Source organism: Serinus canaria, chromosome 7, assembly GCF_022539315.1.
Source record: "Serinus canaria isolate serCan28SL12 chromosome 7, serCan2020, whole genome shotgun sequence".
NCBI classification, from domain to species: Eukaryota; Metazoa; Chordata; class Aves; order Passeriformes; family Fringillidae; genus Serinus; species Serinus canaria.
This window is the reverse complement of record NC_066321.1, coordinates 652,689-722,194: the sequence shown is the minus strand read 5'-3', so window position 1 is coordinate 722,194 and position 69,506 is coordinate 652,689. Positions and strand designations below refer to the sequence as shown.

Here is a 69,506-nt window from a genome sequence, read left to right as displayed (position 1 = left end):
CCGTGTGTGAGTCACCCCTACACAAACTTCTGTTGATGCTAATTTAGCACTTCCATTTAGAAGTTGCTGTGATCCATTCAGCAGCTCGTGTTCGATACAGGGATAACCACAGATTGCCCACGGACTGTTCCCGAGTCTGTTGGCTCCAGCATTTCTTTTTCTGTCTGATTAGTCACTTCAGCCACACGCTGCTGTCTCTGCTCCCTGCAGCTCCCTACAATCCAGGGCTCGTGTCCCCAGTGAGAACTCAGCCCAGCTGCAAATGCTCTAAAACTGTGGCAGGGAATTTTCAATTAAAGACCTTCATGTCTGGGTGTTTTTTTTTTGCCTTGACAATCCAGCCCAGGCTGAGTTTCAGCGTGAGGCACAGCTTCATGTCTGCACGTTTTCACAGAGTGTAGAGCTGGGAATGTGCTTTCAGCTGCTCCTTAAGGCTCTCACTTGGTGAGGATTTCATTATTTCAGGTCACTCCCCCCTTCACTGCAAGACTCACCCCAAGTTTTGCTAAGAAGGGCAAGGTTTGTGAACAGCAAAACAACTGCTGCTTGTTAAACTGACACTAAAAATGTTAATCTTAGTTTAAACCAAACGCTCAAAGACAAGTTCTTTAGCATTCCCTCTGGGATTCAGTGTCACCCCGAGTTCCCCTGTCACACCAGGAGCTCCCAGCAGGTCCCTGCAGCCCTGGCACTCCGGGGGTCACACCTGCAGGGCCCTGGGCTGGGGGGGAGCAGCTCCAACCCCCCAGCTCAGCTCCTCTGCAGAGCTCACAGGGAAAGGCAGCACCTAAGTGGGGCTAGACAATGTAAATTCTATTTAGATGGCACCTCAGACAATGAGATAAAGCTCATAAACTCCGTTTTATCATCCTCTTTCTTTGAGGATGAGTGAAATCCTCTTTCCTTGTTTGCAGAGCGTGAGAAAGCCCCCGAGAGCGAGGCAGAGTGCACACAGGCTGGGATGGGAGGGCACTGCCCTGCCCTGCCGACTTCATCCAGCCTCCTCTCAGGGACAGCAGGGCCCAGGGGCTGCCAGGGCCAGCTCAGCTCTGAGGGGCAGCAGCAGCCCCATCCCACCCTCCCTGTGCATCCCAGCACATCCCTGAACCCAGCACCCTCTCCTCCCTGCAGAACTGCCTTTGCACCTTCCCTCTGCAGCACCGGGGAGCACTTTACAAACAGCCCTGTGACTCCAGACTGGCTTCCAGAGAAACAATCCCTCTGTTTGACCCAGCCCAGGAGCAGGCACAGCCCCAGGAGCCAGGCATCCAGAGCTCCTTCCCTCCTCTGGAAGTTCTGCTGCCTGCAAGGGGCTCCGAGCTCGAGTTCTTGTAGATAAATACAGAACATACTTACAGCTGCCAATGACAGATGTTCAGTGTAAATATTATTCCAGCAGATTTCTTAATCAGATGGTGTAATGCATGATAGTGTCATTTAAAAGAAAAAAAATTGGGTGAATACAGTGAAAAAATTACCATTTGAAAGGCAGAATTATTTCTGGCAGAATTCGTAATGAACTAATTTTTCTCGTCAGCAAAAATTATGCTAAAAGAGACACAAAACTTATTTCTTAGTTGTAAGAAAGCGAATAATTAAAAACTATATACATGTTCACCTTTATGTTCAGGTGCAGAGGAGTCCCACACACCATGACCTGTATTTGTTCAGCACCATGGAAACCATTTCACTCCATTATCCAAACATTATTTACATAAAACCGAGGGGGAGAAGGTAAGAGAAAATAAAAGTGACACAGGCAGAAATAATGACAGCGATCGGATTCATGGTGGAGAAGTGGGCAGGGAACCAAGAGGGCTTTAATGAGATTTACATTCAGGGAGGAGAGCGGCTGATTGCATCCAGACGGGGTGGGAGGGCTTTGCCGAGGGAGCGGTGCAGGATCGCTCCTTCCTGCCCCAGCACTGCTCCAGCCGAGGGACAAACCCCGGGGAAACGGCGGGGACAGCTCAGAGGGACAGGCACGGGGGACAGCAGGGACAGGGACGGGACTGGGATGGGAATGGGGACTGGGACGGGGACGGGAATAGGGATGGGAATGGGGATGAGAATGGGGATGGGGAATGGGGACTGGGAGAGGAATAGGGATGGGAATGGGAATGGGAACAGGGAAGGGGACAGGAATGGGGACGGGAATGGGAGTGGGGACTGGGACAGGAATAGGGATGGGAATGGGGATGGGGATGGGAACAGGGACGGGGACGGGAATGAGGATGGGAATGGGGATGGGGAATGGGGAATGGGGACTGGGAGAGGAATAGGGATGGGAATGGGGATGGGAACAGGGAAGGGGACGGGAATGGGGACGGGAATGGAGAATGGGAATGGGGAATGGGAATGGGGACTGGGAGAGGAATAGGGATGGGAATGGGGAATGGGAACAGGGAGATGGACAGGAGTCTGGTGCCACGCCGTGTTTGGGAAGGACAGCTGGACAGACAGCTGGACAGCAGCCCCGGTGTCTCACTCTGCAGGGAGGGACCCTGTCCCACAGCAGCTCCTCCCGCAGGGTTTCCGTGTCCCTGCCCCAAAGCTGCCCCTGCACCCCCAAACGCTGCTGGCAGTGACAGCCCCGGCCCCGGGCACCCCACAAACCCTAAAATGCACCTCCTTCACCACCTGCTGAAGTTTGCCAGCATTACTCCCTCCCTCCATGGATAACAGCACCGGGGACAACCAGCAGATCCAGGGAATAGCAAGGAAAGCTGCCCTGAGAGCAGACACCCCCCTGTGTGCACAGCCCAGTGAGAGCCAAGCCGAGGATTCTGCACACGGGGAAGGGAAACAGGGAACAGGCCGGGAACAGGCAGGGAGGGAACCTCCCCACCCCTGGGGGCCAGGGGGGCGCCCCGGGCTGAGCCTGGCAGGGCAGCAGCTCTGCCCTGGCTCCAGGAACCATCCCCGAGCTTCCAAAACAATTTACAGCTGAGTGCTGGAGCACGGAATGCTTATTGTCACTTAATTAAAAGAATTTCATTTTAATGCCTTTTGCCCATTTAGAGCCAATTAATGCAAGGTGCTAAGTACTCTTAAATCACATTGCAGCCAAGGCGAGCTCAGGCTGATCAGCCATTCACAAGAAGAACCTTTTCTGATTTGATTCTCAGCTGAGATCTTGAAGTGCTTTTCCAAGTGCCTTCTTTGGGATGGGAAGTTGGAGGGCAGCAGGACTGGAGGCTCCCTGTGCCAGCAGCACCTGCAGAACGTGGCAGTGCAGCTGCTGCTACCCCAAAACACACGGAAAAGAACTTCAGTGCCACGGGCAGGGGCACCTCCCACTGCCCCAGGTGCTCCAAGCCCTGTCCAGCCTGGCCTTGGGCACTGCCAGGGATCCAGGGGCAGCCACAGCTGCTCTGGGCACCTGCTGATGCCTCTGGGTTCACTCCCCACTTACAGAGGTGTGCCAGAGCCCAGGGTGCTTCACAGAAAAAGGTGTCAGGGAGGAGCAGCAGCAGCACCAGAGAGGACAAGACTTGCCCAAACCAACCTTGCTTTGTCCCTGTGGTGCAAAGCCAGGGCTGGGGGCCTCGAGGCCACTGGACATGAAAGAAGGCAGAGTGAAGGACAGAAGTCACCCAATTACTGCAAAAACTGGAAGTTAAAATTCACCAGCTGCCTGAACACTGGAAAGGAGACCAAACACATCACAAACTGCTCATCACTGAATCTATAGAAGCACAACAGGTTTGTGAAGTCCCAACACTCAGTATTTAATCATGAAGAGCCCTTCCTAACTGCAGAAGGATGCCTGGAGCTTGAAGGAAGTGCCCAGCTACTGAAGTGCCCCAGAGCCCAGTGTGCCCCGTGCCTGGGATGGCCCCAGCTCCACCTGCACTGCTCTGGGTGAGCCTCACCAGGGGCCAGTGCCCAGCTGGGCTCTGATCTGGCTCAGTATTTCCTTTGTGCCTGCTGCAGAATCATCCCCTGCCTTTGGAGCAGCTCTGCTTTGATGTCTCCTCACAGCTCTGCCTTTCATGTGGCAGTTGGTGCGAGGAGCTTGGATCCCAACAGGAAAACGCTCACCAGCCCTCACTGCTGCCTGCCTGAATGCATCCCATAATTGCAGGCATCCTGAACTAGGTGATGCTAGCTACCTTGAGCTATAAAAAATGGGTTCCCAAACCCCACTGCTGCATGCAATAATCAATAACCATACACTAAAACACGCCATGAAGCTGGGGGTTCAGTGCTTTGTGCCTTAGTTTTTAGTTTTTATTTTAAAAGAGGTGTCTGATGTAATTTTTTTTAAATTCCCTTTCTTAGTCTTAAGTTGAGGAGCAAGACTGGTGTTTTCAGCAAGGCAGACTTTACCTGGCTGGTTACTTGCCTTTAGGGAGGAGAAAAGGGGGCTAAGCATGGGCACAACCTGTAAAGATTGGGTTTCAGGGGCAGGGCAGTGCCCTTCCAGTGCCCCACACTGCTGAGCCCAGGGCAATCCCAGTGACCAGGGGGGTCTGGGCAGGCTCTGCCCTGCAGCCCCAGCTGCTCCTGGTGCAGGGAATGCTGTCCCAGGGGATGCCCCACGCCCTGTGGGAGCCCCGGTCCATGCACACAACAGGCACACTGGGTAACGCCCTGACCACACCGATTGCTGTTTATTTGTAATTACCTTCATTTATCAAAGGTGCTGCGGGGCTGATCACCATCACCATCACCATCATCATCTCAGCAGAGCCACCAAAGCCGTGCCAGCAGCCTCACCCCGAGCTGTGCACACAGCCAGAGCCAGGAGCTCACACACAACCTGCAGGCAAGGAGCTGGGGGAAGAAACTTCTCCTGCAGCTGTTTGGAGACCTGCTTCTCACAAAATCTCATCCTCCCGTGCTCGCTAGGCCTCCATTAAAAATAATCTCAGGGAAAGCCTTAAACCCCCCCACCTGTGCTACCAGTGGGTGAATGAGGACAAAAATGAATGGAAGGGAAAAAAAGAAAGAGTTGACCCCTTTGATTTTGCCTCTGTAAGTACAGATTTTATCAGGGAAACACTGGCAGCCTGAAACCTTGGTACAACTGACCAGAGAGAGGAGAGCAGGGTAGTGCAAGGACTGTGACTGTAATTAACCTCAAAAAATCCCAGAATCCCCAAGGCTGGAAAAAGCCTCCAAGATCATCAAATCCCAGCTGTGCCCATGCCCACCCTGTCCCCAGCCCAGAGCCCTGAGTGCCACCTCCAGAATTCCTGGCACACCTCCAGGGATGGGCACTGCAAACCTCCCTGGGCAGTGCCAATCCCTGAGCCCCCTTTCCATGGGGGAATTCCTGCTGTGCCCACCCTGAGCTGCCCTGGGGCTGCTGTGCTCTCCTCCCAAGGTGTACCTGGGGCCACAGGAAGCCCTGGCAGTCAGCACTGACAGCCCACCACACAAACATTTGCAGGTGCTAATTGACAGCAATCCACTAAAGAAGCATTGGCAGAATAATCTCAGCTGTTAGGATCGATCTGTGAGTTAAATCTGGGATCAATCCCCCTCCAGACAGGGGGGTGCTGCAGCCTGGGGTGCAGTCCAGCACTGCTGGCAGCTCGGGGCAGTCCCTGAGCACCCTGTGCTTGCAGCCCACCTCCCACCAGGAGCAGCAGCACACCTGAGGCACTCCAGTGCTCTTTGCCTGTCCCCTGTGTCAGTCCCACCTGAGCTATAAAAGTGTTTAACTGCAGCAGGATGGGGCTGGGCTGGGCTGGCTGCACACTGAGGGACTGCAGGGCCCTTCTGTCTGTCCAGCAGCAGCTCTGAAGGACGAGTTATGCCGTGGCAGGGTTCTGAGTGAGCAATCAGCCGTGAGGGGAGCAGGGGTCGGGGCAGCTCAGAGCCCTTTGGCCACTGCTGCAGGGCCAGGAGCAGCTCCAGCCAGCCCAGGCTGTGACCCAGCCCTCCCTGCTCCCCTTCCAAGGTCCCTCTGCAGCTCTCAGTGTTTGACTGCTTGGGTTAAACGAGTTCTCAGCCATGCCAACAAGCCCTCCCCTCGCCGTGGCCGTGTCCCTGTGCTGAGGGGGCAGTCACAGCAGCCCTGCAGCCCCACTGCTGCGCTCCTGGGACCAGGGAGACCAGCACAACCGGCCCAACAGGCTGCCAGGGCTGCACCACAGCTCTCCCGCTGTCCCAGGCTGCTCCCAGCCCCATCCAGCCTGGCTTTGGGCACTGCCAGGGCTCCAGGGGCATCCAAGGAATGACCTGTGCCAGGGCCTGCCCAGGGAACAAGTCCCAGTTCCCAATGTCCCACCCATCCCTGCCCTCTGGCACTGGGAGCCATTCCCTGGCTCCTGTCCCTCCATCCTTGTCCCCAGTCCCTCTCCAGCTCTCCTGGAGCCCCTCCAGGCCCTGCCAGGGGCTCTGAGCTCTGCCTGGAGCCTTCCCTTCTCCAGGGGAACATTCCCAGCTCTCCAGCCCGGCTCCAGAGGGGCTCCAGCCCTGGAGCAGCTCCTGGCTCCTCTGGGCTCTCTCAGTGCCCCCACATCCCACATGCTGGGGGAATGCCGGGTCAGGTCACCCCCTCCCCTCTGCTGCCCTCTCCCTCTGCACTTCAGGGAGCTCCATCCCCATCCCCAGCGGGCCCTGCTGGGCACAGGGTGGGCACTGACCCTTCCCAGCCCGGCCAGCACCCACGGGGCAGCCCCCAGACCCCCGGGGGGTACCAACTGCGGCTGCAGGGCAGAGCCCCCCGGGCACGGCGGGGCTCATCCCAGGCAGCCCTGAACAGCAATCCGGCCAAACCCCGCAGGCCGTGCCCTTTGGGGCTTCCATTTTCACTGCCTTGATACTTGAGGGAAAAAAAACCATTTCTCCCAGTGCTGCCCCGTCTTCTGTGGGAGCTTTTTAAGGAGCTGGAGCAGCAGGGCGGCTGCTGGAGGGAGTAAATAAATGGATAAATAAACGAATAAATAAACGGATAAATAAATGGATAAATAAACTAATAAATAACGGATAAACAAACGGATAGATAAGTGGACAAACAAACGGACGAATAAGTGGACAAACAAACGGGTCACTCGCGGTTCCGGCGGGCGCGGCCCCGGGCGGGGCAGAGGCGGCGCAGTCCCGGCAGTGCCCGGCAGAGGGCGGCAGAGGCGGCGCCGCCCCGCCCGCAGCGGGGACGGGACCGGGACGGGACCGGGACCACCGGGATGGAACCGACCGGGACCACCGGGACAGGGGACCCCAAGGCTGAGCTCAGAGCCCCTGGCAGGGCCTGAAGGGGCTCCAGGAGCCCTGTCCCCCTATCCTTGGGGACAAGGATGGAGGGACAGGAGCCAGGGAATGGCTCCCAGTGCCAGAGGGCAGGGATGGGTGGGAGATTGGGAACTGGGAATTCCTGGCTGGGCTGGGATTGCCAGAGCAGCTGGGGCTGCCCCTGGAGCCCTGGTAGTGCCCAAGGCCAGGCTGGAGCAGCCTGGGACAGTGGGAGGTGTCTCTTCCACTAGAGTGGCACTGGATGGGCTTTTAAGCTCCTTCCAACCCAAACCAACTCGTGCCTCTCTGGCTCCATGACCTTGCAAACAAGAACACCACCACAGACAGATCTGCTCCTCTGCAAATGCCCTCACTGTGCCAGGGAAGGACAACCTGGCAGGAAGCCCTTGGCACCTGGGGGTGTCCCTTGGTCCCTGGCAGAGCTCACCTGCCTGAGCAGAGCACCCCATTGTCCCCCTCCATCCTGCACCAATGCACACCTTTGCCTTTAAATAAGGGAATCAAGCCCAAGCCCGTTTAAACCCATGAAATTCAGACACTTCAGGCTCAGGATTTATGGCTAAACACCTGTAAATTCTTCTGAAACACCACCAGTAGTTGGTCCCAAGACAGCCTGATTGTCTCATAACAGACAAGCACATTGTTTGCCACTTCAAGAACACTCAATGACATCACAAAGACTGCAGAGTAAAGTTTGGAATAGATGCAGACTGTGAGAGAGAGAGAGAGAGAGCAATAATTAAACATCCGTCGTGTCCATCCACCTTAAATCTGACATAAATCCCCCACCCTGTGCCACAGCTGAATCAGATATGGCCAGGCCCCATGAACAGCCCTTTGAAACCATCTTTGTTCCTCAATAACCTTTCCACAGCAGCACCCTCCCAGGAGCCAGCCCTGTGCCAGGGAACACAGTTCATGAAAGATCCCCGAGAGAAGCTGAAGTGAGCAGTGCCAGCCTGCTGCCCTGCCACCAGGGCCTCACCAGGACAGCTGGGCTGCCTCACCCTCCCACGCCCCCATCCAAGCATTTCATCTTGGAAACAGAAATAATCACCGAGTGAGAAGCCACAGGACCCAAAGAGCTTCCACGGAGTGTAGGATTTTTAAAAATGCCAAAGAGAAATGCAATAAATACACGCCAAGGGAAAATGGTGAGTGGCAAATGATTAAAGTTTGAGGGATTGATGTTGGGGAAATGCAGCCAGCCTGGCAGAGGGTGTGTGGGTGCATCTCACCTGCCCTGGGACAGCAGTGCCACTGCCTGGGGGCTCTGGGGCTTCTGGTTACTGGAGCTGAAGGAGCCGTGCTCACATGGACCAAGGTAAGCTCAGCCTTGGCACTCACCTGTCTGCTGCCCGGCAGGGACCTGGGGCACAGCCCCTGAGCAGGGCATTTAAAGCATGGGCACATCCCAACATCCACCTCTGGAGCTCTGAGCTCACCCCTGCTGCCTCCAAAGCACAGCCAGCTGCTGGCCCCACGGCTGGCTGCAGCAATTCCCTCTCCCAAGGGCTAACCTCGGCCAGCAGGAGCATTTTGGTGCTCCAGGGAAAGGCAATCCAGCAAGGGAAGTTCCACTGCAGGGTGGGCATTCCCAGGAAAGCAATGCCTGGATTGCTCCAAAACAAATCCTGCAGGCAGCAGGCTGTTGGTCCCGTGAATCTCTCCCATCCCTGGGACTGTGCCTCTCGTGCCCCCCCACTTCCTGCAGGGTTCTTCCTTAATTGATTACAATCAAATTCCTTCCATTGATCCCACATCCCTCAAAGTCTGCTGGCCTAAAGACTAATCCTTCTGAGCTGGTACCTTTCACACAAACCTCAGGTGGGTTTCCAATCTGATCTGATTACCAGACCCTTGATATTCATCACTTTCCATCATATTTATCATACTTGCTTCATTTCCTAGGAGAAAGGGTCTGATTCATTAAAAATTATATGCTCCATTTAAGCAGGTTTTCTGCATACTTTACCCGGGAAAAAATGCTGAATGCATTTTTTTCCACATAAAAGTATGTCTTTTTTGTGATTTATCAACCTTTTCTGCCCTGCCCATCAGCAGCTGCCTCTCAGCCAGGTACCCCAGCGGTACAGAGCTCCTGGGAAGGGTGAGAACAGGCATTTCCAGCTCCCAGCTCAGGAACCACGAGGATTTCAGACAGCACAAATGCCACGTGCTCTTACCCCTTCTGATATTTCTGTGGTTTTGTGCGAGCACCGCCCAGGTCCCTGGGATGGTTTCATTAACACTCAATTCCATCTCCGTCTGGGAGAGTGTTTATGGGTCAGGTGAATGCAAATCTAGCGGGGGCTGGCGTGGGTTTTCCTGCAGGAGCAGAGATTTCCACACGGCTGGAATTCCTCTCTCTTTATTCCTTTGGAGATTTAAGCGATCGTTTGCCGCGAGCCGCGCCACAGTTAAGGATGGAAACTTTTAATAACATCCAGGATGGAGTTCACTCCTGGGCACAGAGCTCAAACAGGGCTCAGCTCCACCTGAAGCCTTCAGGGTGGAGTTTACACAGCCAGGCACCTTTTCACAACCTCTCCACAATCTGACAAATCTCAGAGCCGAGAGAAAAAAGCCTTTTGAACACTCAGCTCCTGGAAGTGCCTCCTCCTTCTGGCTCCTTTTCCAGGTGGGAGGAAGGGGTAGAGGAAGGAGCAGGAGGCTGATGGTCAAAAGGAAAAAGAAGAGGTTGTTCTCAGCTCTTTTCCCAGGATCCCTGGGGCTGGAAAAGCCCTCCCAGCCCAGGGAGCCCCAGCTGTGCCCATGCCCACCCTGTCCCCAGCCCTGAGTGCCACCTCCAGGGATGGGCACTGCAAACCTCCCTGGGCAGAGGGGTTCACCTGCAATTCAAACCAAAAACATCCAGGATGTCCCCAGAACTCTCCAGCATGGCCTGTCACGTGTTTGTCATGGAAAAGGAAATGCCACTGATGGGAGGATGAAGCACAGAGAACAAAGGCCAGCTTTAGCATCACTCTCCACACAAATCTCAGCAGATTTCCTCATGCAGCACGAGGCTCCTGGTCTGCTGGAAAGTGTCCTTGCCCGTGGCAGGGGGTGGGAACTGAAGGAGTTTTAAGGTCCCTTCAACCCAGGCCAGTCTGAGATTCTGCTGCTGTGACATTTAGACAGGGCTTGAAACCAGGGCAGCTAAACCAAACCTTTCCTTCATCACTACCCAGCACAAGAGCCTGCCTCAAGCTCCTTTAAAGAGAAAAACTGTCTTTTTCCTGCAATTCAAAGTCAGCTTCCACCAGAAAAGACCCCAAAAATCAGGCTGTTTGCTTGCAGTGCCAGGGGCAGTGGCTCCCTAAGCCCTTTTCTGGCATCCAAAAAACCCTGAAGGGCAGAGCCTTTGCTGGGTGTGGGGACAGGGAGAGCCTCAGTGCCCGGGGCTGCCAGGGAGCCGTGGGCAGTGCCCAGGAGGGCCCAGAGAGCAGGGACACGGCTCAGGGGGAGCAGGGGGGGAATTGTCAGGAGCTGAGCACAAGTTGTGTGCACCAGAAGAGGGGCTCAAGCTGTTGTGTGACTCTCAGCTCCCCAGCTCCATTCTGAACTGGTAATTACACAGCTCAGGAGCTGGCAGTTCACACACAGAACAGATTTAGCTGTGACAAACGCTCCTGTTCCCAAAGTGCAGGCACAGAGCTGCAGCCTCCTCCAGGGCCCTGGGCTGCAGGGGAACGTGTCCTTGCCAGGGGGAATGGCATGGATGGGCTTGGAGCTCCCTGAACCCCAAACACGCCGGGGTTCTGCTCCTCGGGGCAGGAAAAGCCAAGCACAGGCACCACAAACTGCTCCAAACTTTCCCTCTCTGTCAAACACAACTGGGAGAACTGAGGCCAACAATCAGAGCACACCCACCCTGCAGCCCTGGCTCACCTCACCTTTCACTGGTCTGCTCCTAAACCAGGGCTACAGCAAAGCTACAGGCAAACATCTTCCCTCTTCTGCTGAAACTCACAGCCTCACCTCAGGATCCCTTCTGGCACTGCCTACACAGCTTCTCCTGACTGTTTATTATTTATAACTGCCTCACTCTGGCTTTGGGAGGCCACACTGCTGACCCCACACACCCACAGAACCCCAGACTGGGATCTGGGACCTTAAATCCCATTCATTCCACCCCATCCATGGCCAGGGACACCTCCCACTGCTCCAAGCCCTGTGTCCAGCCTGGCCCTGGGCACTGCCAGGACAATTCCCACCCCTGGTGCTCCAGCCTTGCCCTGAAATGCACCTTGTTCCAGCAAGGACAGCACAGCAGCTCCTGTGCCCCACACAAACCCTCAGGTGCCACAACAAGCTCTCAGCTCTGGCTGCAGTTTGCAGGCACTGCTTCCTTATTTTGGGAAAAGCCACACTTTGTTAGAACTACAAATTAAATTGCAGAATTTCCCTCCTCTCAGCTTCAAATGCTCCTTTTGTGCACGCTTTGCCCTTATTTTGCTATCCAGACCATTAATGACCCTGCAGGAACAGTTTACAACTTTGTGAGCATTCCCAGTGTTCCTGCAATTCCATCTGACCCATTTGCCAGGCACCTCCTGCTGGACAAATCCCTGGTGCTGGCACCTTCCAGCCACAGCTGCCCCTGGTCTGCAGGGCCGTGTGCTCACCCCTCTGTGGCTTTGTGCTCTGCATGGTGCCCTGGATGTGGTGAAACGTTTGGGTATCTTTGAGCTGGAGAGGAGAAGGAGCCACTCCAACGTTCCCTGTGTGATTCCCTGCCTGGGGCACAGGGCAGCACCCCTCGATGCAGGCAGGGTGAGATTATCCAGTGCCTGCTGGGAGAAGTGCCTCCAAGAAGGAGCAGAGCCCTGGGTGGGAGGAACTGGAGGAGATTCAGAGATTAGGAGGCCTAATGGAGTTTGGAGGGGCTGCATTCTGAATCTATCAAACCCTGACATTTGAGGGAGCTTTATATTTTCCTTTAAGAGTAGTGCAGACCCCAGTGAATTATATAATGGAATATGTCTCCCCAATGTAATCAAAGTTGACCTAACAGATTTGTCTTTCTGGTGCTACAATCCACTGAAAATCTTTAAGGAAATCAGAACTGGATTCAAACAACAAAGAGGGAAAGTCACTTTTTAAATATAAAAGAGGCCTAGAGAAAGCAACTCCTACCAATTAGGAGTGCTGCAGTCGTGGAATGGTTTGGATTGGAATGGAATGCTCAGGAGCCTCCAAGGATCCCTGGGGATGGGACACCCAGGGGCAGCCAACACCACTCCTGGAACACAGCCCCACTGACCCGAGTGCTCCAGGGGAGGCTGGATAAACCCAGTTAAAACCCAAAAACTGGATTGATCAGGCTAGAGGAGAGGGCTCCTTCCTCATCCAGGGGAACAAAAGCAAAGGATTCCAGGCTTGCCTCGTAAATGATTTCAAGCAGCACTCCCCACATTTCCCTAAAGGAATGGCTCTGAATTGGCACAACATTGAACTGATTTGATGAAATCCCTCAATATAAAAACATCCAAATGAGCCTCCCCCAGATGGTTTAATCACAGCCCAAGTCAAATTTACCTGTAGCTAAAATATCTCAATTTCAGGACTGCTGCTAACTGTAGAACGTAATGCTGATTTCTACAAAGTTAAGAGCAAGGAGTAAAATCCTAAAAATCCAAATTTCCCTTTCCAAGCAACTGAGCAGAGGAACCTGGATCAGAAGGCAGAGCCACTGCTGGTCCCTGAACACACACAATAAAACCAGTCAGATTCCATTTGTTAAAACATGTGATTCAATTAATTTCGCCATCTTTGCTGAATAATTCACTTGATGAATCAATTCTTCTGGTAAATAAGCACTTCTACATCCCATTGACCCCTGCGTGGGCACAACTGGATTTTCCTCTTGGCACTGATGCTCTTTGGGGCCAGCAGGGAAGGTGGCTGGGGCAGGAGGCAAAGCCAGAGGAGCCACTGAAGAGCCCCTGGCACTGAGGGACCCATCTGTGCCCAGGGCAGCCCTTCAGGGGCAGGGGAGCCAGGAGAAGGTCCAGGCCGAGCCCAGGAGATGAACAGCCCCAGGAATGACCCAGGAGAACAGGGAATGACCCCTGGAAGCTCAGCCAGCCCCAGGGAACAGGGAATGACCCCTGGGAGAGCCCCAGGCTCGCTCCAACCAGCCCAGGGGACAGTGATGCATTTGGGGACTTTCTCCTCACTTGGCTCCCTCCCAAAAGCCCCTTGGCCACCAGCAGGGTTTGGGGACTCTTAAGGACAGGTTTTTATTTGGCTGGTTCTATGACTAGTGAAAAATGTTATACCCTTTTTGAAAAGGAGGCTTTCCAGTAAGCACCTCCAATTTCCTTAAAACGTTTGCCATGGAACCTTTATCTCGGAGAAAAGCTAAACATAAGGACACAGAGACAGAGAGGAGATATTCCTGCATCTATTTGAAGAAATCTCATCCATAAAGAAGCAAATTGCCATGGTAATTATCACTCCTTCCTTGTAATGGTAGGAATATCCGTGCCTGGGTTATACATATGGACCCTCTCAGCCCGTGCGCTCACTCTGCTGGAAAGAAATGATCTTTTGTGGAGCACAAGCACCAAATGTGCTCTGGCAGGGGCTGCTCTGCCCCAGAGCAGGGATGGAACTGCTCCTGGGGGCTGCAGGGCACCTGCACCCCAGCCCAAGGCCAGGAGCAGCAGCTCCGTGTTCCTGCCAGCCTGAGCAGCTCCGGTGGGCACAGGCACAGAGGGAGCAGCACTGGGGCACAGCCAGCTCCCCCCCAGATGGGCAGGGGCTGCACTGGGGGCACCAGGAGTCAGTCAAGGACCGAGGGTGAGTGGATCTGCCATGTCTGGGCTGGGGAGAACAGCTGGTGTAAAGCTGAGGCTCAGGTCTGCCTCACACAGCTGACATGGATCCCAATTCAGTTCCTCTGGTCACTGCAGAGAGTCTGCTCCAAGGGGCCAAGGAGCCACAGCACCCCTGGTCCTGGTCCAGTGAGGCACCAGGGATAAATCACCAAATTCTGCTGGACAGGGACCAGGGACCTTTTGGGAATGGCAGCTCTGTGCCCACCCAGCTGGGCTTCAAACCCTGCAGGACAGACACACAGACAGAGTAACCCTGCAGGACAGACACACGGACAGAGTCCCAGCTGGCTGCCCTGGATCCCTGGAGGTGCCCAAGGCCAGGCTGGACCGGGCTTGGAGCACCCTGGGATAGTGGGAGGTGGCCCTGCCCACAAAAACCAACAAACAAACAAAAAAATCCCCACAAAAACCAATGAATAACCTCATTTTTTAATTTGTGTCCTTTTCTACTGAGCTAAAGGAGGTGGCCAGGCTGCACCTTTGCTAGCCCAAGTAGAGCAGGACTATTTCAGCTCACTGCTCCCTTAGTCCCACCATGGAACTGCCCCCCAGGAATCTCCCCCCAAAGCCCTGAGCCCCAGGGCTGCCTGTGCAGAGCCTTTCCTCCTCCTCCTCAGCCCCAAACCCAGCTCCTCAGAAGTGGTTTCTGTGATTTGCACTGAACTGGTTTTGACTCATGGATGTTTCCAGCAGCTGCCCTTTGGAAACCTGGAACTGGAATCTCTCATTAGTCAGATTTTTCTGCCTTCTGCAGGGAGCAGCAACTGCTGCAGTAAAATTGCTTGTGAGCAGCGAAAAAGGACACGGATTTCACCTGGCACCAAAACAGGAGGGTTTTCATCCCCAGTACAGCACACACAGGCACAGGGTTGGAGGGCAGTGCTGCACCTGCAGCAGAGTGTGCTGGGGATTTTTTGGTCAGCCCTGGCTGCTCTCCACATGCAAGGAGCAGGGAAATTGGAGATGTCCTACACTGAGCACTCAGCCTGCCTTTCACTCCCAGCACTTGTACGTGTGTGAGGAAAACAGTAACTTCTTTTTTCAGAAGCTTTTTCCTCAGATTTTTTGCCTCAGGTTTACATTTTAAAAAAGTTTTTTAAAAAGAGCCCCTATTGCTATTAATAAACGCAATTAAACTGCCAGCTAGGATGTTAATTCGGGCTCCTAGCGCTTCCTAATCTGGCTTTTCTTCCCTCCAGAACCAGCTCCAGGATGAGGCTCTGTCCTTCTGGAGGTGTCTGAGAGCCCTCAGAGCCCACCCCCCCTATCCTTCACCCCCACACATCCCTGGGGTGCCGCTCTCGATGCCCTGAAGGCAAACGAGCCTTGCCAGAGAGCCCTGAGTGCGTTTGGGGGAGTGCGGGAGGGGGGCAGCAGGAGGGGACCCAGTCCGTGTGCCCCGTTCCGTGACCCCAGCCCTCCTGGCCGTGTCCCCAGGACACACATCCCATCCCCATCCCATCCCCAGCCCATTCCCGGCTCCCGCGCTGCCCGGGGCTGCTCTCCGCTGCGGCTCCGGAGCCGATCCGCTGTGACAGGTAAAGGGCAGCGCTCCGGAGCTGCGGGGGATGCGCTGCACCCTTTGTGTGCCGGCACGGAGCAGCGGGACGAAGCTCCCCCTGCCCTGGCCGGGCTCCCTCTGCTCCCGCCCGGTGCCTGCAGAGCCGCCGTGGGAATGGAAACAGGAGCGGGGAGCACCGCGGAGCGCCTGCAGCAGGGGACAATGCACTTCAAACACCCCTCTGTGGGCAATCCAAGCACCCCAGCAGCTACTGGAAAGCCTAAACCGTGGGGACATCTTAAAACCCCTTCTGGTTCTGCATTGATCCGCCCAGGAGGAAAAGTTTACCTTTTCACGGACCACGAGCACAATTATGCATGAGAGTTCAGAACGCCTTCAGGGCTCTGTGTGTCAGAGGGGTTTGGGCTGGGAGGGACCACGAGGCTCTTGCGTCCCAAAGCCCTGCCCCGAGCAGGGACAGCTCCCCCCAGGGCAGGGCATCCCCTCCTGGAGCCCAGGCACCAACAGCCTCTGCTCACTTCTGAAAGAAAAGGCTTCAAAACCTTGCCTTGAAAGTTGCATTTTGATCCATGGAATGGGCTCTGTATTAATATAACTCAGACACGGCCACGAGGCTGCTCCTAGCAGACAATGCCCCTGGGCTCAGCAGGGCTCCCGCAGTCACACTCCCAGGAAGAGGAATGCTGTAAATAGTGCGTTACAGGCCTCTATTTCAGGATGCATGAGGTTGGAAAGTACAAAAAAACTATTGCTGCAATCATTTCTACTTCTCCAGTTCCGTCTGAAAATCTCAGCGCTTGCTGCTCGGCCTTTGCAAGGCTCCTGTTTGTGTTCCAATTTTTCCCACATATTTGATGACGACTGTTTTCGCCAGCAGAGCGGCCAGACTCCCTCACAGAGCAATTACACAAGGAATTAAATATAGCAGGAGCAGATGAGAGCAGCACTGAAAATAACTCGGGGTCAGATCGACGCCGTGTATCGACTTTACATAATCGGACTGGGCACCCCAAAAGCCTGGGCACCCCAAAAGCCTGGGCACCCCTTCCAAGGGAGGCCAGCCCCAGGCACTGCTCCAGGACCCACTGGCAGGGCAGGAGCCTCCAGTGGGCTCTGCTCCTCCTGCCAGTGAGGAGCTTGGAGGAGCAGAGGAAATTTTCCAGACCTGAGGAACTGCACTCTGTCCTGGGGGAAGCCTTGCCCCCCCTTGTAATTACAGCCCACCAGGCTGACAGAGCCCATTCCCCCTGAGCTGCAGCCTTTTCACCCAAGGTGCCCTTCCTGCTCCAGCTCTCCTTTTCCCAGACATCTCCCAAACTGGGGTGAATCCCCTGCCATCCCAAAGCTCCCAAACTGGGGTGAATCCCCTGCCATCCCAAAGCTCCCAAACTGGGGTGAATCCCCTGCCATCCCAAAGCTCCCAAACTGGGGTGAATCCCCTGCCATCCCAAAACTCCCACACTGGGGTGAATCCCCTGCCATCCCAAAGCTCCCACACTGTGGGGTGAATCCCCTGCCATCCCAAAGCTCCCAAACTGTGGGGTGAATCCCCTGCCATCCCAAAGCTCCCAAACTGGGGTGAATCCCCTGCCATCCCAAAGCTCCCAAACTGGGGTGAATCCCCTGCCATCCCAAAGCTCCCAAATTGTGGGGTGAATCCCCTGCCATCCCAAAGCTCCCAAACTGGGGGGTGAATCCCCTGCCATCCCAAAGCTCCCAAACTGTGGGGTGAATCCCCTGCCATCCCAAAGCTCCCAAACTGGGGGGTGAATCCCCTGCCATCCCAAAGGTGGGAGGTGCTGCCTGGAAGAGCCCAGGGATGGAGCAGCCTCACACGCTGGGTTTCACCCCAGCTCCTGGAAATGACAGATGGAAACACCTTTCATTCACCCCTCTCAAACAAGGATCCCTCTCCAGGCCTGGCAGGTTCAGGCTCCAGGGTGGGTGTCCCCCACACCTCAGCCCCAGGAAGGGAGGGAAGGGCTGAGGGGCACAGCAGGAGCTGCAGCCAGGGCAGGGCCACCTGCACGGGAACCCTGCTGATCCCTCCAAACAGCCACCTGGAAATGGACAACCTAAAAATCAGAAATTCACCTGCTGGAGAGAGCCCAGAGGAGCCAGGAGCTGTTCCAGGGCTGGAGCCCCTCTGGAGCCAGCCTGGGAGAGCTGGGAATGTTCCCCTGGAGAAGGGAAGGCTCCAGGGAGAGCTCAGAGCCCCTGGCAGGGCCTGAAGGGGCTCCAGGAGAGCTGGAGAGGGACTGGGGACAAGGATGGAGGGACAGGAGCCAGGGAATGGCTCCCAGTGCCAGAGGGCAGGGATGGGTGGGAGATTGGGAATTCCTGGTTGGGCTGCTGCATTTTTTTTTCAAATTTTGTTTTTTTGGTTTTTTTTTGTTTTTTTTTTAATTTAGTCTCCTTTAGAATTTTGAGCTCACTTGTGCCCAAATCCAGAGGCACTCAGGGCTCAGCTCAGCCCCAAAGCCAAAGCAGCTGGGTTTCATAAACGTTTGCTGATGACACCTATGTTGATGAGGATTTTCTCCCTCTGCAGCTTTATTTCTCCTAAAACGTTGATATTTTGCACTGCTCTAACTCAGGAAAATGTAAGGGTTTTTTGGAGATATTTGGTGGATTTTACTGTTCCCCCACACCACTCTCTGGGGGGAATCCCTAATTTTCCCTTTGGAAATCAGGCACATCTAGAGGCAAGGCAGAGAAATGCCACATGGTAAACTTAAATACAGGTGTGCTCTCCCAACCACCAAAATGAAGCCATTGTTATTCCACCACCCAGGAATCCAATGACTCCTCACCACAATTTAGCCAAGATCAAGTGTAAAATCTGTTTAATAATACCCGGTACCTCCTCTGTCCTGGAGATTATATCCTGCATTTGCAGGGCATTGACTCCATAATCTAACAGGTCTTTTCCATCTCTGACTTCTATTAGCCTATGAATTATAACAAAAGGACCATTAGGCAAACCATAATTGTGGAAACAGCCTCTGACACGTGAGACTAACTCCTGCCACAGCAGGGAAACTAAAATTAAACACAGACAACTGAAGGGAGAGCATTCCCTGTATCCAAGAGTTAAGTCACTCGATTAAAATCAGGAGACAAAATTCTCTAAGTCACAAAAAAGGCTTTTTTTCCCCTCCCTCCCCATCTCTCTAGAGAAAAGACTTTGGGCAGCACAGCAGGTGCTGGTTTGTCCCTGCAGGAGGGATAGGGACTGGGATTATTTGGGATATTTTCCTTCTCTGCTCCTCTGCCCAGCCCAGCCCGTCCTGCACCCCGGAGCCACTCCTGCCAGGAGAAGTCACATCTTCCAAGGAGCCTCACCTGGGGAGGCAGGGAGCAGCCCAGAGGGCAGGGCAGGCAGGGAGCAGCCAGCCCAGGCTGCTGGGCAGGGGCAGGGGCAGGGAGCTCAGCCCCCCTCGGGCAGCGCTGGCCACAGCTCACTGCTGCAAAGGTCAGCAGCTCTGCAAACTCCCCGGGGAGAGGGGCTGGCACAGGGGGCACGGCCCCACCCCAGCACAGCCGTGGTTCAGGAGGGGCCAGAGCCACCCCAGCCCCTCCTGGGCACTGCCCTGCCCTGGGCAGGAGGCTCCTTCCTCCCACAGCTCTGCCTGCCACCCTCCTGGCCTGGCAGGGACCTGGTGGCCATGAGCACTGGCCCAGGGGCCAGGATGCCCATCAGGGGCTGGGGGAGCTCCAGCCCTGCTCCCTGAGCCCAGGCCTCGGTGCCCAGCACGGACTGAGCCCCACAGGTGAGGCAGGGACAGCCCACGGGGTCCCAGCCCAGCAGGATGGCACTGACCCCGTGCTGGGAGCAGGGTGTGGAGCACCTGGCATGGTCCCAGCCCCATAGGGTCCCAGCCCAGCAGGATGGCACTGACCCCGTGCTGGGAGCAGGGTATGGAGCACCTGGCATGGTCCCAGCCCCACAGTGAGGCAGGACACCCCGGGTCCCAGCCCAGCAGGATGGCACTGACCCCGTGCTGGGAGCAGGGCGTGGAGCACCTGGCATGGTCCCAGCCCCACAGGTGAGGCAGGGACAGCCCACGGGGTCACCTCAGTCCCAGCCCAGCAGGATGGCACTGACCTGGCATGGTTTGGGACCAGCAGAGCACCCAGCACTGGAGTGAGCCTTTCCCATCACCTTCCTGACAAAACCCAGCTTTTGGCCCTCCAGAACACTTCTCCAGTGCAATTCAGGAACACTTTCCACATGCCCAGCTGCTCTTTCCCCATTGCTCCTATCAGGACTGCTAATGCCAAACCCTCATCAGAGACACCCTGCAGGCTCCCCTCCCCAGCCCCTCCTGCACACAAGAGGGGAACCATCCCGTCCCTCTGCACACTCCCTGCTCCCCAGGAGCCAAGGCCCAGAGCTGCAGGCTGAGCCCAGCCCAGTGCATGTGCTGCAGCAGGCTCTCCAGCTGCGCCCTGCACCTTGCAGCACACTTGCAGCGCACTTGCAGCACAGCTGCTGGCGCTCCCAGCCGTGCCAGAGAGGGCTGATGATTATTTATGGAGCACAGGGGTGTCCAGGAGGGATTAGCAGGACTCTCAAGATCACTTCTGCCTGCAGCTTGAGCGGGGTTTGAAAGCAGGTCTTTTCAAACGAGTGGAAGGGGTCCTTTCAGTGGGTGAAATTCCACATTTCTGCCCAGGTGTGATCGGAGCCACGTTAACACTTCATTTAAAAACCAGCTCTGAGAGGGGTCAGGACTTGGCAGCAAGGGCCCTCCATGAGCTCGGAGCAGCCACACCCGAATTGCGTTTCTCTGTACAGCCAGGTCCTGAGGAACACCCCTGCAAAGAGCTGCTGGCCAAGCAGAACAAGCACATGGAGAGGCCACTGGAGCTCAGCAGGGCAGGGTCAGCCTTGCTGCCAGCACTGCTGCCCTCCAGAGCCCCTGGCTCGGGCACACGGGCAGGAGAGGATCCTGCAGGGCCAGGAGAGACAGTGGGGCTCCAGGAGAGCCAGCACTGCCTCTGTCCCAGGCACAGGCACCCCAGAACCGCCCAGCCCTGGCTCTGCAGCCACCACCTCACCCAGAGCACATCCCCACCTCCCACTGCACGCAGCCCCTGAGGTGACAAAGAGCTGTTAGAGCTGGAAAAGTGCCCCAGCCTGCCCAGGAGAATGTCCCCTGCCCTGGGACTTCCAGCCTGTTCCCACCTGCATTCCCAGCTCTGGGCTGTGATGCAGCTTGGAGCACAGGGTGCCATGACATGGCATCTTCTGCCCCAGAAGGAGCAGCTCCTGGTCTACTTCTCCCTTTCCCTAAAGGAAGATCTGCACAGTATCAATCCCTATTCAATATTAATAATAAACTTTGGGAAGGAGCTGGATGCACAAAGCCAGGATTCCTTGCTGGAAGCAGAGTCCAGCACAAATACGTGGGAGTGCTCCCAGGGCTTGTACAGGCTCTGATCCCTGCAGAAAATGAACTGCTCCAGCTCCCCACGGCACAGGCACTCCTGGGATCACAGGGCCAAGGGTTTCTCTGCAGCCCCTGCTTTGCTGAACCTGCAGCTTTCTCCCCTAAGGTGTCTCCAAAGGCAGGGAGCAGAGGGCTGGAATTCATTTTAGCACCACCTCACTACTAGCAGGGACCTTCTCCTGGTAACTTGGTCATTGAATCTTATTTTGTTTGCAAGTCTATTAACAGTACAACTCTAGCCCAAATGTGTTTTGTGGAATATGCATTTCTCATCATGGCCCTGCTGCTCACTTACAGACGAGGAAAGCAATGTGAGCACATGAACTGTATTTGTTCATGTCAGGAAATGCAAGGAAATAAAAATGGAACAATTCTTTCACTTCTATAAGTTTCATCTTCAGGAATTAACACAAAGAATCATTTTCACAAGGTTTTCAGGATAAAAGACATCAGCATGTGACTTTAATTTGTAATAAGCCCAAATGTGTTTTATTGCCCTTCTTTGTGCTCTCTGTTACACAGGAGATTTTTCATGACATAAATATCATGAATATAAGAGCTTGGGGTGCTGTTCTTTGGGACCCTCCATCATTTACATTTTATAAATATTTCTATAAATGTTGTGATGCTGTGCTGACCAGCCCCGAGTTTCAGCAGTCTCTTGGTTCTATATCCTCCCATGCCTATGGCTGCAAAATTCATGCCCAGATCCTGGAAGTCACATCACTCAAAAATCACATCCATGCTCTCTGGACACAGCCAGGGAAATGCCCAAATTTACAGGAAAACAGGGAAAATTGTACAATGAGAGTCACTTAATGGCAGCTCTAGGGAAAGGCTGGGTTCTGAAAAGAGTCCTGAACCTTCCCTGAGTGCAGGGACCAAGCCCAAAACACCCTGAGCAGGAGCAGCCAGCCCTGACCCAGCAGGTTCCTGCTCTCCCACTCCCGTGTTTGCCATCTCTGACAGCAGCCAGGGAAAACTGCTGAGGATCCCAGACTTCCCAAATGGCTCTGCCAGAATCACCAGCCACGGAACAAGGGCACAGCTCCTGCAGAAAGGACTTGGAGCATCAGGGACCCACTAAAGGAAGGGACCTTTCCCCATCCCAGCCTGGCCCGAGCCCTCCCAGGGCCGGGGCACTCCCTGCAGGCTGGCAGGAGGGAGCAGAGGTGAGGTGGCACCAGCACGGGGAGCTGTGCCAGGGCAGCTGAGGGACAGGGGGGCCCAGAGGCAATCCTGCAGGAATGCTGTGCCCCTGCTCAGGAGGGCAGGGCTGTGCCTTGAGGGCACCAAACCCTGACCAGGGCGGGTGTCCCCTGCCCTGTGTGCCTCAGGGGGTCACTCTGGGCTCTTGGGAGCTCTGGCCCCAGGATGTTCCTGGGGTGCAGCATCCCTGCCCAGCACTGCACAGCCAGACCACTGCCTCTCTGCAGGGTGGGAGCACACAGAAAAGAGTTCTTGCTCTTTGTTGTGTCCCTGGGGCACAGCAATTCTGGCTGGGGTGCTGCAGCTCACTGTGGCATTTGTATAGAACATTAAAATTAAATAAAAATTAAAGCTTTGGGTTTTTTCTTGGTAGCAAACCAAATTAGTCAAGTAAAATGCTCAGTGATGTTATTTGGTGTTTGTTAACACGTGCAAGTCCCTGTGCCTTCAGCAAGGCACACAAAGGCACAGAGAGCTGGGTTTGCCAGTGCTGCAGAGCAGAGATCCCACCAAAGCCATCGATTCAGCCAGAGCTGAGTGAGGCCAGCACACACAGCCACAGCCAGGGCCTGCAAAAGGCACCCTGAGACCCCCAGAGCCGGGCAGGGCACCAGGCTCCAGCCCCGAGGGGGGCACACGGGAAAGCTGAGTCCAACATCACACACAAAACCTGGTCCAACATCACCTCTCCTCCACAGGAACGTTCATCTGAATTGAACTCCCCCACCTCCCCAGAGGAGCTCAGGAGGAGAGGCTGAAGCGACCAAAAGCCCTGAGTTTTGCCATGGAAATTCTCATCCTAATGGTGCTCCCAACATTACAAATGAGATTTGGTTTCTGACAGAGAATTATAAAGAGTTGAATAACAATCAGAAATTCTCTGACTAGACAAGAGGCCAGTTCAATGGAAGGTGCTGCTCACACTGGTCCAGAAGCAGATTCCCCCCGAGTCCCTCAGCCTGGCACCTTCCCCTGGTGCAGCAAAGAGCAGGCAGGAGCTGGAGCCAGCCCAGACCCCCTCCCTGGCCCCAGCAGTGCTGCCCTGCTCGTGTCCCACCCAACCAAACTCCTTCCTGCTGCAGCTGCAGGAAGATCCAGCTGTGCTGGCAGCCCCAGGGATCTGCAGCCCGGACAGGCTGCCTGGGCAGGAGGGCACAGATCACCTGTTTTGTCTAAAGCAGCTCTCCTGGCCAGCCCTGCACCCACTAAAATGCAGCAAACCCCCCCCCAAAATGCAATAATGCTGCTACACGTACTTTGAAATAAGAGAAATTAAAAAACCAAACAAACAAACCCACAAAGCTCCAGCTTCTCTACATCGTGCCACAGCACCAGAGAGGGAAACTCTTCACTGCTCAACCAGGGGAGCAGAGACAGGAGGAAATCAGGAAAACAGAGAAAGCACACCATATAGGAAATGTCAAATATGTCAAAACATTCATGAATACCAACATCTCCCTCTGCACCATCCCCAGCTGCAGAGGTTACTCAGGGCTAACGTTTCACAAGTGCAGATTATGCAGCACGGGGTTTACTTATACATAAAAAATCAGCTACAGGTGCATCCAAGGTGCTTTTTGCATGCAGCCAGTCCGGGGATTTCTCCCGCTACAGAGAAGCCAGGAGGGTAAAATCACATAAAACACGAATTTCGCAGCTCTGGCCAGCCCAGAGGCGAGTTCCTGCCGGCTGCTGGCCGTGCCCGTGACACACAGGTGAGGATAACCGGGCAGGGGCCGAGAGCGAGCGCCGCCGGCTGCGCTCCCCAAGCAGCGAGGCTCCGGCCGGGGCAGCTCATGGGCAGGGGCAGCACACACCTCCTCCTCCTCCTCCTCCTCCTCCTCCTCCCGAGCCACCAGCTGGCAGTTCCGTCCGCCCGGTTCGGGGGCACTCGGAGCTCAGCACACCCAGGACAACCTCGCACCGTCCAGAACCTCCGAAAACGCGGCTGAGATTGAGTGCCAGCCGTGGGACACCGTGGGCAGGGCGGGCAGCAGACACCCGGCCTGAATCCACCCCCGGTTCCTTTGTCAGCTTGGGAAATTTCGGTGTATTTGGGAGAGTTGTGCCTTGGTGCAGCCTCCTCAGCTGCACACAGGAGGAGGAAGGTGCCCAGCTCTGGAGAGGAGCAGGGAGCCTCCCCTGCTCACTGGGAGCACCAGGGTGAGCTCCAGACAAAGCAAACACACTCCGCCCTTACACCTCGGTGCCCCGCAGGAGTAACTCCGCAGAAAACTGCGAGCAAAACAGAAAGTTGGGTTCAAATCAGCCCAGCGAGTTGGTAGGGAGCTACAACACCTGGAATTCCGAGGGAACAAACCAGGATGGCTCTGGCTGCTCCTCACACGAGTCCAGCAGAATGAGCAGTAACAAATTCCAGCAGCAGCACACAGCTAAAATAATTAAGATAGCTATTGATCTGGAATAGTGCAAGCCTGGAGAAGTGAAATCTTTTAATAAATCCTCCCATTGATACCACCAGTTAAAAATCATTCCTTCAGCTCCACATTCTGCCTTGAGCTCCCACTCTGAACGTTTTTCTCAAGGTCTCTGCACAGCGCTCAGCATTCCCTCCTCGCTCTCCTGCCTCGCCGGAGCCTGCGGAAGGCGGCAGGCAGGGAGCAGAGTGGCCGTGCCCCCCTCGGCAGCCCCCAGCCCGCCCCCAGCCCCAGCCCCTGCCCGAGCCCACCTCGGTGCCGTGTCCGGCCGGGCCGCTCCCTCCGGGCTCGGCTCCTCCGCTCCTCCCGCGGCGGGACTCGGCCCGGGCACACCCGGGGGAGCCACGGACCTGGGCGGACTGCGGGGGAAAAGTCGAGGCAGGTGTGAAATGGCCGCCTGGGAAGGATCAATGCTGCTTTGCCCAGGTGCAGAGGGTTAAACCTGTTAGAAAAGTTACTGCAAAGGGCGCTGATTAAAGTGGTGGCAGCAGCTGATTTCTGGGAGGAATTGGGAGCAGCTGGGGGATATTTAGAGGGGGATCGAGTCCTTAAATTCTTTCTATAAACAGGTTTTTGTCTTTCTTTTGCATTTCAAACCTCTTCTAGAGCATAGACATTTACACTTCCATTTTTATTTACACATATTGAAGGAATGTCCGTATTCTCTTTATCTATTTAGGGAATATCTGTATTCCATGTGCACGGTTTAGGTTGCAGCCACAGCTACTCCAGCCCCGTGCCCGTGGCGGTCCCAAGCTCCAGACCCCGCTCGGGATGAATTAGGCAGCACCCGCTTCTGCCCCAGCCCCGCTCCTTGCCCCCCACAGCGCCCGCCCGCCGCGGCACCGACTTTTATTCCTTCTCACAACGCTTCATTCCCGGAATGTTTCCCCTGACCGAACCGCGAAGCCCCTTCCCCGGCAAACCGGGTACTCGGGGCTCGCCCGCACCGGGGGCTGCAGAGCCGCGGATCGCAGATCCCCGGCACCGCGGGACGGGGAGGCGGCACCGGGATGGGGTACAGCACCGGGACGGGGAGGCGGCACCGGGATGGGGATGCGGCTCCGGGCTGGGGTACAGCACCGGGACGGGGATGCGGCTCCGGGATGCCGCCCGGCAGCCGTGGGGAGAGGCTGCCTCTCACCCGTGTCCGTGGGGTTTTGGGCACAGAGGAGCAAAACCACTCCCGGGCGTGCCTCCCTCACCCTCCCACGGGCGTTACATTGTCTCCCGAGGCGAGAGGCTGAAGTTCCCTCCCCACCGGATGAACCAGCGGAGTTTGGGTTCCTCCTGCCTCTCCACGCGCGGGATCCCCGTGAGCGCATCCCGGTCCCGGGACCCGCGGGGCTCCGGGCGCGGTGCCGGTGTCCCCGAGCGCGGTGCCGGTGCCGCGGGGCTCCGAGAGCCGCCCCCGACCCAAGCTTGGCAGGAGCCCGGGGCTTTGGGGGCAGCGCTCCCCGGATCCCGCTCCCCGCTGCGCTCCCCGCTGCCCCTCCTGCCCCCCGAGCCGCTCCGCCGCAGCGGGAGCGGGTGAGGGAATTAAACTCCTCCATGAAAGGTGTTTTCCTGAGGAATTAGCCCCCCGACGAAGGGATGCGCCTGAGCAAACGCCGGCGCGGGAGGAGGGACAGAGGGATGGATGGCGCAGGGCGCGGGGTCCTGACGCGGGTCTGGATGCGGCGGGGACCGAGCGTGCTAAAACCCGGGGAAGGACCAACCTCCGAGCCGCGGCTCTTCCTCCTCTTCCTCCCGCGGAGCCGGCGGCACCGAGCGGGAGCGGCCCCGGCCATCGCCGCTCCGGGATCGCCGCACGGGCAGAGGCTTTTGTCCCCTGGGTGCGGCGGGGGCTGGCGGAGGAGCTTCGCACTTCGGCAGAAAGGAGACGAAATTCGATTCGTTTACATGTTTTATTGTTGTAAACATTAAAATTGTCTTTCTCAAAGAAAGAGTTCTCGGGAGAAAAAATAATAATAATAATAATAATTATAATAATAATAATCCGCGTTTCTAACTGTCGTACACCATATTAAAAAAAGGCAGCGACTTTCCCGTGTGCCAAACCGGGGTATACAAAGAAAAATACTACAGAATATGGCAATATTAAAAATATTACTCGAACATAAAATAATATATTAACCGACAATTTTTAGACATAAAAAAACAAATGGAACAAAACAAACCAAGAATTCAAAGTGCTCAGTAATTTCCAGGGAGTTATGTATAGTATAAGCACTCTGGAAACAGTCAAAAGCTGCTGCATGCAAGATCTGTTTAGCTTTAGACAACAAAATAATCAAGATATAAACTTCTTCTTTAATCAACATCAACAGTACATACAACACTTACAAACAAGGGGTGTCGGGCGGTGTTTACAAACACTATGTGTCCCTTTGGGGGGGATTCCGGGGGGTAACACTTGTGCCCACCTATTTTACAATTGAGAAAATGTTTGAAGCTTAGATAACTACCAGTCTTTATAAAAGCTACCAGACTACATAGTGTCTGAAATACTATTTATAGAATATAGACATTACTGAAATAGCAAGTGCCTATAACATTGTCACCCTGGAATCGTCATGCTTCCCTGGTATGGACGGATTGGGTTTTCTTTCCTTTCCTTTTTTTTTTTTTTTTTTTAATTATTTTCTTTCCAAACACATTTAACTTTTATTTCTGATTATTATTTTAATTTTAGAATTATTTTCCACGTTTCATCATAAATAGGCACAGAAGAACTTTTTTTTTTTTTTTCCCTCTTTAAAAGCCAAACTGCATCTGATAAATTTACAAGCCTTCGCCTTCATTAATGCCACGCCACCCACGCAAGGTTTGGGGTTTGGGTATATTACAGCTCTCTTTTACTGCAGAAAACTTTAGTCTTTAGGAGGGTGAGGCCCGCGGTGGCCTCGGCGCTGGGTTTGGCCCCGCGTGAGCGCCAGGCAGGCTTGTCTTTGCACCGGAAGTCCTGAATTACAAACTCATTTAGAAGCCGATAATAAAAAGTTTATACCATGGTATTTGTGTAGTCCATGAGCTGCATCCATGGTGGCCCAGAGCCAAAATGCCCATCGCGTCCTGCCTGCGGGAGTTGGCAACACCGGCTGGGTGGGAGCTGGCACCCAGGGGTGCTGCTCTGGGCCCACACCAGCTCCCCTTCAGGCAGGTGGAGCTTCTCCTCGGGTCAGCGGAAGCGTGCGGGAAGAGTCTTAAAAAGGTAAAGTGTCCAGAAAAAGTTTGTCAATTATTGCTGGCGGTGGCACCAAATCTTCCAGTTTCAGGTAGAAAATGCGCTGCAGCCCCTGTGTGCAAAGCGTGCGGAGTTCGGGGAGCTTCCCCAAGAGTTTGGACAAATAGTTGGGGCGATTCAGCCCCCCGTTATTGAAAGTCACGTGGTCTTTGAGACAATTTACAATCTTGTTCTGAAGCTCTTCCACCCGCTTGGGTTCCTTAAGCCCGTGCCTCTCTGCAAAGAGAAGGGTGCGCGACGTTAGGGGCCTGCCGGGAGCAGGGCGGGCGGGGGAGCAGGAGGGGGACACTGACCTGTCACCATGGCCAGGGCAGCGATGCAGGAGAAGGCAGAGATGTCGATGTTCATGTTTTGCAAGTTGGAGGAAAATTCCACGATGGAATCGATCCACTCCCCAAAGCCACGGATGCACTGCAAGCGGTGCAGGACCACCCCGTTGCAGAAGATCAGCTTCCCCTCCACGGGGTTGGACCTGCAAGGAAGGGGACAAGCCCAGAATGAACTGAGGGATGGACGAGAGAGGAGGGAAAATTAGATAGGAAGAGAAAACCGAGGAAAGGAAAGACAAAAGACAAGAGAAAGACAAAATACAGGAGTAAAGAAAGAGAGAATGAGTGAAAGGAAGAAAGCAAGAAAGACAGAGAGGGAGAGAATGATAAAATAGAGAAGAGGGAATGAAAGAGAAAAAAAGATCAAGAGAGAGCAGGAAAGAAATTTAAAAAAATAATAAGAAGGAGATGATGGGGGAGAAAATCTAAACAACTAATTACTTGAGGAGCAATAAATGAAGGGTTTAAGAGGCACCTAATTACCGAGGAGTTAATAAAATGCAGCCCAGTGGACCTTGAAAGGGTCTGATTCCCTGCCCGCGGCCCTGACCCCCGCTCACCTGTACGCCAGCCGCAGCACGAACAGCTCCAGGAAGGCGGACTCGAAGAGCAGGTCCTGGTCCGTCTTGGGGAGGTCGGTGAAGCCGGGGATTTTTTCCGCCCACCCTCGGATGATCTCCATGGAGCCGGTCAGGAGATCGTAGAACTGCTGGATGTGCTGGGTGTCGTCACCGCTCAGCTGGTAGTCGGGGTTAGCCTGGAACTGGATATTCATTTTAAAAAGCACTTAATGAGGTTCTCTAAAGTCTATAACCCGTGAAATTGCTCACCCCGTCCCTGGCCGGGGAGCGGGCTAGGGATAACAATTAAAGCTCTCTCTGACCGGTGAGGAAATTAGATGTTCCGGGGCAATTAATTCGATTAGGAACGGCGCTCCGAGGCCGCCGCTCTCCGTGCGCGGGGGGCCCGATCCCGGGGCGGCGCCGAGCCGAGCCCCCGGTGCCGGCGGGGCCGAGCCGAGCCCCGGGCGGGCAGGAAGGGCCGAGCCGAGCCCCGGGCGGCCTCGCCTCTCCCCCCGCAGCGGCCGCGGGGCCGGGCCCCCCCTCCCCGGGCGGCGGCGGCGGGGTCCCTCCGCGAGCTCGGTGCCGCTTACCCGGGAATAGTCCAGGCTGGTCATAGCCGGGTTGGAGTCGACATGGGCTCTCACCAGCGCACTGATCAGACTCACCGGGGGAGAGGGGGGAGAAGGCTCCTGGGGGCTCTTCGGTTTGGACGGCAAGCGGCCCCGCCGGCCTTTGAGGCTGTCTGTGCGCACCACTGCAAGAGACGGGGGTCAGCCCGGCGCCGGCCCCGCGGGGCGCGCCGGACACGCGGACTCGCGGACAGACGGACACTCACCCTCCTTGACCATGCCGACGGCCAGGCACTTCTGGAAGCGGCAGTACTGGCAGCGGTTGCGGCGGCGCTTGTCCACCGGGCAGTTCTTGTTGGCCAGACACACGTACTTGGCGTTCTTCTGCACCGTGCGCTGCGGGCCGGCCGGGCGGGCAGCGCCGTCAGAGCCGGCCCGGGCAGCGCCCCGCGCCGCCGCCTGCCCGCCCCTGCCCGCAGCTTCTTTTGCTGCCTTTCCCCCTTCTTTTTCTTTTTCCTTTCCTCCCCTTTATTTTCTTTTCCTTATTTCCGCTTTGTTTCCTTCCCTTTCCCCTTCGTTTTCTGTTCCCGCTTTCATTTTCCCTCTTTATTTTCCTTTTTTTATCTTCACTGCTCCTCTTTTTTACCTTTATGTCCCCTCCTCCTTTTTTCCCTTTATTTTCTTCTCCCTTTTAAATTTTTCCTTTCTATAATTTCCTTTTCCCCTTTTCTTCTTCTACCTTTAAAGATTTATTTTTAAGATTTATTTTCTTTTCCCTTTATTTCCTTTCCCCTTTTCCCTCTTTATTTTTATTTCATTTCCCCCTTTATTTAGTTTCAATTTTTTCCCTTTTATTTCCTTTTCCTCCCCCCCCCCATTTTTTTTTTTCCCAGGGCATTTAACAGGAGAAAATTGACAGCGTTAACATCCAAGCTAACCTCGCAGCTCCTAGCCGTGTTTTATATGCCAAGAGGAGGGAAAGAGACGCTCGGTAAATACAAATCCGTGGGCATTCATATTATTTACATTCCTTGGAGACCTCCTCTATTTAAAATGATAAGATTATTCAATCAGGATGGTGAAATAAAGAGATCACTTAATTTTACCACAGGGAATTCCGTTCCGCATGGTTAGCTCAGACGCACTTCTCTGTCCTAACCGATTTCCATCTGCGGGCTGCCGGCCCCGCGGGCTCCCCGCCGCCCCTGCCCTGCCCTGCCCCGCGCCGCCCCGCGGCCCCGCTCACCTTGAAGAAGCCCTTGCAGCCCTCGCAGGTGCGCACGCCGTAGTGCTGGCAGGCCGCGTTGTCGCCGCACACGGCGCAGAGCCCCTCGTTGGACGGCGAGCCCCGGGAGGGCGGCGAGGGCACCTGGCTGTCCAGCAGCTGCGGCGCGGGGCCCAGCTGCAGCCCGGGGAAGGCCATGGAGGGCTGCTTGCGGATGCCGCCGGGCACGGCGAAGGGCTGCCCGTCCACGCCGTGGTGCGGCCCCGCCGGCTCGGCGCCCATGGGGACGTGCAGGGGGCCCTCGAAGCGCATCTGGCAGCTGGACACCGGCGTGCCGGGCGGGGACTGCTTGAAGGAGAACAGGGACAGGCGGGACACGGGCGTTTTGCGCTGCTCGATCATGTGCGTGGTGGCCACATAGTTGGGGTGGAAGTTGTGCAGGGAGCCGGGCTCGTCCCACACGGGGCCGTGCTGCACCTGGAAGCCGGGCGTGGAGGGGGTCGGGGGCGACGAGGGCTTGTAGTAGACGGAGCCCGAGTGGGACATCATCTCCTCGGACTGGGGGGGCAGGTGGCCGTGCTGCTGGTAGCCGTGCATCTGAATGTCTTCCACCTTAATGGAGGACTGCTGTCCGGACAGGGGCATTTGGTACAAGCAGGGGGGCTTCACGTCGTAGCTCGTGTTGTAGTTGTCCATAAAGGTACTGAAGCTGGGGAGAGAAGTGGTGGCGGTGATTTCGGTGTTGGTGAGGTCCATGCTAAACTTGACGAACTCCGGAGTTAGGAAATCGGAGCTGTATTCTCCCGAGGAGTGGTAGCTGTAGCTCTGGGAGGCCGGGCTGGCTCCTTGAGGCGAGGACCCATACTGAGCCTGAACACAGGGCATGGCTGCAAACGAAACAGCGGCAGGTAGACTCGGCCCGCGCCGCCCCGCGCCGGCCGCCGGGGCCGAGCGCCGGGAGCCCCCTGCCCCGCCGGGGCTGCCGGGGCCGCGGGGACGGAGCGCACCAACCTTCAGCCGAGGGAGCGGCGTGTTCGGGGCAGCCGAGGGCGGACAGCGTCGGAGCGCGGCGGGGAGCGAGGTGTCCGCGGGTTCAGAGCGCGGCGGCGGCTCCAGCCTGCCCGGCGCGACGGCTGCGAGAGACACGGACCGGCCGGTGAGCGGACGGACACATGGACCGACACACGGACCCGCCGGCGAGCGGACGGACACACGCACAGACACACGGACCCGCCGGCGAGCGGACGGACACACGGACCAGCCGATGGTGCAGCAGGGGCGGGGGACTGACACACAAACCCGCTTGTGCGGGGACAGACACACGGACCCGGGGCGGAGAACAGGCACACGAACCCGCCGGTCAGGCAGCCCCAGCGGGGAACTGACACACGGACGCCCCGGTGGAAGGACAGACACACGGAGCCGCTTGAACGGGGACAGACCCACGGAGCCGCCTGAGCGGGGACAGACTCACGGAGCCGCCGGCGCTCCGCCCGGCTCTGGGGAGCCCCGCCTGCGGAGCCCCGGGGCTGCGGGAGCGGTGGCGGGCAGGGCCGCCCCGCGCCCCTCGAGGAGCAGGTTTGGGTTCGGTTCGGGGTTATTTCTCAGTAGCCGGGCAGGCGGCTCCCCGCGGGCGGGCTGTCACCGGTACCGGCTGCCAGGCTCCCTTCTCCACGCCCTCCGGGAGCGGCGACGCGTCCCTGGGGAGAGCGGGCGAGGCGCGGGGCTCCCGGCGCGGCGGTGCCGGCACTGGAGCGGGGCGCGGGTGACAGCCAGCCCGGGCGGACCCGGCTCGGCTCGGCAGCTCCGCGGGTGACACGCGCCCTCGGGCAGCGCCACCCGTCCCGTCCGGGGACCGACCGGAGCGGGACCCGCCAGCAGCTGGGACGGGACGGGACGGCACGGCACGGCACGGGACCGGGGGCGCATCCCGCGCCTCGCGCGCGGGACCCCGCGGCGGGAGGGGGGCACGGGAGGCGGGACCGGCCGGGCACTCACCGGGGAGCGGAGCGCGGCGCGGGGCGCGGGGCGCGCATCCAAGTGCGGGCGGAGCGGCGGCGGCGGCGGCGCGGGCGGCCGGACTGTGCCCGCCCGCAATGTGCCTTTGTTTATGTGGCCGCGGCCGCCGCCGACCAACGTGCGCCGCGAGCCCCCGCGCGTCACCGCGCGTCAGCGCCGCCCGCCAATCCGCGCCGCCGGGGGCCCGCCCCGGACACGCCCCCCCCGCGCGCCAGCGCGCCCTTTTGGTAAGTTTCCGACCGGTGACGTCACGCGGAGGGACGCGCCCCGGCCACGCGCCGGGCGGGGGCGTGGTCTTATTTGCATAGAGGGCGGTGCCGCCCCCGCCCCCCGCGCGCGTCACCGTGACGCGAACCCCGGAATAGCGCGCGCGGGAGCGCGACCCCGGCCGGGGACAGAACCGGGACCGGGACAGAACCGGGACAGAACCGGGAAGGGACAGAGCCGGGAATGGGACAGAGCCGGGAATGGGACAGAGCCGGGAATGGGACTGAGCCGGGAATGGGACAGAACCGGGACTGGGACAGAGCCGGGACAGAGCCGGGAATTGGACAGAACCGGGACTGGGACAGAACCGGGACAGAACCGCGACAGGGACAGAGCAGCGAATGGGATAGAGCCAGGACTGGGACAGAACTGGGATGGGACAGATCAGGGAATGGGGACAGAACCGGGACAGATCCGGGAATGGGACAGAGCTGGGAATGGCAACAGAACTGGGATGGGACAGAACTGGGACAACGGACAGAGCAGGGATGGGGACAGAGCAGGGATGGGGACAGAGCAGGGATGGGACAGAACCAGAATAGGACAGAGCCAGGCCAAGGCCACAAAAGGAGTGCAACATGCCTCGGCTTCCACTGCCCACCTGGAATTTAGTCTATTCTATTTTATTAGCATTTTGTTTTTATTTTATTATTAACTTAATTTTTATTTTATTATTGTCTTTCTTTTGTATGTTATATTGTTTTTATTTTATTTTATTTTGTATTTATTTATTGTAATTTTTTCATGTTAGTTATTTCTGTTTATTCTTTATTTCTTATTTTATTATTTTCTATGTTATTAGTTTTATTTATATTTGTTTCATTGCTTAATTTAATTCATTATTTTCAGAGCTTTATCTTTTATTTTATTTGGCTTTTTTTGGTGTCATTTAATTTATTAAACTTTCCTATTTTTATTTATTCTAGGCTTATCCATTTAAATGGCTGATGTTTATTTATTTAAATGCACATAGGGTTTTTTTTATAAATATTTTATTAAATTTTGCCTCTCCCCAGATCCCCGCAGTTTGCCCCAGGTGGGTGTGATGGGAAGGGCACAGAGCAGAGCCGGGGCAGAGCAGTCGAGGGCGCTGCGTTTATCCAAGGCTGCGATCTCGGCTCCCGATGGCGATGCCCGGACCCGGCTGGGAGGGTGGCAGGGGACACGGCTCCCCCTGGCTGGGCTCTGCTCTCCGGCCCGGCATTCCCACCGCTGGGCTCCGGCCTGGAAAAGAGCACAGAATGGCATCAGAGGTGAAGGGAACACAGCCAGCTCCTGGCCTGGGATAAACCCCCCACAGCCCAGCCTGGGATAAACCCCCCAGCCCAGCCCGGGATAAACCCCCCGGCCCAGCCCGGGATAAACCCCCCGGCCCAGCCCGGGATAAACCCCCCAGCCCAGCCTGGGATAAACCCCCCAGCCCAGCCCGGGATAAACCCCCCAGCCCAGCCCGGGATAAACCCCCAGCCCAGCCCGGGATAAACCCCCCAGCCCAGCCCGGGATAAACCCCCCACAGCCCAGCCTGGGATAAACCCCCCAGCCCAGCCCGGGATAAACCCCCCAGCCCAGCCCGGGATAAACCCCCCAGCCCAGCCCGGGATAAACCCCCCGGCCCAGCCCGGGATAAACCCCCCAGCCCAGCCTGGGATAAACCCCCCAGCCCAGCCCGGGATAAACCCCCCAGCCCAACCCGGGATAAAACCCCCAGCCCAGCCCGGGATAAACCCCCAGCCCAGCCCGGGATAAACCCCCAGCCCAGCCCGGGATAAAGCCCCCAGCCCAGTCGGGATAAACCCCCAGCCCAGCCCGGGATAAACCCCCAGCCCAGCCCGGGATAAACCCCCAGCCCGGGATAAACCCCCGGCCCAGCCCGGATAAACCCCCCGGCCCAGCCCGGGATAAACCCCCGGCCCAGCCTGGGATAAACCCCCGGCCCAGCCGGGATAACCCCCGCCGGGATAAACCCCCCGGCCCAGCCCGGGATAAACCCCCCGGCCCAGCCCGGGATAAACCCCCCCCGGCCCAGCCCGGGATAAACCCCCGGCCCAGCCCGGGATAAAACCCCAGCCCGAGCCCCAGCCCTGGGATAAACCCCGCCAGCCCGGGATAAACCCCCGCCCAGCCGGGATAAACCCCCCGCCAGCCCGGGATAATCCCAGCCCGGGATAAACCCCCCGGCCCAACCCGGGATAAACCCCCCGGCCCAGCCCGGAACCCGGGATAAACCCCCGGCCCACCCGGGATAAACCCCCAGCCCAACCCGGGATAAAACCCCAGCCCAGCCCGGGATAAAGCCCCCAGCCCAGCTGGGATAACCCCCAGCCCAGCCCGGGATAAGCCCCCCGCCCAGCCCGGGATAAACCCCCCAGCCCAGCCCGGGATAAACCCCCCAGCCCAGCCCGGGATAAACCCCACAGCCCAGCCGGGATAAACCCCCCAGCCCAGCCCGGGATAAACCCCCGGCCCAGCCCGGGATAAACCCCCCGGCCCAGCCCGGGATAAACCCCCCAGCCCAGCCCGGGATAAACCCCACAGCCCAGCCCGGGATAAACCCCACAGCCCAGCCCAGGAACACCAAGATTTCCTGGGAAACCGAGGCAAGAGCTCCTTCCCAACCAGCTCCTGCTGGAGTCACCCCACAAACAGCAGAGAGACCCAAACTTCTCCCACCCTGAGACACCGTCCCACACTGTGCTCTCCTGATCCCACAGAGCTCCTACAGAAGGAACACCCAGGGCTGTGACACCTCAGGGCTGGCCAGAGTGGCAGTTCTGGGGTCACTAAAGGAACACCCAGGGCTGTGACACCTCAGGGCTGGCCAGAGTGGCAGTTCTGGGGTCACTAAGGAACACCCAGGGCTGTGACACCTCAGGGCTGGCCAGAGTGGCAGTTCTGGGGTCAGTAAGGAGCACCCCAGGGCTGTGACACCTCAGGGCTGGCCAGAGTGGCAGTTCTGGGGTCAGTAAGGAGCACCCCAGGGCTGTGACACCTCAGGGCTGGCCAGAGTGGCAGTTCTGGGGTCACTAAAGGAACACCCAGGGCTGTGACACCTCAGGGCTGGCCAGAGTGGCAGTTCTGGGGTCACTAAAGGAAACACCCAGGGCTGTGACACCTCAGGGCTGGCCAGAGGCAGTTGGGCACAAGGCACCAGGTGGACCCCAGGGTGCGAGTGCAGTTGGGGTCAGTAAGGAACACCCCAGGGCTGTGACACCTCAGGGCTGGCCAGAGTGGCAGTTCTGGGGCTGTCTCCATGGGGTTCCCCACAGGAGGAGCTCTGCCAGCCTCCCTCAGCTGCAGCACCACCGTCAGTCACACCCCAGCAGCCCGTCCAGCCCCCAGCTCCACACCAACTTCCAGCCAAGGCCCTTCTAGGGCTAAGTGATACATCTAATTACCATATCCTTAGAATAGATGTAATACAAATTTCATTACTCACTTAAAAGTTCTAAAGTTAACAGCATAAACTTGAAGTTGAGTAATTAAGTAATCCTTATATAGACACTTATTAAAGTATTTATACATATTATCTTAAATCTACATCTATCATTTTGCCAATTAAAATTAGGACTTTAATTGCAATTAAGTAATTTAATTGCCAATTGAACAGCAAAATTGCTAAGTGACTAATTTTAATGCCTATTTTAATTACCAATCATGACTGGGGAGGGAGCTAATCAAGCAGTATCAGAGTAATGATGTGAAAAAAAGCGGAGAACAAACATTCCAGACTCCATGCTTTTTAAAAAGAACTCCAAATTAAATAAGTGCAAACACAATTGCAGGGATGTGGGGAAATGCTGGGTTTGGGAGCACAAAGAGCATGTTTAATTACAGACACCTCGCTCTGCCCCGAGGTGCTGCCACGGAGGGCTCTGCTCCCTGGGAGGGGCTGGGGGCTGGGGGTGGCCCTCCCTCCCGGGATGAGATCCTGGAGGAAAGCAGCACCTGCAGCCGCAGCTCTGGGCAATTCCAGGTGACCCCAGCAGGAGGAAATGGACACAGGACAGGCAGAGTGGAGCACGAGCACTTCTGGGCTGCCCGGGTGGGAACACCATCCCCACCCACGCTGCCTGAAGTGCGAGCCCACCTTGCTGCCAGGCTCAGGGTGCCCCGGGGGAGGTTTTCCAGACCATGGCTCCTGCGGGGTCAGGCCCATTATCATTTCCCACAAAAACCCCAAATCCCATAAAAGCCCCAAATCCGTGGCAGCCCTGGCTGTCAGTGCAGCACATGCCCCAGGAAGGAAAGCCAGTGCTTGTTTGGGATGAGGGACCCACGAGGGCTGCTGGGGCTGCTCCTCTCTAGCAGGAACAGACCAACGGGATCAGCACCCCACGGGGAGGTTTTCACCCCTGCAGCCCCGAGGTGGCCCTGGGGTGCTGGCCTGGCAGTGGGGGAGCACTGGGGGGGGCACTGGGAGCACGGGGGGGCACTGGGAGCATTGAGCGGGCACTGGCAGCACTGGGGAGCCCTGGCAGCGTGGTGGGCAGCACTGAGGGCAGCAGCCAGCACGGTCAGTGCTGCTCCTGGCCAGCAGCTCCCTCAAACCCGCTCCTGGCAGGGCTGGCTGGGCACAGCAGGGCTGAGTTTGTGGGGCATCCTCCAGGGGCTCCTGCAGCACCCGAGCAGCTCCTGCATCAGGCCCTTCCCTACACGGCCACACTTGCACTGCTCACACCCCTGCCTAACCTGCTGTGCGTTTCAGCACAGTTTTGGCAGGGAAGGGATTTGCTGCCTCTCCAACAGACCAAAGTTTCAGACCAACAAAGAGGCGCTGACACAAAAGGACAGTCGTGTATCGGGGCTGGGTCCCCTGCCTGGGCCCAGGGGTGGAGGGGGCAGTGCCAGACCCCCAACAGCCACCCCCTGTCCCCACAACAGGGACACACTCGGCACAGGGACGGCTGCGCTGGTGCCATCTCCCAGATCCAAGAGTGGTGTCACTCCAGTGAGCCTTCCAGAGGGAAGGAGGGCTGCAGTGTCCTTCTGTCCAACGTCACACGAGGTGTGAAGTCCCCAAGTGAGGAATGAGGCACAAGCCTGGAGCTGGTGTCTGACCCCAGGGCAGTGCCAGCCCCTTGGAGGTCGGTGTCTCAGGGCTGCAGCAGCAGCAGCTCCCAGCTCCCCTCCCCGGCAGCCCCAGCCCGGGGCACTCAGTCCCAGAGCTCACACTCGTGTTCCACCAGCCCACCAGGCCTCCGGGGCACACAGCAGCTCTGACACAGCTCTGCGTGTCCGTGAGAGGCTGGAGGCACACATGAAGCTGGATGTCCTGATGTGAAGTCAGAGCGTGGGGCTCTCCCTGCCAGGCTGGGATGTGAACGGGCTGTCTCACAAGCACTCCGTTATTCCCCTTAGATTTCCCAGAAAATTCAAAAGGAGCGTTATTGTCCCTTTCCTCCCGCTCCTGCTTCACTCCTGAAGCTCAGCCGTGCAGGTAGTGCCAGCTGACACGAGGTATTTGCTGCAGCAATGCCCGTTTCCACGGAGTCCTTGCCAGCACGGGACAGTTCCGTGGGAGCCGCCGAAGCCGCGTTGTCCCCGTGTCGCTGCCGGCCAGCACCAGGAGCCACTCGCAGCGCCTGCCGGCCGCCAGGGCCTGAAGGCAGAGATGTTCTCGGTTCTGTTGGGTGTCCGGCTCCTCTGGCCGCGTCCTTCGTGCCGCAGCGCCGAGGTCCCTTCGCGCCCGCCGGGGAGCGGGGCGGAGCGGGGCCGGCCGTGCTGTCGCCGGAGCGCAGCGTGCTCCGGGCCGGCGGTGACTGATATCCGCGGGTGAGAGGCTAAACGGGCCATATGGCGCTCGCTGCAGCCCATCTGCTCCCTGCCCAGCCGCGCCGTGCCTGCCGCCGCAACATCTGCCCGCCCGCAGCCAGCTGTGCGGGCACCGCTGGCGGAGCCGCGCCGTCCGGAGCCCACGCCTGGCTGCGGGGGCTGAGTCCCGGGACCCTCTGCTTCCTATCCCCGTCCCGGTCCCATCCCATCCCATTCCATCCCATCCCCATCCCCATCCCATCCCCGTCCCCGTCCCCATCCCCGCCCGCTGTACCTGCCTCCGCCGCGGGCGCGGAGCGGGGCGGAGGGGCCGGAGCCGGGACCGGAGCCCGGTGCCGGGGGCCGCCGCGCCCCCTCGCAGCTGCCGCCGCGCGTCAGCGCCCGTCACGGCCCGTCAGCGGCGGCGGGTGACGGCAGCGCCGGGGGAGCGGCCCGGGCCCGCCGCGGGGGGGGCTGCCGGCGGGCGGGGGCGGCCCCGGGATGACCCGCTCCCACCCCGGGCTGACCCGCTCCCACCCCGCTCCCACCCGGACTGACCCGCTCCCACCCCGGGCTGACCCTATCCCACCCCGCTCCCACCCCGGGCTGACCCGCTCCCACCCCGCTCCCACCCGGACTGACCAGCTCCCACCCCGGGCTGCCCCGCTCCCCCCGGGCTGTCCCTCTGTCCCCTCCGGGCTCCCCCCTCGCCGCCGCTCAGCGCTCCCGCATAGCCGAGGGCTGGGGAGTGGTCTGTGTTTTGATTTGAGAGGGGCTTCTTCTGTTTTTTTCTTTTTGTTTGGTCGGTTTGGGATCAGTTTAGTTTTTCCCACCCACCACACACCCCTCGATGTTCCAGCACCACGCTGGCTCAGGGAGCATTCCTGCTGGAAGTGCTGGACCGGCTCCAGCCCTGGCTCTGGGGGCTCAGCCTGGAGCAGAGGCTCAGGGGAACCTTGTGGCTCTGCACAGCTCCTGCCAGGAGGGGACAGCCGGGAGGGTCGGGCTGTGCTCCCAGGGAACAGGGACAGGAGAGGGAAAGGCCTCAGGCTGGCCCAGGGCAAGTTCCTTCCGGATATTGTAGAAAATTTCTTCCCTAAAAGTGCTGTGCAGCCCTGGCACAGCTGCCCGGCTGCACAGCACTTTTAGGGAAGAAAAGTGGGGATTGGCTGTCCAAGAAAGAAAGAAAGGTTGGCTGTCCCCAACCTTGAATGGATTTAAAATCCCCACCCCTGAATGGATTTAAAACCTGTGTGGATGTGGCACTTGGGGACGAGGTCAGTGGTGACCTCAGCAGTGCTGGGGGAATGGTTGGACTCGATGGTCTCAGAGAGCTTTTCCAAGCCCCACAATTCTGTGATTTTAGGATCAGACGGGCCCAGCCCTGCGCAGGGTACAGCTGCTCCCCTCTGTGACGAGGAGCGCATCGCTGGGTTTGATGTCAGACACGCGTCCCCTGCATGCAACTGATCCCAGCAAACAGACTATTTAAAGTGCCTGCTGAAGTTTTCTTACATAAAACATCTCCAGACTCACCCCCCACGCACACACGCTCCAACAGGCGTCGGTTGGGTTTTTAACTTGGCAGTGTTTTCCTAAAAGGCTCGGGAGCGCCAAAAGCAGTAACTACGCTGCAGAGTCTGTTACAGCTCCTCATGCCATGCAGTTCTGAACTCCTGCTCGCTGACAGCCTGCCAGCCAGGCTGCAAGAATGGAAAAACAACCCCAAGACTGTCCCAGGAACGGCACAGACCCCCTGGCTGCAGGTTGGCTGGGGAAGGATTGGGAACAGGGAGCCCAGCCCTGCAGGGACAGACGGGCAGAGCTGAACCCAATCCCACCCCCCCAGCAGATTACAGGGACACAGCTGCACTGTCCCCTCTGGAATTCACCTGTAGGGCCACGGAGCTGCCCCTGGATGCCCTCGGTGGAGGACACCGAGCCCCACAGGAGCACCGGGAGGGGGTCCCAGGGCCAGCTCTGCCCACGGTGCTGGGGAGGTGTCCAGGGTCTGCACTGGCCATCGCCTGCAGCCTTGGGAGTGCTCTCAGGGACTGTCTCAGCCCCAGGCTGTTCTGCCAGCTCTGGAAACCCCCAAAACACAGCACTTCACTGATGTATTTGTGCCACAGTCAAAAATAGCATAATTGCCCATTGTTTTCCCGACATTTTGGGAATTACTGACACAAGACACAGAAATCTGGCATAATTAACTGCTTTCGTTAAGTGAAATGTATTTTGTTGTTTTGAGTGAAATCCTTCCTCGGTTTGGGAAGAATTTGCTCAACATATCTGGGATCCTTCCCCTCAGAAGCACATTCCCTGGAAGACAGTGCCAAGCAGTAAAACAAGTACCCACAGAAGGTGGGAAAAGGGGCAGGTTTGCAGTGCCTGGTCATAGAGGAGGTGCTGCTGGCCCAGCTCCCGATGGACAAGGCTGTCCAGAGGTCCCTGCACACACAGAGGGGTCAGCAATGAGCTCCAAAAGTGACCCTGGGTCTGCTGGGAGCAGAAGCCAGGGGAGATGCTCCACACAAAGCCCAGTGCTCTTCCTCCAGGGGCTGTGGGGAATGGGGGACAGGAACACCCTGGAAGAGTGGAACGGGCACAGCCAGGGGCTGTGGGGAATGGGGAACAGGAACACCCTGGAACAGTGGAACGGGCACAGCCAGGGGCTGCAGGGAATGGGGAACAGGAACACCCTGAAACAGTGGAACGGGCACAGCCAGGGGCTGAAGGGAAGGGAGCCCACAGCAGCACCCGTGAGAGCCTGGCCTGCCCTGCCTCGGGGCTGCAGGGGCCCATCCTTCCCCTTCGCCCACAGCCTAACAAAGCCATTTTCCACCAGGGCTGCGAGCCTCGAGGCCTCCCGAAGCAGAGCTATTTTGAGTATTTTCCACAGCATCTCTGAGCACTGCTGTGCTCATGACTGGTGAGTGGGAGATGCATGCACGCAGATCTCCGGAGTGTGCCAGCCCAGCCTCCTCCTCCTCCCCCCTGCAGTGGAGCCTGGGCTGAGGTCGCAGCTCAAGCAAAGCCCCTGCCAGCCCCAGGCTGTCCTGGGCTGTCCCTGCAGGGCTGGGTGGCTGTCCTGGCACCCTGGGTCACCCAGTGCCTGTTGGAGGCCTTGTCCCCTCACCAGGACATGTCCCAGCAAGGGGCTGCTCCAGGGATGGGGGGTTTCCATCTCTCTGCTCCCTCAGCAGCCCCAGGGATGGCCTGGTTTGCAAAACACGAGATTAGTTTCTAGAGGGGACCCAGCTGTGTTTTGTAGTCATGGTCTGAACTAAAGCCCTGGCAGTGTCCCAGCCAGGTGGGACACTGGGGCTGGGAGCAGCCTGGGGCCATGGAAGGTGTCCCTGCCATGGCCAGGGTGGGACACAGTGAGGTTCCTTCCATCCCAAACCATCCTGTGCCTCTGTGATGCTGAGCCCAAGCTATAAAGCACGATCTCCCCAGGCAGAGGCTGCTGGAACCTTCCTTCACTGCTGGAGGTGCCGATGACACTGGACAGGGTGGAACAGCCCCGAGCTGCAGCCCTGAGCCCAGCCAGGCCTTGCCCAGGCTGCAGACCCCTCCTGCATGGAGCAGGGAGCTGCTGCTGCCTCCCTGCAGGGATGTGGCTCAGTGCTGGCATTGCCAGCGATGGATTAATGTCTGGGCTCCGTGCTCTGAGAGGGCTTTGGCACCCCAAACCTCCTGTGGCTCTGAGACAGCCCCAGGGATGGAGCTCAGGCCGTGTGTCTGTCCTGCCACCCGCCTGTTTGTCCTGCCACCCGTGTGACAATGCTGCCTCCTGCTAAAAGGCTCTCACTGTGCTGCAGGCCCCAGAAAAGAGGTAAAAGAAAGGGAAAACAGCTCCTGAAAGTCAAGAGTTTGCAAAACTCCGTGTCTGCGATGGCTGCTGTCGTTAGGGGGAAATGGCAGGGACAACAAACCCATTAATGCAGCTGTTAATTGAAAGCAGGACCGTGTGGAGAATGGCCTTTGTAATTATGAGAACAGTTATTAAAATACCATTTTTACTTTTTAAAATGCCTGACTTCAGTACAGAGCATGGAGGAGTTGCTTTAAAAAGTTAATTATTTCCAGGAGCCGGGGGCCAGGAGGGGCCGGGAGGGGTTGGGAAGGTTCGGGAGGAGTTGGGAAGGTTCGGGAGGAGCCAGGGGTCGGGAAAGTTCGGGAGGGGTTGGGAAGGTTCGGGAGGAGCCAGGAGAGGTTGGGAAGGTTCGGGAGGAGCCGGCCCGGCCCCGCTCCTGCGTCCCGCGGGGCAGCCGTGGGGACGGACAGACGGACAGCGTTTGTGTGCAGCCTGAGCGCAGCTGGAGCCGGGCAGGCGTGAGCCCAAAGATTCCTGCAGGGGCAGTGATTCCTGCAGGGAGCAGGGTGTGCAGGTGTAACCCACTGTGCTGCACACACCGGCTGTGCCTGGAGCTGTTCCCCAGGGAATTCTGCCCTGTGCCCTGTGCTCAGGTGAGAGCCCACCTGCAGAGCTGCCCCAGCCCTGGGCTCCCACATCACAGGGACCTGGAGCTGCTGGAGAGAGCCCAGAGGAGCCAGGAGCTGCTCCAGGGCTGGAGCCCCTCTGGAGCCAGGCTGGGAGAGCTGGGAATGTTCCCCTGGAGAAGGGAAGGCTCCAGGCAGAGCTCAGAGCCCCTGGCAGGGCCTGGAGGGGCTCCAGGAGAGCTGGAGAGGGACTGGGGACAAGGATGGAGGGACAGGAGCCAGGGAATGGCTCCCAGTGCCAGAGGGCAGGGATGGGTGGGAGATTGGGAATTCCTGGCTGGGCTGGGATTGCCAGAGCAGCTGGGGCTGCCCCTGGAGCCCTGGCAGTGCCCAAGGCCAGGCTGGAACACCCTGGGACGGTGGGAGTGTCCCTGCCATGGGATGGGATGGGATGGGATGGGATGGGATGGGATGGGATGGGATGGGATGGGATGGGATCTAAGGTCCCTTCCAGCCCAACCCATTTTGGGATTCCATGATCCCACTACCATGAGGGTCTCCAAGCTTCAGCTCCTCTCTCCCTCCCTCAGCAGTTCTTTGCTTCCAGCCAAGCTCAGCTGGAATTCAGCACAAGTGTAGGATGGACACACGCCCAGTGGTACAAAAATGCCCACTCTCCCTTTCCCAACAACGGAATAATCATGGAGAAACAGGCAATTAATCATGCATAGTAAATAATTTAGTCTTTTTTGCAACACCTGAAGCACAGTGAGTAAAATACCAATGATTTGAGAAGAGTAGTATTAAATAAAACTATGCAAAATGAAGCTCAGCCTGCACACTGAATGGAGGAAAAACTGGGGTTTATTCAATTTTAATTAAATGGGATCTGGTTCTTCAATATGGAAAAACTAGATTAAAACTGAGGGAAAAATTGAATCCCATTAATATTACCAGTAAATAAAAATACATTATTTTTTGGTTGAGGGAGCTTTAATAATAAGAGGCATCATAAAGAGAGAAATCAAAACTGGATTGTACATTCACCAGATTGTTCAATACAAAAGCCAACAAAATTAGCCCATATTGATGTGACAAGCAAGAAGAAATATATTAGTTTCCAGCTCACAACATTCCACTACAAGATATCATTGGAAAACCGAGTCAATTTTGATATCAGTCAGATCCCGATTAAATGAGGCCACACCTGCAGCAGCAATCCCACAGGCACACAGGGAGGAGAGGAAAATGGATTTATTGCAGCCCCTCCCCTGCCTTCCAGCAGGGCCTGGGTGGGCAAGGGCTGCCAGGCTCGGGGTGGCCAGCACAGCCACTGCCATGTCTGGGGGCAGGAGAGCCAGGAAAGGACTTTTTTTAAATATCTGCAGTGAGACTGAGGTCTCCATGTTGGAAATGATGCTGTGGGTCAGCCCAGATAATGAGGGCTGTCTGGAGCTTGTCATGCAAGGTGACGTGTTCCAGGGATATAAATATGTATTTCCAAGGCTGTTCCAGGAAAGGAAAAAAAATTGGGTCCAGGAGAGAGTTCCTAATATCCATACCTTAAAAACGAGATACTAAGCAAACAAACTGAAAAAGAAATATTTCTTACCTAACGTGTTTCTGCTGGCTGGGGGCAGAGCAAGAGCTGCAAACGGAGAATGAGGTTCAGGGAATAAGTCAGCATTGAAGGAAATATGGTAATAACAGTAACAACAACATGAACTTTATTATTATTATTATTATTATTATTATTATATATCATCATTATTATAATAATATTATTACATAATATTAATATTATTAATAATGTATATAATTATAAGTATTATATTATTATATTATATTAATAATAATAATAATAATATAATAATAATAATAATAATAATAATAATAATAATAATAATAACATAGTATACTTTTTAACTTTTTAAGGGTTAGGGTGAAATGTTTTAATCAGGCATTCTCTAAGCAAATGGAAAGTGTCCTGTTGAGTGATCTGCCTAACGAGGCTCCACGCAGGTTCCCAGAGCAGCTCCTGCCTTGCTTTCCCAGGAAGGGCAGAGAATTGAAGGTCTGTGAGGAGGCAGGAGCACCCCGCTGCCTGGACAGCTTCCTTGCCAGTGTAACCTGGTAATTGTGCTGGAGCCTGGCCTCCTCCTTTTGCCTCAAATCCTGAAATGTTAATTTTCATCTCTGATTAAGCTGCAGACCAGTCAAGGCTCCTTTTATTAAGTCAGGCAGACTCCTACCTGCTTCCCGAGGGCTAAATTTGGCTGGCAAAGCCATTGTAATATTGTGTAATTAATTTGCCAGTCAAAAAATTTCTGCAGGGCTCTAATTTACTTATCTGTCTGCAACACTAATGAATCTCCCAGCTCAGTACTTTAATCATGTTTTCTGCCTTTTTATCTCCTTTTTTAACTCCAACTTTCCTAATTGTTTACTATGGGCTCATCTGTCACCTGTATTTTGGGGCTGTGATTGTTCTCACAACAAAAGGCAGCCAAGCATGTGGACTCTGTAGTTCTCCTTCTTGGCTGGGAGCTGCTGAAAGAGTTCCTTGCTTTATTCTTCAATTCCAACAAACAAGAGAGCTCAGTCAGTCAAAATCAAGACGCAAAAATCCAGGAGAAAAAGCCATTTGTGTTTGGAGGACTTAAGGTGGTAACTTCATTCCAGCTGGTGTAACCTGTGTGCAGGACTGCCTAAAGGTCATTCTGAGCACTCTGTTCCCTGATTAGTGCCAGTGGGAAATGTGTATAAAAAATGGGGATATGGCACCTGAGGGCTCCATTGGAGGGTGGCCATGGTGGTGGTGGTGGGTTGATGCTTGGACTGGATTGTCTGAGAGCTCTTGAAACGATTCTTTGATTCTTTGAAACGTAACACTGGCAGGTTTTTGCTTCTTTAACTTTGCAAATCACAGGTCTGTAGTATTTTTTGTTTTACTAATGCATTTATTACATAAAATGCTGCAGTAAGTGGCACATTCCTGTAGTGTTAAGTACTTCAGTGTTGTTCCAACACACCAGCTCTGATGTTTGTCACTTCACAGTTTTCCTGGTCTCTCATGGGAATGTTTTTTGAAGGAGAACAGGAATGCTAAATAAAAGATAAATAATCATACAGAATCACAGAATCCCTGAGGTTGGAAAAGCCTCTGGGATCATCAAATCCAAGCTGTGCCTGATCTCCACCCTGTCCCCAGGCCAGAGCCCTGAGTGCCACCTCCAGAATTCCTGGCACACCTCCAGGGATGGGCACTGCAAACCTCCCTGGGCAGTGCCAATCCCTGAGCCCCCTTTCCATGGGGGAATTCCTGCTGTGCCCACCCTGAGCTGCCCTGGGCCAGCCTGAGGCCGTTCCCTCTGCTCCTGTCCCTGTCCCTGGGAGCACAGCCCGACCCCCCCTGGCTGTGCCCTCCTGGCAGGAGCTGTGCAGAGCCACAAGGTCCCCCTGAGCCTCCTTTTCTCCAGGTTAAGAGGCTGGAATTCAGGCTGGAATTCTGCACCCCCTCATTTGGATACCTCAAGCAAATGAATGATATGGCCATGTGATGAAAGAAAAAGAATCTGATGTATTTCAGTGTGAATGTCTGGTGCCAGTGCCCAGGGCTCAGGTGTTACAAGGAGGTGTCAGACACACCTGGGAGCAGAGACCCTCAGCTCTGGCATTGCTCCAGGGCTGGATCCACCCCGTAAATCCTCTCCACCTGTTCGTTTTACACCACTGGGCTTTGCTGCTGCACTCCACTGAACGGGAGCGCTGGTTTTCAGAAGGAACTTTGAGTGTAAACATTTAATCCTGGGAACAAGTGCCGTGGTAGGAAGCTGCGCTGGAAGGAAACACAGATTGTCCCTCTGTCTCCCCAGAGCCCTGCTGTGATCCTGTTCCCATGCAGCCCGGGGACTTTGGAACAGAGCTCTTGTAGGCTCCACCAGCGTGCAGAAGAGTCGCTTGGAAAATGTTGAGTTTATGCTGGGAAAACTCGAGTTTATGCGTGTATCTGACGAGAATTGACGAAAACCACAGAAACTTGAGTAGATCAAAGACAAGCCCATCCCCAGGGCCGAGAGGTTCCCGAGGTACCAGGAATGAGTTAATCCCACCACGGAATGCAGAGGGGCTGCCAGATAACAGAGTGACATTGTTTTTCCCTGATGTCAGCACAGAAACCCAAACACAAAGAGGTGAATGTAGTCCTTGGAGGCAGCTGAATGTGGAGCTTGTGCCGGCATCCAGCCGCATTGAAACAAGATGACAAAGTGTTTCCTGGAAGCAGGGGCTGGGCCGGCCAGCTGGGCCAGCCACCGGCTGGGGAGGCCCAGGGATGTGCCCTGGTGGGGAGGATCGGGGATGTGCTGTGCTGAAAAGGGTCAGGGATGTGCTGTGGTGGGGAGAGGATGTGCCGTGTGTGTAGAGGCTCAGGGATGTGCCATGTCAGGGATGTGCCATAGTGGGGGGGCTCAGAGATGTGTCGTGTTAGGGATGTGCTGTGGTGGGGAGGGTCAGAGATGTGTTGTGCTGAAAAGGGTCAGGGATGTGCCGTGGTGGGGAGGCTGAGGGATGTGCTGTGCTGGGGAGGGTCAGGGATGTGCCATGGTGGGGAGGATCGGGGATGTGTTGTGCTGAAAAGGGTCAGGGATGTGCTGTGGTGGGGAGAGGATGTGCCGTGGTGTAGAGGCTCAGGGGTGTGCCATGGTGGGGAGGGTCAGGGATGTGCCGTGTTAGGGATGTGCCATGGTGGGGAGGGTCAGGGATGTGCCGTGTTAGGGATGTGCCATGGTGGGGAGGCCCAGGGAGGTGCTGTGCTGGGAAGGGTCAGGGATGTGCTGTGGTGGGGAGGATCAGGGATGTGCCGTGGTGTAGAGGCTCAGGGATGTGCCATGGTGAGGAGGCCCAGGGATGTATCGTGTTAGGGATGTGCCATGGTGGGGAGGGTCAGGGATGTGCCGTGTTAGGGATGTGCCATGGTGGGGAGGGTCAGGGATGTGTCATGTTAGGGACGTGCAGGGGTGGGGAGGGTCAGGGATGTGCCGTGTTAGGGATGTGCCATGGTGGGGAGGGTCAGGGATGTGCGTGTTAGGGATGTGCCATGGTGGGGAGGCCCAGGGAGGTGCTGTGCTGGGAAGGGTCAGGGATGTGAGTGTGCCCGGAGCAGGACAGGGCCCCATCCTGCTCGCTGCTGTTTATGAACACACAGCTGTGCTAGGGCTGGGGCTTCACCCTGTAATGCACATCCATCTATTGGCATTGCATTTTCCTTCACGGTCACTTTAAGGCAGTTTATTTTCTCCCGTAGCATCCCAGTGCTGTGTCTTGCCTGAATAATTCACCTTATTCTGTGTTTGGTAGGTGATGAGGTCTAGAGGATATTTAGACCAGGCTGGAAGAGAAACTTGTTTCATTTCAATAAAGGCAGCACTTGTGTTGCTGCCACAGGGACACTTGCTTTGGATGTGGAGCTGCTTTGGATGTGGAGCTTTGGATGTGGAGCTGCTTTTCTCAGCAGGCAGAATGGGCTCTGCCTCCATCCAGCTCCCAGAGGGGAAGTTTCACAACTGGGTGACTGTCCATCAGAGCTGACAAATCCATAACAGCATAGTAATATCTGTATTATTCATTTTTGACTATTCTGAATTCTACAGGAAAGTAAACAAAAGGAGAAAAAAACTGAAGAGAAATATTTAATTGCTTTGTGATTTTATTGCAAGGTTGGTATTAGCACCCTTGTCTCAGCCTGGTGAGGAGCCATGGCCATTCTGCACCTTAAGTTACACACAAACCAGAGTTTGTAACCACATCCAGTAACTCACAGAAAGCAGCTTCTTAAAATCCAGCTGGAAGAAAGTCAAACTGTAGGTGCTGTTTTCTGACAGGAAAAACCTGAGTGGCCAAGGTTATGGATGTCAAAATGGGAATGGCTGGCTGCGGAAGGGCCCTGAGGGATTGCTATTGCTGCTTGTGGGGGAATAAATTAAATTAATTTATTTAATAAATTAAATAAAATAGTATCCAGTATTCCTCCCTGTGAGGGCCTGGCACAGAGCAGCCGTGGCAGTGCCCCAGGCCAGGCCGGACACGGGGGCCGGGAGTACCTGGGGCAGGGGAAGGTGTCCCTGGCCTGGCAGGGTGGCTGGGATGACATTTAGGGTTTCAAACCCCCCAGGCTGAGAGCTGTGGGTGGCCGGGCTGCAGCGAGGGCACGCAGCGCTGCCGTGGAAATGGAGTTTGGGATCTGGCACCGGTGTCACCGGGCAGCTCCGCTAAAGGCGAGGGACGGCGCTGGTTCTGCTGGGCCTCCGCACGGGAAGAACGTGTTTGGGTTCCTCTCCGTCGGCACCATGGCTCCAGACCCGCCGGCTCCTGTCCCCGCTGGGGACCCCGGGGGAACAGCACCGCGGGCTGCCCCAGGCCCGGGGTTCTGCCTGTGGCTCCCCGCACACGGACGGGCCGCTGCCGCCCCCGGGGCTCCGTGTGCCGCTGCCGGGGCTCTATGGCGTATGCCGGGGCTCCATGGCCCTGTCCCGCTCCGTGGCCGTGTCCCGGTGCCGCGGGCGGGGCTCCGTGGCCGTGTCCCGGAGCGGGCCGAGAGCGGGGCCGGCAGAGGGAGTTGTGTGGGGACAGAGCAGGGTAGGACACGGCCCGCACAGGCCGCGGTTTGCCCTCCATTTGAGGGTGCCCGCCGCGAGGCGCTCACAGCCGGGGATGTAGCTCAGTGGTAGAGCGCGCGCTTCGCATGTGTGAGGTCCCGGGTTCAATCCCCGGCATCTCCAGGCGGTTCTTTTTTTTCCTCAACTTTCCTTTTTTTTCCCGTCTCCCCGCGCGGCCGCTGGTTCTGCCAGGCCAGGCCAGCCCCCTGCCTCTGGCACGGCACGGCACGGCACGGCCTGGTCCGACCGTCTTGGTGCCGCTTCCTCCCGCTCGGGAGCCCCGCGGGGAAAATGAAAGCGCGACGGCCACAAAACACGGTGGCTCCTCTGTTGGCAAAACTGAAACTGCATTGGCCGGGAATCGAACCCGGGCCTCCCGCGTGGCAAGCGAGAATTCTACCACTGAACCACCAATGCGTGCTTTGGTGCAGGCCAACGCCCTTGCCTGAACCAGCTCATCACTGGCACCGATGGCACGGATGCCACTGCACCTACATGCTTCATCCTCTTCCTCAGCCCCTCGCGCTCATGCAGTTCTGCTCAGCCATCATTTCCAGGGCAAAAAAAGTTTTTAAAAACTCAGCACTACCCGTTATACATTGTTCCTCTAAAGGATTAAAAAAACCCTGGACAAGATGCACCCATCATACACCCCCCAGAGTCTGGCCTGACTGTTGGTTTTGGTCTTGATCATCTCTCACAGATGCAAGATGTCACTAATCATTTTTTCCATAATAATTTTAAAAACCTTTTTTTTTCCCCCAGCATATTCCTTGAAAACTTCTTTCATTTTTAACCATTCTGTTTGTATCAGAGATAAACTAATAAGCAAGGAGTGATTTAATGAAAGAACTTCAGGAGATTACAGGTGAAGGTTTCAAAGATTCTTTACCACAAGCACTATGGCTGGAGTCAGTCTTAAAGGTTTTCTCCAACCTAAATGGTGCTGTGATCATTCTTTACATTTAAAAGCTTTCAGATCAAGTCACAAATGTGTATTTTTGTTCCTTTTCAATCCTGGAAGGACTTTGCTGGGGAGGCCAGTGGTTAACGGGCTCAGAGGCTCAGCTGACCCACAAAGGAGTCATCAGTGTGCTCACGATGGTCTCTGTGACTTGCCAGGTGATGACATTTCAGCACACTGTGCCTGCGTGTGGAGATGTCAACAGCGAGTCCTAGATTGTGCTGTGACATGGCCATGCTGTGTCCCAAAATAAACGATGCACACTCCTGACACTCAGTTTGCCTTGGACACGCTCCCACAAACAGCCATGTGTGAGCCAGAGTCCAAGGAAAAGCTGCAACGAGTGCTTCACGTCAAGGGAACATGGAGATTTACGTACAAAAGTGCTGGAGAACACGGCCTGGGCAGGAGGAACAGCTACAACCACCCACCTCAGCACAGGTCAGAAGCAGGTGTTTTCTGCTTCAACCTTCTGGCACTGCAGGCCATGTTCCAGGGTCCTGTGTCTGGATGTGCATGAACACCACAATGTAAATACCCAGCACAGCTCCCTTTCCTTCTCAGCTTCCGCTGCCAGAAGGCAACATCATAGAAACTGTAAGTAATAATTATTATTTAGGCTGTGGTTTACGGTTGGATTAGTCAGCCTAGCAAAACAGTTTTCTCAGACAAGCCCAGGACCAAAAAACCCCCCAAGCACTCAGGCAAAAGACATTCATATTGAGAAGCCCTAATTCCCTGTTTTACTGTGCCTGGAAGTCAGCCATGCAGAGGCTTCCCCCTCCTTCTGTTCTCCACCTCCTCTCATTGCTGGTGAGCTGAGGCTCTGCCACGCAGGGACATCTGGCAACATCTGTGCCCAGCCAGCTGGGACCAGCAGCGTGCCCTCGGAGAGGGGCATGGAGACAAAGAACCAGGGCTGGCTGGGGCTGGAGAAGCCCTGTGAGATCACCGGGTCCAAGGGGTCACTCAGCACTGGCAGGGCACCTCTGAGCCCTGTCCCCAGGTGCCCCTGTGCTCTGTGGGGCAGAGCAGAACGTGCTGCCTGTGCCACGGCTGGGACAATCATTGCACAGAGGGTCCCCACAGTGACAGACTTTGCACTACCTGTTCCCAGAGCAGAAATGGCACCTGTCCTTGCACTCAAGGTTAGCAACTCGCTGAACAGTTTCCCATGTCCCTTAGACTGTTTTGCATCTGCTCAGAATATCTGGGAGTGTTGGCTGACGTCCTGCAGGGAATTCTGTCACCAGGAGGAGTTTGGTGACTCCCAGGCCTCCCTGGGATGTCACCCCAGAACATGCTCTGGGAACCTGTTCCCAAGCCGTGTGAGCCAGGCCCACACTTGGCTTCCCTCGGAACTGACTGGGAGTAGGAGGGTGCTGAACGGGGCAGAAATCAGCACCTGCAATTTGAGAAATGGTGCTCCAGAGCCTCAGAGCTGCTGAAAATCTCACAGGATCAGTTCAGCCGAGCAGGAATCAGAGCCCTACTCCAACAAAACAAGGAGTTCTAAGGGGTTCCTTGCCTTAGTTGTCACAATGGCTGGGAGAACGTTCCCTGCCAAGCTGCAGGGCAGAGGGATCTGTTCCGTGTGCCCCCATGGACACGGCACTGCTGCAGCAAGCCCAGAGCAGGTTACGGAGTTGGTGAGGGGACTGGAGCTCCCTGTGAGCCTGAGAAAGCTGGGCCTGTTCAGCCTGGAGGGGAGCAGGCTCTGGGGACACCTCACAGCCCCTTCCAGTGTCTGAAGGGGTGTACAGCAGAGCCAGAGAGGGACCCTTCACCAGGAGCTGCAGGGAGAGGGCAACGGGAAATGGCTTCACACTGACAGAGGGGGAAATTAGGTTGGATATGAGGAATAAATCCTTCCCTGTGAGGGTGGGCAGGCCCTGGCACAGGTGCCCAGAGCAGCTGTGGCTGCCCCTGGATCCCTGGCAGTGCCCAAGGCCAGGCTGGACACTGGGGCTGGGAGCAGCCTAGGACAGGGGAAGGTGTCCAGGTGTCCCTGATTCTGGCTGAGGCCTGACAGGGCAGAGCCCAGGAGGTTCAAGTGCTTCTGCTGACTCTGCTGTGCCCCTCTGAGGAGGATGCTGCAGCTCAGGGCCAGCCGCAGCCTCTCTCCCCAAGTTCAGCTGGTGCACTGACAGGAACAAGGCTGGGTTGACAGGCAGCAGTAAATCCGCTCAAATCAAGCCTAGAAGTGCAGGTGTGGCTTACCTGGGGTGTGGCAGTGGGTATCACTGCTTCCCTCCGGCCTGCTGGTTTGGACACGTGCTCCCTTGTCTCGTGGAGGGACTGTGCAGTCATCCCATATAAAATGGTTGTTGTATTGATCTTTGTCCTAGCACATGAGAATGGAAGTGTGACAGCACAGCTGTATCTGTACTGCTGCCTCTGGTCCACCTCCTCACATGGAGCTGGAGCCATATTGAGCCATGTTTGTCCTGAAGGAGCTGGGAAGGGGCTCAGCCTGGAGAAAAGGGGGATCAGGGAGGACTTTGTGGCTCTGCACAACTCCTGACAGGAAGGGACAGTCGGGGGGGGTTGGGCTGTGCTCCCAGGGAACAGGGACAGGAGCAGAGGGAACGGCCTCAGGCTGGGCCAGGGCAGCTCAGGGTGGACAGCAGGTTGAAAATTTTTAGAAATTCAGGAAGAATTTATTCTCAAAAGAGTGGTCAGGCCTTGGCAGGGGCTGCCCAGGGAGGTTTGGAGTGCCCATCCCTGGAGGTGTTCCAGGAATTCCTGGAGGTGGCACTCAGGGCTCTGGGCTGGGGACAAGGTGGAGATCAGGCACAGTTGGGATTTGGTGGTCTTGGAGGCTTTTTTCAACCTCAGGGATTCTGTGACTCTGTAAATGGAGATCTTAGAAATAAAGCCCAATGAGTAAATCAGAGCACCATGAAAGACAGCAAACCTCTCAGTGAGAACCAGCTGGTGTTTCACTAACTCACACACCAGGCAAGCCCAGTCAAGACTTCCAAAGCACTGAAGATGACAAAATGGCTTCTCAAAGCCTCTCCATAAAGGTTTCCCAAGCGTGTTCCTGTCTCCCCTTCCAGAGTGCAGAGAAATTGCTCCATCCCTGGCGAGCTCTCCGCTGAGTGGAGCACACGCACATCAACTCGATTTTAACAGGTCACGGAATAAGCCGGGCATTTAAAAATATCCACCTACCCAAAAGGACAAATGAATCCGTATTGTGGAGCCCTCAGCAAAGATGGTTGGAACAACAAACAAAACAATCCTGGTAATCTTTTAAGGAAGACTTATAATGTAGAACAACTTGTCAGTGCGGGTTAAAGTTTTAAGGCCTAGCAATTTTGACAGCGTCCCTTTGAGCACAGCGAGCGCGCGGGGACGAGCAGGACAGCAAAAGGTCACTTGGTCACACATATCTGCTGCCTCTCTGAAGTTTAGCTCAAGACCCACTAGGCACGTCCCAATTAATTATTTAAATCTGCAGGGAGAAATATTTCAGTAGATGAAAAAGCATAATCTGAAATTCTGGGGAAGGTACAGGATGGCTGGCGTGGTCAAAATGGTGCTGAGGGAAGATGGGGCGAGATATCCCTGCCATGGGACACAGGGGAGCCACTCCCACCCAGGAATGCTGATTGCTCCAGATATCAGCCTCTCAGGGATTTTCCAATTTCCTTTCTTTTTCAATGGAATCGTTCTGGATCACAAAAGGTCACGGAAACCAAATTGACAATGATACATGTGGTTATTTAAAATAACTTTTCCCAGCACAATTATTGATGATGTTGCTGGCAATCTGTAAGTTCCTTATAAATGCGTGGACACCCTGAAACTGTTCATCCCAGATCCTGCCTAAAGTGTCCCAAAGGAAAGCCATCAGGCAGGCAATGCCAGGGAAATGGGCATTGGAAGCAAACAGGAGACTCAAATCCTGGATTTATTGATTACAGGATACCAGGCTGGGAATTTTAAAAAGTCACTGTACATGTCTTTGAACAGGTTTTCTAAGCTTTTCCTAATCAATTCAATGGAGAAGATCCTGGATAAACAGCAGACATGTACAGTCACCAGGGCTGGTTTTCATCTGTCATTGTCTGAGAGAAAAAAATAATAGAGCACAAATTCCTCTGAAGAGCCTTTTGCCTTGCTTTTGCTCAATACAGTTTCTCACTCCAGCACATATACAGAAAATAAATTTAAGAGGGTTTTTTTTCATTTCCTGCCACAACAAAGCTCCTTAAACGTTTAGAGAAAATAACTACTCTTGACTAGTCCAAGCAGTCTTGCTTTCTGAAAGATACTGTCCTTTCTAAAAGATAGTCCCTCTTCTTTTCTTTACCAATGGAATTCACGTTGTCCATCAGACCTAGCTGGGCCATTTGCCCCAGAAAAACACAGATGCTCCACATCCCTTCCTTCCACTCCCTCCTGTGCTGCCATTGCAGGGAGAGGCCAATTAATTACGGTGTTTGTTCTGCCACCAATAACGTGACCCGTGACCTTATTCTTTTAAAGCTGCAATTTTTGCATTTGTTTCTGCGGCTCAGCCCTGATGCGGGACCTCGATGGGACAGCCAACAATCAGACACAATTACAGTGATAACACACCATAACAGAAAAATCAGCCCCTTTCTCTCCCTCCAGAGTGCTGGATTTCTCTGCTGCGGGGCAGGGGAAACACCTGAGCAGCAGCAGCAGCAGCACCTCCTGCTCCGGGGTAAGCCAGGGGCTGTACCTGCAGCGACACCCGACACCCCCGGCCCGAGATGGGAATGGTTTCCATGCCTAACCACAGCCTCCACCAGGCACTTGCCTTTTCCATCGGCAGGACCTGCCCTGGATCCTGCTGGAAAAATCCCAGCAGAGGAATTCTGGGTCTGGTTCTGTCCCTTTGTCTCAGCTCTCCTGCGACTGTCGCCACCCTTGCTCCTCACAAAGACATTTTCCTCAAGACAGATTAGCAGAAAACATATTTGTGAACGTATGAACAGATTTTCTTCTCATGATACATAACTTTGGCATGCAGTCAGGAGACGATGATGATCTTTTTCCCCATCTTCCCTTGCTAATGAAGAGAAACTGCCTCTGGGGTTGAGGACAAAAGGTGAACTCTCCCTGCACACAATTTACACCTGCTGAGCACATGATTTCGGGCATCTGAAATTCCTGTCTTGGCAGGTGTCCCGGGGACCAAGCCACACGCACGGAGACTTACTCTGGAGGTAATATTTTCATCCAGGCATTAAATAAAAAACAGACTTGAGAGGGATGAATTTTGCAATACTTTCAGGCATCTCATTTTTTTACTTAACCTTGTAAAACTCTTTCACTCTTCAAACTTATGAAGCCCAATGTTAAACAATCAGTAACTAAGATAAAAAGACGGCAGTAGTTGAACAGAAGCCTGAAGTAGGGGAGAGAGCAGCCCATCCCTGTTTATTGGTAGCTGCACTGAGAAGGTGGGGAGAACCTCCCCTAGGAAGTGAGATTGCTCAGGAAATGTGATCCCTATGAAGTTTTCACTTTCCCTTAATAAGGAGAGTAAGTAGTACAAAGCTCTCATTTTCTACCCCTTCAAGATTTTGCAGGTTGGAAAAAGCTGATGAGACACAGCAGTGCTGGGGTGCAGAAAATGTTCACTTGGAAACCGGCCAGAAATACATTTTGCAGTCATTAACTGCCCTGTGTCAATAAAAATTTGTCATGAACACTGACAGTGCAGCTACATGTGGGTAGCTGTCCAGCTTTTCTGAAACACTTTGAGGGGTGGGAGGAAAGGGGATTCTCCTTCTCTCATTTGTTAGAGATTGATGAAACAACATCTAGTGGGGTACATATATGGGGTAGGCATCCACATCCAGAACTCGTATGTGTTGGATCATGCTGGAAAAAGCATTTAAATACTTTTTTTTTTTGTATCCCAATTATTCTTCCTTTGTGCTCCAAAAACCACACACCCTAAAACATATCCTTAGAAAACAATGAATCATCTGGTCTTTTCCCTTTTATTTTCAATTCTTTCTCTTCAGTTGACAGCTTCTAAGCCGTAGTATCTATTAATTCCGGCTGCCACTCGAGATCTTAGCCCCTTTTAAGAGCACTAATGTTCCACTGCTCCCATCACCAGTGACTGAATATCACTGACTTTGCAGAACTCACGAAATCCAATCCTTGCAGTTGTTTACTGACTCGAAATGACACCCAGACAGCTGAAGACCACGATCAGCTGCGCGGGCGGCGGAGCCGGGCCCCACGCGTGGGCCGGAGGCCTCCGGTACCGCCTCCGGTACCGCCAGCGGCGCAGCCCGGGGAGGGGCCGCCATGGGCGGCGACCCCCATCACGCAAGGCCGGGGATGAGGAGGCCGCAGCGGGCCCCTCCCCGCGGGCCCAGGCCGCAGCGGCGGCGCTCCCGCGGCCTTGGCGGGGCAGCCGCGGCCCCGGGCGGGGAGCAGGGCGGGGAGGCGCCGGCGGTGTTCGAGGCGGAGCTCGGGGGAGCCCGGCTGGCTGCTGCAGGCGGAGGGCGGGCAAGGAGAGAGCCGCCCTCCCCCGATCTCCTCCCGGCGGCCGGCGAGCAGCCCGCAGAGGGACGCGGGCTCCCGGCGCTCCGCAGTAAGTGCCTTTCGGGGTCTGTGTGAGCGGGCTCGGAGCCGCGGCGGGCGGGATGAGGGAGCGGGGCCGGCCCGGACGCGCGGGTGCAGCCGCGCCTTCAACACCGCAGTGCCTTTTATTATAAAGGCATTTCAAACGCATCCTGCCCTGTGCCCAGAGCAGCTGCGGCTGCCCCTGGATCCCTGGCAGCGCCCAAGGCCAGGCTGGGCAGGGCTGGGAGCACCTGGGGCAGGGGAAGGTGTCCCTGCCATGGCAGGGTGGGACCGGAGCATCTCTAAGGTCTCTTCCCACCCGAACCGTTCTGGGATTTTATCGTTCCATGTGGAAGGCTGAAGAAGAGCACAGGTGGATGGGATATTGGGAAGAAATCCTTCCTGTGAGGGTGGGCAGGCCCTGGCACGGGGTGTCCAGAGCAGCTGTGGCTGCCCCTGGATCCCTGGCAGTGCCCAAGGCCAGGTTGGGCATTGGGGCTGGGAGCACCTGGGACAGGGGAAGGTGTCCCTGCCATGGCAGGGTGGATGGGATGGGTTTTAAAGGTCCCTTCCAACCCCAACCATTCCATGATTCTATGATCTTACGCAGCAGCTTTGAATACCAAGTGCTCTCAGCCTCCTCCCCTTGCTTTATTTAAGCTTTTGGATGGGAAAAAGAAAAAAAAGAAAAACAAACAAAAAAAGGAGAGTGCAGCAGTTTTACAGAAGTGGTGCAGAGCCCCTGGCAGCTGTCCTGTGTGTGGGTCATCCCTGTGCTCCCTGATGGGAAAGGTCCAGCCTCAGTGTCTCCCTGTCCAGGCCAGCTGCTGTCTGCCTGTAGGTATCTATATATAATAAATAAGGAGGTTGCAGAGCTCATTAACTATATTTTTTTTCTTGGCTGGAGCTGATAAATATAATATCTCCCATTATAAAAAAGTCCCCAAATTCTTGGTAAAAAATAGCACGGCTGTAATTACACTGAACTTTGTAAAATGAAACTAAGTTATTACTTCCGCTGAATGCACTCGTGGGACCATTGCTTGATGTCCTAAACTTCTCTGAGTTCTTACCTCTGTTAAGCAGTCAGTAAATGTTGGTAAGCCTGATTCTACAGGAAAAGATGTAAATGTCTGTGTGGAGAGCTTGGGTTCCAAGGCAGCCAGATTTACTCCCTCCTTGACTTCCTCTGGTGTTACTGTGAGCAGGTAGTACAGGTGTGCTGACAGCTCCTTTCACCTGCTGCTGGGAAACAGGGGCTCTCCTCCTCTCCAAAGGAGCTGCATTTTCTTCTCCTCCCTGCTCCTTTCCACTCTTTTCTTCACTTGTTCTTGGCTCTAGTTCTTCAGGAATTTTCAGTGATGAGCAGTGACTGATTAGCCAGTAAAGACTTGGTCTGATAGTTCAGGATCTTTCTGTGTTAATATGTAAAGCAAGTCCAGTATTGCCCCTCCAATAGCAATAACCAGAATTTTATTCATTTTAACATTAGGCATTAGGAGTTTACTTAGTCTGAAGTTGGATGGAAGTTTTGAGTAGGCACAAGTGTGCATAAAAAATGACTCACACCTCTTGGATCTAATTGGTAGCATTGCTTTGGTTGTGTATATATATGGATTTATACTTTGTTTTGCTTAATTATGTGTGTAATAACAAGGTTGTGAGCTAGACCTTGCTGCATAATGTAGTATTTTCTCTAGAGATGCATTTCTACCTGCTGCTGTCCCTGACAGGAATTTAGGAAGCTGGCAGGAAGTGGTCAGTGCAGAGGCCATTCGTGCAGAGCAGTTTTCCAAAGGACAGCTCCTGCAGGTTCCTTGCTGCTGTCTGCTTTGTCTTCACACAAGTCTCTGCAAGCTTTAGCAAACATTTGAAAGAAATGTGGGTTTTCTGCTGTCAGTCTGCAGTTGTGACTTTCACCTTCCACTTGTAGCTGATGGTTTCAAAACAGGGCTTGGCATTTGCAAGTAGCTCAGTTAGGCAATATCTTCCTTGTGCTGGTGCTTGTTTGTGTGCTGGCAAATGGACCTGGGGAGATATTTGCCTTTTTATGGGCTGGGTACCCTCATTCTCAGCCAGAGCTCTGCCAGCCTGGCTGTGCAGATTAACCAAGCCACTGTATGTTCTTGGCCTCGTGGCTGTAGTTGGCAGCTGGGTTTGTGCAGGGATTAGCTGTGTCACGGTGGGTGTGCTCCTGGGAGCACAGGATGTGAGCACCAGGGTGCTGATCCCTGTCCCTGTCACCCTCCTGGGACCTGGTGGGAGAGGGACACCACGGCCGAGGTGGGAAATGGGAACAGGTTGGGCTCTGCTCCCAGGGACAGGAGCAGAGGGAACGGCCTCAGGCTGGCCCAGGGCAGCTCAGGGTGGGCACAGCAGGAATTCCCCCATGGAAAGGGGGCTCAGGGATTGGCACTGCCCAGGGAGGTTTGCAGTGCCCATCCCTGGAGGTGTGCCAGGAATTCTGGAGGTGGCACTCAGGGCTCTGGGCTGGGGACAAGGTGGGGACTGGGCACAGATTGGACTCCATGGTCTTGGAGGGCTTTCCCAGCCTCAGTGTTTCTGGGGATTCTGTGAGATAAAAATTAAAGGGTGCGAAAAGAAAGCTGAAGCAAGTGGGACAGAAGTAGATCACCCTTTATGGAAGGATCCCTGCACTTCCACTGCTCCATGGGTGCTTGTGGCTCAAACTGGAGCCACTTGGGGTAAACACTATGGAGCACAGAGACCACAGAGCTGTTTGCAGCAGCAGCTGTTGGGCTCTAGGCCTCCACTAATTATCTCTTGGTAATGTAGATGCGGCCTATTTCTTCCAAAAAGCTTCACTTTAGGAAACAGCTTTTCTTACGTAAGGAACAGACAGTTTGTAATCAGAGCTCTTCCACAACATCACCGTATTGATTTTGGAAACATTCCATATCCCTGAATGACTCTCTCTGGGCCGGGTTCCCGAGCCAGCGTGTAGCTCTGTCTCCAGGGGTTTCCAGGTGAACTCACCCCGAATCACAGCCACATCCTGTGGATGGAGTCCAAAGTCTTGGACTGGGTTGTTCTTATTTGCTTTGCAAAGCTTCTCAAACGAAGTGTTGGTTCTGATTTCAGAGTGATTCTGAACGCAGGCCCCTCCTCCAGGATTAGATTTGCATGTGCTATCAGGTCTCAATCTGTATCCCAGGATATAAAACTAGGCTACTTCCTTGCCACACCTAAGTATTCACCTAGTTTGTAGCTATTTTTTGAGCAGGTTCCTGTTTGTGTGTGCAGGTATATGTCCAGTCTTGTAAAAAGCAAACACCTTGTTTTCTAACCCCTGCTCCTTGAGTCTTTGGCTAGGGAGCAGAAGGAAGAGCATGGATAAAGTGCCAGCATTGGGATCAAGTTGAACTGGCAGACTGTCTGTTCCAATATTCACATTAAAAATGAGGGGAATGAAGAATATATAAAAAAAAGGAAACAGCTATAAATTATCTGACAAGAACATTTCCTTCTAGTGGCAGTAATTGGCTTACAGTCATTGTATTGTGTGCGTGGTTGATGGCTGATATTAACCCCCACCAACAGTGAAAGCAAGAGTGGCTATCTGAGAAGTTTAAGTTAAAACAACATTGGCACAAGAACACAAAAGTATGGAAATCGTCCTGCACACATTAGTCAGTGATCAGGCTGGAGACCAGGCTTCCCACTCCTTCCAGCAGGACAGGAGGGAATTGAAATACTTTCATCTAGAACTTGATAAATATATTGTGATGTGTGTATGATGGGAAAGCTCAAAATACCTGTTGACATTGGAGTTTCTTTGTATTCCTGTTAGTCCTTAGATACAGTTCTTGGGATTACAGCCATCCCTCTCTGCAGTGTTGCCTCATTCCCAGAGACATGTTACTGTCTGTGGCAAGACTATTGCTATTGAAATTCCAAGAGGGATTTACACAGAGGACTTTTCCCCTCATCATCTGTAAGTGGGAGGGTAATGCAGCAGAAGGAAAAGAAGTGGTTAGGCTAAAATCGAAGCACTGGACACTAGACATTCGAAAGAGGAGCTAAAAAAGTTTGTTCCTTGTGGGACAGAGTTCACAGCAGTTGCTCTGTCATCTAAAGCAGGGTGGGAATATCTTGGTGTCTGAGTACAGAAGGCAGACGAAGCAGTTGGAAGCAGTAGGACCAAGAGAAGGAATGAGGATAGGTTACCTATTTTCTGCTTTGTTTCTCCTTTATTTTTGTGCCTGACAAGTGCTACAACCACTTCTGGGCATGGGAGCCGAGCTGGTTGCCTGTACTGGAGCGTGGGAAGGACTTTCCCCATATGGTGAAGTGCTGCTTGGCTTCCACTTACCGGCACAGGGTGGCCAGGGGGATTGGGGGTTTAAATCCTGCATGCAGGATGTTACCTGGCTGTGGGGTGACCCTGTGAGCTGAATGGATATCGGGGGTTGTGCTCCTGTGCTTGGCTGGAGAGGTGGTCTTGGATAATGACTTTAATTGCAATGCCTGCCTTGTGTTTGAGAGCCCAGAGTGACCGGGGAGGCTCCAGGGCAGGCTCTGGAGGGTGGCTGTGTCCGTGCTGCATCAGCCCTGGTGGGACCTTCTGGAGCCCTTCCTTGGGGTGTGTTGTGTTGTTCTCACCAGACATCTGCCTTGCAGGGGAAGCATCTCCACCTTGGGTTGGGTTAAGCTTTAATCAGTTCCTTTCCAGCTACTTCAGTTGCTCTGGCCTGACATCCCGTTGTAACATTAACTACTCCTGGCTTCTCAAAGGCACAGGAGAGACAGCTTGCTAGATGACCTGCTTCAGTGGGTGCTAATTGGGCTCTTTTCTGGTTACATCCCCTTTTCTTCTTAGTTGGCCGCTTCCTGCATTGACACACCCTGAAACTGCCGGTAACAGACCAGTACAGCTTTAAAGGCTGAAGGTACCCCCAGTCAGAGCTTAACTTGCTGGCCTTGCTGCTGGGCCACCGTGGCCACCTTGAGTAGTCCTGCGAGAGGGATGAGAGCTGGGTTGGAGGCAGCTGAGGGTAGGACTGCAGCTCTCTGGAGAGGCAGGACTCAGCTCAGCCCGGAGGGACACCAGTCTGCGCCTCTCATCGTCCCAAACTCACCTGAGGAGCTTTGGGAAGGAAGGAATTAGACAATGCTCCTGCGCCAATGGCAGGTTATGCAAACCGTAGTGGAGATGATTATAAGTTTTCTATTTTTAAGCCTTGCCTGGAGTGACTCACTTTATTAGACGTGTTCGTTTGCAATGGAATGTGAAGCGCCCGGATTCCATGGTAATGGCCTCGTAAGGCACAGGGTATCCAACATAACAGATTGGGTTTCTCCTCCCAATTTCCCTGTGCGTCTCAGAGCCTGTGTGATGGCAGCGCGGGGCGGCTCACGCTGCTGCGGCGCAGCTCTGCAGCCTCCATCCATCTGTCCCTCTGCTTCTGCTGCACTACTCATCCTGCTTCGCCCTCCAGCTCGTGGCCCTGGGGCCGAGCTCCCCGCCATTCCCCTTCCCTCACTCCTTTCATTCTTTCCCCCAGCTTTGGCCATGGGCTGCTCAGATCCAGCCCAGTACCCGAGCAGAGAAGCGCTGGCGGTTATGGTGTTTCCCTTTCAGCCACTTGCTGCCTCGGGTGGGAGTGGGTTGCACAAGTCCCAAGAACATCCAGACAATAGTCTGGCAGCTGGCTGGGCCGGGCATTACGGGAAGTAAGGAAGGCAAGTCACTCCCAGGAGCTGTGCCAGCCTGGTGAGGGCTGCGGGTGGCAGAGGTTTGCCATGTGGGACGCACTGCTGAGGGTGGTTGAAATCCCTTCTTTAAAAACCAGGCTGTAAGAGGTGCCTTGTATGGTTTTGGGGTTGAAGCAGTGTCAGGAGTGCATTAACTGCTGAAGTGGAGCCCTTGCCTTTGACACAGCAGGTCCAGAGTCTGATACCTGGGGAGGGTCACCTGGGCACCTTGCCAAGGCAGGGAGCTGGTCACCAGCCTGGGTCTGGAGGGGGGGACTCCTCTGGAAGTGGCTGTTCCATGTTGCTGTAGTCCAAGTGAGTGTGACTGATGGTTAAGAAATGCACCAAGGACTTCCTACTGTGACTAGGGTTTGTATTAACTTTTGGAAATTGAAAGCAGGAACTTGTGCTGATAAATCTTTTGTGTAGTTTCCATTTTGTGTAGACTGCTCTCCCCACCCTTTGTGTCCTTTCAAGTTTAAGGTCTATTTCTTCTTATCATGTATCCTTTAATAGAAGTTTGAGCTAATGTCCCTCTGAATCTTCACCAGTGCTCAGCTGTTCCTGGGAACTGTTCCCTGGGGTTATTGAACTCCTTGGACAGTCACTCTATGCAGTAGCTACTCCTTGTGACATGCTCCTGGCTCTTCCCACGCCAGCCAAGGGCTCCTGCTCCTGCCACAGCTTGTTCTACAGCCTGTCAGGGACCTCAGCCCACCCTCCAGGTGAGGCCATGGGTCCAAAGGTGCCATTTATGGCTTCTATTAAAATCAAGGGTAAGGCTTAACATGCAGATTTACTGTGTCAGATGGCACTGACAGCACTGGAACACTCCAAGCCGCTTTTAAAGGTGATTCAGAATATTTGTGTGATGGAAAGATGACATTTCTGACTGTAGTGCTTCTCATGCTGGTTGCTATTATAATTTTCATTAAAATAAAATCCTATTTCTGTCACAAGCTATTGATCTCAGCTTGGAAGAGAGGCAGGTTGCAGTACCTGCTCACAGAAGAGGAGGGGTTTGTGAGCGTGGGCTCTCCCCTGGTACAGCCTCCGTGGGAACCACATGGACTGCATTCCTTCTCCTTTCATCTGCACTGGGGTGGATCCTGCTCAAAGCTGGCAGCAGCCTTCCTCAGCCGTCTGGGACAGAGCTGGGGGAAAAACCCAGTGCCTGACCAGAGCCTCTCCTTTCCCTGTGGCTTGTGGCCACCAGGCAGTGCTCAGTCCTTTCCAGAGGAGACCTTGTGTGCCATTTGCTGCCTGCAGAGCCATTCCTTTCAGGAAGAACCAGAGCTGAGCCGTGCCCTGGCAGAGCCTGGGGCAGCCTGGTGCCAGTGGTGCCCGGGCTCTGCCCACCTGCAGTGCCCTGAGCTCACCCAGCCTCATCCAAACACATCCTCAGAAATGTGGGCTCGTGGTTCCCGGGATGCAATTGAGCTGTTCCAGGTGCAAAAGCACCATCTGGTTGGAATGCCTGTCTGGCTTTGTGCTAGAGTGGCTTATGCTAAGCCCTATTTTCCTTTCTCTCCTGAATAAGCTCCTCTTAGGGATGGTGAGCAAGATTGATGTGGCAATTTGAGCAGCTGGTCTGCCGGGAGAGTTCCTTTCTCAGGAGAATTGCCTGTAATCGGCTCCCAGCTCCAAGGAGAGCTAATGCAACACGCCCCGGGCTAGGCAAGGAGTGGCGAGCCCTGAGGCCAGAAATCCTCCTGCACAGGGGCACAGTCCCTTCGTGGGTGTTAGAGATGTTACCTGCAGGATGAGAGTGGGAAAGCTGTGCCCTGTGGCATGTCTAATGTCACTTCAGCTGGAACAGCTGAATCTGACTGGGCTCAGGTGACAATCACTGAGCTTCTTAGTCAGTGGTTAGTGTACCTTGTGCTCGAATTCCATGGAAAGGAATGCTGTAACTGGCAGGTGTGTCCCTGGTGTCCCAGATGAAGTCTCAGGAGAGGTCCAAGCCAGGGGACGAGAAGCAGGGCTGAGTGTTGTCTGTGCTTGCAGGATCCGTGGTTCTGAGCAGGGATTGTGCTTCAGCCACCACCCTTCCTCCTGAGCTCATACAGTATGGAAAGGGCACTCTTCTCTTTGTCTTCCTGCGAGCCAGCATCTCTGCAGACGTGTGACACGGCTCCTTGGAAGATGCTGATTTGTTCCTTTTCAGCTCCCTGGGTTGTTGTGTCCTGGCACAGGTGCTTGAAGGGCTCCAGGCTCTCAGAGAGACTCCTTTGCTGCTGCGTGAGGGGTGTGCAACTGCTCCAGTACTGCCACCAGCCTTCCTGGGGCAGCAGAGCTGTCATTCCTGTCTCCTGGAAGCCTTGGGCACAGGTGTGTGTCCCGCAGTGCTGGGTGGGGTGTGCAGTGCTCCTGTCACCGTCTGTGCGGTGTGGCTGCAGGTGGGTGAGAGTGATGCCTGCCTGAGCTCCTTCAGTGTGGGGATGGCCTGGGCAATGTTCCAGCTGCTCTTCAGCTCCTGTGCTCTCCTGGATGTTCCAGCTGCTCTTCAACTCCTGTGCTCTCCTGGATGTTCCACCTGCTCTTCAACTTCTGTGCTCTCCTGGATTCCACCTTTTGTTGCAAATTTGTGACTGTCCATAGTCTTCCTCTCTGTTTTCACAGAGGTGCTGTAGTGTTTGAAGCCAGACCTCCACATAACTTCCCTCCCAGGAGCTTTCTTTGTTGGGGTTTGTCTGTCACTTTTCTCTTTCACTCCCTGTCACAGCACAAAGGAAAGATGAAGCTGATTTTTTTTTTTGCAACCATAGTAAGAAGTAAATGGAAAATGTGCTACAGGAAAGGTAGTCCTGTGGGAGTTTCCAAGAGCATAAGTGCCCCTCTTTGCAAAAACTTGTGGGAAGCTGCAAGCCCTGGCCTTCTGTACATGGTCCCTTACGTACTTTGTACACACAGCAGCTCTGCATCGAATGCCTGCACCAGACATTGTGTGGGGGATTTCCTCCAAGCTCAGTGTGCTGCAAGCAAAGTACTCAGGGAATGAGCTCAAGGTTTGGCTTGGGAGAGACTTCAGAACTCATCTCATTCCGTGGGCAGGGACACCTTCCCCTGTCCCAGATGCTTCAAGCCCCAATGACCAGCCTGTCCTTGGGCACTGCCAGGGATCCAGGGGCAGCCCCAGCTGCTCTGGGCACCCTGTGCCAGGGCCTGCCCACCCTCCCAGTGAGGAATTCCTTCCTTTGAGGCATTCCAGCCTGGGAACATGCCTCCATGCCCATCCTGGCATGGGGAGCTGGCTCCCTGCTGCTGGCCCAGGGCTGCTCCCCATGCCTGGTAAGAGCGCTGGTGCTGCGGTGTTGGCACAGGGCTGCACACACAGTCTGCCCCACTTTAAGCCTTGTTGGTGCTAAATCGCTGTCTGGGGAGTGTGGCCAGGACAGGATGGCCTGGGGGGCCCGGGGTGCTGATGGGATCCCCAGGTGGGAGGGATGCTGTCCCTGCCATGCTCCAGCCCCGAGCACCGGGGAACACGGAGCAGACTGGGCTTGCTTAACATTCCGGTCAGTCCCATGCACATTTGTCATTCAGGACCCGAACACTGGGTCTATTAAGAATGTGCCTGACCCACATAGGGCTGGTTTCAAGCCCTCTGGAGCTGGGTGTAAAGTGCCACTCGGTGCTGTCCCTGTGTGTGCTGCTGCTTCTCGCTGTGGGCCCTGCTCCTGCTGCACCCCGGGTAGGACGGGCTGGGCTCTGGGCAGCTCCTGCCTGCGAGGCAGCAGGGACTGCAGCAGGGGTGTGATGGGACGGGTAGGCAGCTGCAGGAGGTGGTGAGGAGCTGGTCAGATCTGCTGTGGTGTTGGGATGAGGGTTTGGTGGCCCTGTGACTGCAGACAGGCTGCTCCTGGTCTGCCTTTCCGTGGATTGGCAGTACCTGTCACAGTCAGGGTCACTGTGGGGTATGTGTATCTACCCTGATCTAAATACTCTTTCATCCTTCAGCTTTCTCAGCAGACACCAGAGCACTCTGGCTTGCCTCTGTCTAGACTTTGTTTAGAAATTACTAATATTGCAGTGAAAATCTCTAATTAAGACATTGCTACCCTAAATTTCAACTTGTCACAACATTGTCATTAGTTTCTTCAAATGGTTTATTCTGTGTGTACCAGATCCTGACATGGTAAAACTGCCAATTAATTTTTATCTTCTTTTCTTACAGTAAAAAATGGCATTTCGGAAGGCAGTGAAAGGAACTGCTGTCATTGGAGGAGGTGCCATAGCAACAGTTTTTGGCCTCTCTCAATTTTCTCAGCATAGAAACAAACACGTAAGTATTAATTATGATTTTTGATAAAATAGGAAACTTAAAATCTGTCACAGCATATGTCAGGCTTGTACAAATAGTTTTTAAAAATGACCTTTGGCTGCCACTGAGGGCTTTACTTAGTTGCAGGAGGAGTGGAAAGACCTGACTGAAGTAAAAGGGCTGTCTCCACAGTGTTTTCAAGCTGAGAAGCTGGAAGTGAAACCACCAGCACTACCTGTGAACATCCCAGCCTCAGCAAGGTGCTGGTGCCAGCTCCTGTTGGGTTCCTAGGGCTGGGCACAGGATGTGTGCCAAGGCAGGCGTAGGGCAGGCTCCTGTGCCTCTGGTGGGCACAGCCCAGTGCTGTGGGCCGGGGTCCCTGCAGGGCTGTGCCCCAGCTGAGGGGGCATGCACAGGGTCAGCTCCCCCAGCAGGGCAGGCTGGTGCTGGAGCCCTGTCACAGTAAAGCAGCACATCCTTGTCAGTCTGTGCACTGGATCTTGCTGCTGGAGAAAACAGATTTCCCTGGATATCTGCTCCTCCCAGCAGGGCTGGAGGGGCTGTGCTCTTGAGCTCCCTTCTTCATCATTGCACCCTGGACTTGTTAGGGCTGGCAAATTCCTCTGAGACTCCAACCATTCCCCAGCGCTGCTAAGGCCACTATGACCCATGTCCCCACATCCACAATGGTCTTTAAATCCCATTTCTGGCTGTTTCTGTGGGGAGGAGGAGGAGCAGCTGGGAATGAGATGAGTCATGTCTGGGGAGCCAAGCTGGGAAGTGGATAAGGCAAGATTCTTATGGCTTCAGATACTGCTGCAGAAAATAAACCCCAGCATTTCAAGTGAGCTCCCCATCGGGCTGCCTGCCTTGCTCCGAGCTGGTAATGTTCTCTCCAGAGTCTTTATCCCAGGGTTTTACAGCCTGCCCTCATTACTGTCAGAAATGGCAGCTGCAGCTTTTAGGACTGCTAAGTAAGAGAGTTGGAAGAGAAAAGTCACCAGGAGAGCTCACTTGTTGCATATTGTCTGCAGCACTCCAGAATTCAGGGAATTCCTCTTTTTCTGGGGATGGATGGCCACTATGAGCTTCCAGAGACAGATTAAACCCCAGGGTTTTACAGAGCATGACCATGGAGTCAAAATCACAGAACCACTCGTGCTGTTACCCCAACTAATTTTTCTGTACGCACACATGTGCTGGCATTTTGGGTCGCATTTATGCAACTGGAATTGAATCCCTGAATCCCAGAACAGCAGGGGTTGGAAGGAGCCTTAAAGCTCATGTCATTCCAGCCGTGCCCCATCCCTTGAATGTCCCAGGCCAGGTTGAACAGGGCTTGGAGCAGCCTGGGACAGTGGGAGATGTCTCTGCCATGGCAGGGGTGGCGCTGGATGAGCTTTAAGGTCCCTTCCCACCCAAACCATGCTGTGATTCTGTGATTTGGCCTGGAGCACTCAGACACCTGCACGGCCCAGGTGGCACAGTGAGCCTTTGCTGGCTGTTTCACCAGCACTTCCAGCACTGATGGGGACACAGAGTTGGACACAGATCTTCCTGCTTCCTGACTGCATTGCTGCATTCTGGTTTTGGGCCTTTATTTAATGCATCAGCCTCAGCAGGCTGGTGCCAGGTGTGAGATGGGGTGTTCTTGGACGTGCCAGGTTCAACTGGAGATGACTGGTGGCTTTTCCTTCCCCTCTCCCCTCATGATCACTGAGGGGAAGGGCAGTGCTTTGGTTTGGAGTTGTAGGACTCTGCTGTCCTTTCCCAGCCCTGCTCTTCCTGGTGTGTGAGTGTGTTGTGGGTCAGTAGGAATTGCTCAGCAAGGTGAATCCAGTAGTGTGATAATATGATAATGCATCAGGGCCTGCTTTGGGGAGTTCCAATTACTGTATTTTTTTGTTTAAATGAATAAGGATGATGAATTTGACTCTGCAAACCTACCTGGAGATTTACAGTAGCAAATTAACAAGAGCACTGGATTATGGATTACCAGATCACTTTATAACTTGATGATTAAATTCAAACTGCCAAACTAAATTCCTCTCACTAAGAGCGTAATCAAAACCATTCAGGGAACTCTTGCCTGAGAAATTGTAGATATAAACAGCAATTGCTTATTTCAGTAAACACACTTGTTCACTGCCAAACTAATCACATTACTGCAGATGGAATCCCTGTGTGCAGCTTTTCTTCACTCCCCCATTTAATTGACAGCAAGATGCATCATATCTATATCAA

The 69,506-nt window shown here is 55.0% G+C and overlaps 2 protein-coding genes and 2 non-coding genes across 4 annotated transcripts in view; 2 read left to right on the top strand and 2 right to left on the bottom strand.

Moving 5' to 3' along the window:
* Positions 1-26,597: 26,597 nt before the first annotated feature.
* Positions 26,598-32,704, bottom strand: NR4A2 (nuclear receptor subfamily 4 group A member 2). Its single transcript, XM_050977081.1, has 8 exons — positions 32,614-32,704; positions 31,627-31,748; positions 30,637-31,502; positions 29,657-29,786; positions 29,412-29,575; positions 28,819-29,021; positions 28,223-28,401; positions 26,598-28,145 (listed from the first exon to the last, which is right to left on the bottom strand). Exons 3-8 carry the CDS (start codon positions 31,498-31,500, stop codon positions 27,889-27,891), a joined length of 1,797 nt encoding a protein of 598 aa, XP_050833038.1. The 5' UTR covers positions 31,501-31,502; positions 31,627-31,748; positions 32,614-32,704; the 3' UTR covers positions 26,598-27,888.
* Positions 32,705-49,806: 17,102 nt separating this feature from the next.
* Positions 49,807-49,878, top strand: TRNAA-CGC (transfer RNA alanine (anticodon CGC)). The gene has a single exon. It is a non-coding gene; the product is annotated as a tRNA-Ala (tRNA).
* A 223-nt stretch (positions 49,879-50,101) lies between these two features.
* TRNAG-GCC (transfer RNA glycine (anticodon GCC)) lies at positions 50,102-50,172 on the bottom strand. Its single transcript has one exon. It is a non-coding gene; the product is annotated as a tRNA-Gly (tRNA).
* Positions 50,173-57,170: 6,998 nt separating this feature from the next.
* GPD2 (glycerol-3-phosphate dehydrogenase 2) overlaps positions 57,171-69,506 on the top strand; it is a 47,983-nt gene continuing 35,647 nt past the window's right edge. Inside the window, exons 1-2 of the mRNA XM_050976994.1 lie at positions 57,171-57,311; positions 67,176-67,283. Coding sequence (XP_050832951.1) covers positions 67,182-67,283 — 102 coding nt within the window. The 5' untranslated portion in view covers positions 57,171-57,311; positions 67,176-67,181. The remainder of the gene's footprint in view (positions 57,312-67,175; positions 67,284-69,506) is intronic.

Excerpts from the sequence above, each read along its gene's own strand:
- NR4A2 (XM_050977081.1), bottom strand. The coding sequence starts at position 31,500 with ATGCCCTGTGTTCAGGCTCAGTATGGGTCCTCGCCTCAAGGAGCCAGC. Across the intron at positions 29,787-30,636 it reads GCTGCAAGGGCTTCTTCAAG|CGCACGGTGCAGAAGAACGC; the intron begins GTGAGCGGGGCC and ends GCCGGCCCGCAG. Across the intron at positions 28,146-28,222 it reads TGCCCTGGCCATGGTGACAG|AGAGGCACGGGCTTAAGGAA; the intron begins GTCAGTGTCCCC and ends TTCTCTTTGCAG.